Genomic DNA, 64,648 nt, shown 5'->3' with positions numbered 1-64,648 from the left:
TTCTACTGATAACAAGTTCAAACAGGTGCCATTAATACAGGTAACGAGTGGAGGACAGGGGAGCCTCTTAAAGAAGAAGTTACAGGTCTGTGAGAGCCAGAAATCTTGCTTGTTTGTAGGTGACCAAATACTTATTTCCCACCATAATTTGCAAATAAATTCATTAAAAATCCTACAATGTGATTTTCTGGAAACAAATTTCTCAATTTGTCTGTCATAGTTGACGTGTATGATGAAAATTACAGATTTTTTTTTATCCACAGAGGGTTCTCCCCAACAAACTGGCAAAGTACACAGACTTACTAGAGAACCACAGAAAGCGTAAGTCCTCCTCTTCCAGTGATACTCTTGTGAAAAATGCAAAAATCACAGCCTTCGCTGCCCCAGGACGGGTAACACAAGCAACGCTTGACAAGCTGGTGCTAAATTTTGTATGTGAGGCCAACCAACCATTTTCTGTGGTTGAGACGCCATCCTTCAAGACTTTGATAGAAACCTTGCAACCTCAAACAGTAATGACAAGGAAAACGTTATGCACAAGAATACAAGAAGCTGCAAAACACAAGAAGAGCATAATCATCAAAAAGCTGAGTGCTGTGAACTATGTTGCTACCACAACAGACTGCTGGTCTGCCAGACAACGTAGCTACTTAGGTGTCACCTGTCACTGGATAGACAACACCTCACTGGAGAGGCACTCCGCTGCATTGGCTTGTAGACCTGTCAAAGGCTCGCACACGTTTGTTGTCCGTGCTGCTGCATTAGAGGAAATACATTCTGAGTACCACATCAGGGAAAAAGTGACCATGGCGACAACAGACAGTGGCTCAAACTTCCTGAAGGCCTTTCGATTATATGGTGAGGAGAAAAAGGAGGAAGCCATCAATGTACAAGAGGAGAGTGACTCCACCCTTGATGATGCAACAGAAGATCAGAGTGAGTCAGAGGTGGAGTGTCAAGATGTGTCTGCTATTCTGGATGACAACACAGGCCTTGAGTACCAACTTCCAAGGCACCAAAAGTGTGCATGCCATCTCCTCAATCTTATATCCACAGTTGATGCCACTGCTGCAGGAGGAGCTGCAAACGAAACCTACAAGAGGCTGTCTCGGTCTGCTTTTGCAAAGTGTCATGCTCTTTGGAATAAAACCAGCAGGTCAACCATGGCTCATGAAACAGTGGAACGTGAATGCAAGCTGCTGTTTCTCCGACCCAATCAGACACGCTGGAGCTCCCTGTTCCTCGCTGTAGAAAGGATTGTGCGCATTCACCGAGAGCAAGGAGAACAAGCAATTCGCAATGTCTGCACAGCATTAAAGATAAAGATGTAAGTTGACAAAATGTATATTTTGTTTTAAAAGAATAATAAAAATAAATAAGCCTTGCTGATTAATGGGTGATTCCACTTGTCTCAAGTAACTAAGTTTTCTTTGCATGGTGGTGTGACAATTGTGGATGACTTGAATGAAATCATTTAACTAATTTATTTTATTTTTATTTATTTGTGCATTTAACATGTACAATGCATAATAAACACATTGTACCAGAAATAGCTATAAGTAATTTTTTTATCGTTACATCTTTTATAGGTTCAATCCAGCTGAAATTGGGTTTTTGGTTGAGTATGCTGCTGTGATGAAGCCTGTTGCCATGGTCCTTAATATCCTCCAAGGGGAATCATCTGTGCATATGGGCCTCCTGCTGCCAACACCTTACCAGTTGCGGGACAAGCTGAAGAGGTTGAAGTCAACTTGCAAAATGTGTACACCTCTTGTTCACGCCCTGCAGCAAGGGATCCAGAAACGTTTTGGAGACGTCATGAAAGAGCCTGAGCTGATTGCAGCAGCAATACTCCTACCAAGATTCAGAACATCCTGGACCACAGAGGAGAACATCTTAAATGCTGGTAAATATAATTGTTTATCAATTCAAATGTGAACCAGTAGACATTGACCTATATAACTCTGTATAATATTACTGTAATTTAGGATTATAGTGTGTCAGTGACAAACCACAGGGTGGCAATATAGTTAGAAGCTCAGGTAGCTTTTAATGTCAAACATCAGCAGCTTGACAGCCTATACAGTAGAAGGGTAAGAATAATGTGCAGACTTAATTCGTTTGAAAAACGATTTATCTTGCCCTAAAGCCCACAGGCCTTGACTACATCAGAAATCACCTCAACACCGACTTGGATGATGTCACCAGCGCAAACAGCGGCCTCTCTGATGAAGACGACTTCTTTGCATCCATGGAGTTGGGAAAATCACAAGTAGGAGAGCTGGAGAGGTACCTTTCATGTCTGTCCCCTGCAGGTATGGATCTACTCCACACCTTTCCTCGCATCAAGAAGCTGTCACTCAAAGTCAACACAGGTCTTCCTGCATCTGCAGCCCGTGAGAGACTTTTCAGTCATGCAGGACTCCTGTTCACTGCTAAACGATCACAGCTTCACAGCAAGAACCTTGAGAGCCAGCTACTGTTGAAGCTTAATAGTGACATCACTGAGCGATTCTTTGGTGAAATAGTTTGTTTCTGCATGTTTTGACACACACACACAAACTCCCAGTGGGGCCTTCAATATAAAAGGGTTTTCATGTTACTGTGCCAAAGAGTTCCTGGATTGTTGACTGAAGTCAACCAGTCAAAGGGCCAGTGTCAGCCTAAAGGTTACAATATTGCCAAATCTGTTGTCTGTCTGTGGGAGTCTAGATGGGGGAAGCTGCTCCTCTCTCAGCTGCTTTTGAGCAAAGCGTGTAATCCCCTTAACTGTGTAATGGTTGTGCTAGAGAGCACAGAGCTATTAATGTATAACTCCATTGTAAAGACACATCATACATGCTTTATGCTGCTTATCTTGGGGGGTGGGGACAAGTGTGACTTTTTTTTTGCTTACTTTTCTTGTTAGATATTGGAGCTGGAAGTAAACATAATGCCCCATCTACAACTACATCACTCTCCTCTGATGCCTTTTAGAGAACATGCATTCAGCTTAATTTGTGTTCTGGGATACTAGGCCTGCAATATTGTTTTATTTGGCCATCTATCATGGACTGGTGCTTTTTCAGTTGATGTGTATTGCTGCTCTTTTCCTCTGCTCAGTGAGATGTGCAGTGTGGCCTAATCACAGATCAGAGTATTAATTTCTAGGCACACAGAAAAAGGGCTGTTGCTTGCCATGCAATACAAAGGTACTGAGTAGGCCTAATCAACACCTATTGATTATTTTATGTTGACCGCTTCCTTCTGGTGTGCAGTTTTCTGTTCAGCATACCTGGTATGAAATGTTTGTGTTTCCTTCTGTTGTTCTGTCACTGTGGAGACACACACATACACAGTTTATGAGAGTTTATGGGCTGCCTCATTCTAGTTCTGCCTGGTAAAAAAAAGTATAAAGGTTTGGAAATGTGTGTTACTTGTGCTTATTTTTTTATTATTATTATTTTATTTGATAAGTACTTGAATTTACCGGAATTATTTTAATTTAAGCTATTTTGTAATTCATTTTAATTTATTTTATTGTTGGATGAACTATAATTTGCCTAAAGATGATTATTTTGTATTTTTGTCTGTCTGATTGTTGCCTTGTGTTAAAAAATAAACTCAAGTAACTCAACAGTTACTCAGTACTTGAGTAGTTTTTTCACCAAGTACTTTTTTTACTCTTACTCAAGTAATTATTTGGATGACTACTTTTTACTTTTACTTGAGTCATATTTGTTATATCTAGCCTAGCTGTAGAAGAACGGACATCTGCACAGTTTCACATTGTACATCACTCTGTCGTTTAATGACATGTGCCACACATTCTGACAAACCATTCATCCGTAAAGCAGCACACTATCGTAAACCATAACAACGCACAGTACGACGTACAGCACGTCGTACCACACATAACATTTCCCCCCTTTCCAAAACCAGGGACTGGTACCATATATAAAATGTCCATAGGGCAAGAACCTAGAGTGATACCTGTAAGAAATAAACATTAACCCTTAAACGGATGGACTCTCCAAACTAGCCAGTTCAGTCCATTAACCTGGAGGTTGACTAAGACACCTAACGGAGCCTAAGAATGAAAAGAGGTTAAGTAGTCCCCCAGATAAGCAGGGCGAGTTCGTGCCCGCATAGGCCTTTCTTCATCCGCCACCGCTTGTGGATCTGGCCCTTGGGGAGCCCACAGAGGCTGGGGCTCGGGTGGTAGTGGTGGAGGAGGTCCATCCGGTGGCGTCTCTGGCCTGCATGTCTGTTTTGTGTGCCTTCGTGTTCCTCGAGGGGCAGGGACTTTTCTGAGGCGGCTGGCGTGCCAGCGTGATCCATTGCTCATCATGAAATATGGCGGGCCCCAGTTGTCGACTGACCTGCAAGGGGTCCGACCAGAATGAGGGCATTTTGTTGCACTGCTGAGGCCGTCGGGCTCGGACCCAGTCTGACACTTGGATGATCGACAACTTCGAGCTAGTAGCAGGGGCCGAACGACACACTCACTTTCGCAAAGTGATTGTATTTTGAACAGTTCTTGCATATTTTCCCACGGGCTGGGCAGTTTGAAGCCCTTGAATTGTGAGAGCTAGCCCCACAGTTGCCACAGCTACTTCTGTTGGTTTGTCTGTGTGCCTGCTGCACGGGCATGCCGGTGTCTGTGTCCATGCAGCTATCGACGTGGGAGGGCGTGCGCAGCGCGTGATCGTTGTAGTGCGCCTGCTCGGGCTGAAGCTGCTGTGTGAGAATGGCTGGGGGCCGAGTGTATGCTGCAGAGCTGTCTGTTAGCATTGAAGAGCATTCCAACGCCGCTTCAACCTGGAGTGCTATTTTAATAGCTCCATCTAGTTGTAAATTATCCGATTCCAAAAGCAGTTTCTCCCATGTCTTTTCACATAACGTCCCCTCTATCAACTGATCCCTGATGATCTCGTCCTGAAGTGTCCCATAGTTACAAGAGCTAGCCAAATCCCTCAGATTAGCCACGTAGCTTTGAATGGACTCACCCGGCCATTGGTGTCTCTTCCGTAGCCGGTAGCGTCGCTCTTTCCCGGTGAAGTGGTTGGAAATGTAGACGTGCGCGTATATAATAATAATATGCCATTTAGCAGACGCTTTTATCCAAAGCGATTTACAGTCATGTGCGCATACATGTTTACGTATGGGTGGTCCCAGGGATGGAACCCACTACCCTGGCGTTACAAGTGCCATGCTCTACCAATTGAGCTACAGAGGACCACGTATAAATAGATCAATTATGCCTTTTTGATGGAAATATTGAGGTGGGATTTTGGAGATCAGTTCATAATTTACGCGCGCTCTCTGCAAATAAGGCGGGCCAGCTCGATGTCCTAGGGCACGATATGCACCCTCTTTGCGTGGATGGCACACAGTTTGGTGTCCTCAAACAGACCGACCAGGTAAGCCTCGCTGGCCTCCTGCAGGGCCATCACGGCGGAGCTCTGGAAGCGCAGGTCGGTCTTGAAGAACAGGGCGATTTTTCTCCCCAGGCGCTGGAAGGGCACATTGCGGATGAGCAGCTCAGTGGAGCTTTGGTAACGACGGATCTCTCTGAGACACGGTGCCGGGCTTGTAACGGGGAGGCTCTCCTGCGCGCAGCCTTGGCGGCGAGCTGTATCCTGTAGGCTTTGCCACGGGTGGATTTGCGAGCGGTTTGCTTGGTTCTGGCCATGGCGCTAGCTTCCTTCTTAGACAGTCGGAGTATAGCCTCGAAATGCCCATGTGAAATGTATAAAGCCGGCAGTGGCATCTGCTGATTGGACACCATCTCCCCACCACCCCGATTGGCCCGTTACGGAGGCCTCCTCTGTCGGCTATCGGAAGGGATGCTTTGCTTCTCTCTTTTTTTGACCGCGCACCCAAAACAGTACACTGCGCACCCAAAACAATACACTGCGCGCCCATAAAACACACTGTACGCCAAAAAACAATACACTTTGCGTGCGCCCGCAATAATACACTGCGCGCCCAAAACAATAGATCACTGCTGGCCTTTACACGCAATAATAGTCGCCATAGTCAAGAGTGAAATCTTGTGTTATAATTTAATGCTAGCCTGCTATGGCAAACGAGGCCAATAGTAAACTGCGCGGATGCAACTGCACACTGCGCGCAGGCAAAAGCACAATGTGCGCGCAAAAGTACACTGCCGGCCCTTTATGCGCAATAATAGTCGCTGAAGTCAAGAGTGAAATCTTGTGTTATAATTTAATGCTAGCCTGCTATGGCAAACGAGGCCAATAGTCCACTGCGCGCAGGCATTAGGACACTGCCGCGCGATAATATTCGCCAAAGTCAAGAGTAAAATATTTTGTTCTAATCACCACATGTTCAGTAATGGCATTTCCCCCTTTATTCAAATTACAACCTCTCACTTTCAGTTATTTGAAATGAAATAATCTCTCAAATATCACTATATCTAAAACAAGCCATAGAAAGTTGGTTGCAATTTCAATTAAATCATCCAGAAACGACAGAACAAACTCAAATACACTAATAGGAGAAAATATATATTTATTGATATTGTATGTTGTATAGCCTTACTTGTTGGTATCTCAGACGACCAGAACCTTAATAATAATCACCATACTTACTTCACATAGCACGGACATATAGTAGACTACTGACACTCACTCCTATGGAATGGGTATGGGGACTGGACACGCCGGGACCCAGACCCTACTGTTGTCGATCACACATATTAATGTCGTGTTCAGGGTGCTATCAGAGTTATCGGAAATACCTAGTTCCGACTGGGAAGTTTCACTTGAATGACCCTCCAAGTAGAAATTACAAGTGAGAAATAGTGAAAATGTTGTTGCCAATCTTATTGGTTTAAGAATTGTTCCGACTTCAAAACCACTTGAACACAATCATGTGGGAGTTACAACTTCCCATTTTCCACGAGAATGTGAAGTTGGCATAATACAGCATTCAAGTGCTAGTCGGTACTAGGAAACGGACATTTCTGACTTGCTAACTGGTTGAACGCGTTACAATAGCCTAAGTATATAATATGATTGACATAACCACAATAGAAAGGCCTTGGAAGTGCCATAAGTGAAAGCCGACATATTTCATTATTTTTACATTAACCTCTTTAACATGTATTAAATGAATAATGAAGAAAATTGTGTAATTTAGACTCTACGAAATATGAAATGCATTATGAAGAAAATCGTGTACTGTTGCCTACACGGAAAAGGGGCCTTTCTGACCAAAAGTGCACCAGTATCCCAAAGTATTAATCGAAATCAAGCATAGAAAACAGCGTTAACATTAATAAGGGTGGCAGGTAGGTTAGTGGGTTAGAGCGTTGTGCCAGTAACCGAAAGGTCGCTGGTTCTAGTCCCCGGGCCGACTAGGTGAAAAATCTGTCGATGTGCCCTTAAGCAAGGCACTTAACCCTAAATGCTCCTGTAAGTCGCTCTGGATAAGAGCATCTGCTAAATGACTAAAATGTAATAAAACAATTTTTCCCACGTAAATGTGTGTATTTTCTCACAAATTATGTTCAGAAAATCTCAAACAGTACATAGGCATACAACTACAATGTTTGAAACATTATTAAATAAAGACAACATTTCTGTATATTCATAACGTTTAATTAGCCATAATAAAGAAAATAAAGAAACATAGGCTATCCGTTTATGGTAGTTGTGTGTTAAATTGCTGTCTTTTCACACGAATTAAGTAGCACATAAATTCGTGTCTTTTCACACAGAAACGCACGAAATCTGATGAAATTCATTATGCTACCTGTGGTTTTCTCGAGCACGGTTATATGTCAGACATTTAAACGGCGACGGATAGCGGAATGCAAACCCCGTATTGAGTCAATACTGTCATCGATTGGTAAACATAATCCTTAACGTAAATATCCCAGGTTCGTACACAACGATTTTCCTTACATGTTGACTTTGCGCGCAGCCTTGGCGGCGAGCTGCATCCTGTAGGCTTTGCACCGGGTGGATTTGCGAGCGGTTTGCTTGGTTCTGGCCATGGCGCTAGCTTCCTTCTTAGACAGTCGGAGTATAGCCTCGAAATGCCCATGTGAAATGTATAAAGCCGGCAGTGGCATCTGCTGATTGGACACCATCTCCCCACCACCCCGATTGGCCCGTTACGGAGGCCTCCTCTGTCGGCTATCGGAAGGGATGCTTTGCTTCTTTTTTTTGACCGCGCACCCAAAACAGTACACTGCGCACCCAAAACAATACACTGCGCGCCCATAAAACACACTGTACGCCAAAAAACAATACACTTTGCGTGCGCCCGCAATAATACACTGCGCGCCCAAAACAATAGATCACTGCTGGCCTTTACACGCAATAATAGTCGCCATAGTCAAGAGTGAAATCTTGTGTTATAATTTAATGCTAGCCTGCTATGGCAAACGAGGCCAATAGTACACTGCGCGGATGCAACTGCACACTGCGCTCAGGCAAAAGCACAATGTGCGCGCAAAAGTACACTGCCGGCCCTTTATGCGCAATAATAGTTGCTGAAGTCAAGAGTGAAATCTTGTGTTCTAATCTAATGCCAGCCTGCTATGGCGAAACGATGCCAATAGTCCACTGCGCGCAGGCATTAGGACACTGCCGCGCGATAATATTCGCCAAAGTCAAGAGTAAAATATTTTGTTCTAATCACCACATGTTCAGTAATGGCATTTCCCCCCTTTATTCAAATTACAACCTCTCACTTTCAGTTATTTGAAATGAAATAATCTCTCAAATATCACTATATCTAAAACAAGCCATAGAAAGTTGGTTGCAATTTCAATTAAATCATCCAGAAACGACAGAACAAACTCAAATACACTAATAGGAGAAAATATATATTTATTGATATTGTATGTTGTATAGCCTTACTTGTTGGTATCTCAGACGACCAGAACCTTAATAATAATCACCATACTTACTTCACATAGCACGGACATATAGTAGACTACTGACACTCACTCCTATGGAATGGGTATGGGGACTGGACACGCCGGGACCCAGACCCTACTGTTGTCGATCACACATATTAATGTCGTGTTCAGGGTGCTATCAGAGTTATCGGAAATACCTAGTTCCGACTGGGAAGTTTCACTTGAATGACCCTCCAAGTAGAAATTACAAGTGAGAAATAGTGAAAATGTTGTTGCCAATCTTATTGGTTTAAGAATTGTTCCGACTTCAAAACCACTTGAACACAATCATGTGGGAGTTACAACTTCCCATTTTCCACGAGAATGTGAAGTTGGCATAATACAGCATTCAAGTGCTAGTCGGTACTAGGAAACGGACATTTCTGACTTGCTAACTGGTTGAACGCGTTACAATAGCCTAAGTATATAATATGATTGACATAACCACAATAGAAAGGCCTTGGAAGTGCCATAAGTGAAAGCCGACATATTTCATTATTTTTACATTAACCTCTTTAACATGTATTAAATGAATAATGAAGAAAATTGTGTAATTTAGACTCTACGAAATATGAAATGCATTATGAAGAAAATCGTGTACTGTTGCCTACACGGAAAAGGGGGCCTTTCTGACCAAAAGTGCACCAGTATCCCAAAGTATTAATCGAAATCAAGCATAGAAAACAGCGTTAGCATTAATAAAACAATTTTTCCCACGAATTAAGTTGCACGTAAATGTGTGTATTTTCTCACAAATGATGTTCAGAAAATCTCAAACAGTACATAGGCATACAACTACAATGTTTGAAACATTATTAAATAAAGACAACATTTCTGTATATTCATAACGTTTAATTAGCCATAATAAAGAAAATAAAGAAAAATAGGCTATCCGTTTATGGTAGTTGTGTGTTAAATTGCTGTCTTTTCACACGAATTAAGTAGCACATAAATTCGTGTCTTTTCACACAGAAACGCACGAAATCTGATGAAATACATTATGCTACCTGTGGTTTTCTCGAGCACGGTTATATGTCAGACATTTAAACGGCGACGGATAGCGGAATGCAAACCCCGTATTGAGTCAATACTGTCATCGATTGGTAAACATAATCCTTAACGTAAATATCCCAGGTTCGTACACAATGATTTTCCTTACATGTTGACTTTGCGCGCAGCCTTGGCGGCGAGCTGCATCCTGTAGGCTTTGCACCGGGTGGATTTGCGAGCGGTTTGCTTGGTTCTGGCCATGGCGCTAGCTTCCTTCTTAGACAGTCGGAGTATAGCCTCGAAATGCCCATGTGAAATGTATAAAGCCGGCAGTGGCATCTGCTGATTGGACACCATCTCCCCACCACCCCGATTGGCCCGTTACGGAGGCCTCCTCTGTCGGCTATCGGAAGGGATGCTTTGCTTCTCTTTTTTTTGACCGCGCACCCAAAACAGTACACTGCGCACCCAAAACAATACACTGCGCGCCCATAAAACACACTGTACGCCAAAAAACAATACACTTTGCGTGCGCCCGCAATAATACACTGCGCGCCCAAAACAATAGATCACTGCTGGCCTTTACACGCAATAATAGTCGCCATAGTCAAGAGTGAAATCTTGTGTTATAATTTAATGCTAGCCTGCTATGGCAAACGAGGCCGATAGTACACTGCGCGGATGCAACTGCACACTGCGCGCAGGCAAAAGCACAATGTGCGCGCAAAAGTACACTGCCGGCCCTTTATGCGCAATAATAGTCGCTGAAGTCAAGAGTGAAATCTTATGTTCTAATCTAATGCCAGCCTGCTATGGCGAACGATGCCAATAGTCCACTGCGCGCAGGCATTAGGACACTGCCGCGCGATAATATTCGCCAAAGTCAAGAGTAAAATATTTTGTTCTAATCACCACATGTTCAGTAATGGCATTTCCCCCCTTTATTCAAATTACAACCTCTCACTTTCAGTTATTTGAAATGAAATAATCTCTCAAATATCACTATATCTAAAACAAGCCATAGAAAGTTGGTTGCAATTTCAATTAAATCATCCAGAAACGACAGAACAAACTCAAATACACTAATAGGAGAAAATATATATTTATTGATATTGTATGTTGTATAGCCTTACTTGTTGGTATCTCAGACGACCAGAACCTTAATAATAATCACCATACTTACTTCACATAGCACGGACATATAGTAGACTACTGACACTCACTCCTATGGAATGGGTATGGGGACTGGACACGCCGGGACCCAGACCCTACTGTTGTCGATCACACATATTAATGTCGTGTTCAGGGTGCTATCAGAGTTATCGGAAATACCTAGTTCCGACTGGGAAGTTTCACTTGAATGACCCTCCAAGTAGGAATTACAAGTGAGAAATAGTGAAAATGTTGTTGCCAATCTTATTGGTTTAAGAATTGTTCCGACTTCAAAACCACTTGAACACAATCATGTGGGAGTTACAACTTCCCATTTTCCACGAGAATGTGAAGTTGGCATAATACAGCATTCAAGTGCTAGTCGGTACTAGGAAACGGACATTTCTGACTTGCTAACTGGTTGAACGCGTTACAATAGCCTAAGTATATAATATGATTGACATAACCACAATAGAAAGGCCTTGGAAGTGCCATAAGTGAAAGCCGACATATTTCATTATTTTTACATTAACCTCTTTAACATGTATTAAATGAATAATGAAGAAAATTGTGTAATTTAGACTCTACGAAATATGAAATGCATTATGAAGAAAATCGTGTACTGTTGCCTACACGGAAAAGGGGGCTTTCTGACCAAAAGTGCACCAGTATCCCAAAGTATTAATCGAAATCAAGCATAGAAAACAGCGTTAGCATTAATAAAACAATTTTTCCCACGAATTAAGTTGCACGTAAATGTGTGTATTTTCTCACAAATGATGTTCAGAAAATCTCAAACAGTACATAGGCATACAACTACAGATGTTTGAAACATTATTAAATAAAGACAACATTTCTGTATATTCATAACGTTTAATTAGCCATAATAAAGAAAATAAAGAAAAATAGGCTATCCGTTTATGGTAGTTGTGTGTTAAATTGCTGTCTTTTCACACGAATTAAGTAGCACATAAATTCGTGTCTTTTCACACAGAAACGCACGAAATCTGATGAAATACATTATGCTACCTGTGGTTTTCTCGAGCACGGTTATATGTCAGACATTTAAACGGCGACGGATAGCGGAATGCAAACCCCGTATTGAGTCAATACTGTCATCGATTGGTAAACATAATCCTTAACGTAAATATCCCAGGTTCGTACACAATGATTTTCCTTACATGTTGACTTTGCGCGCAGCCTTGGCGGCGAGCTGCATCCTGTAGGCTTTGCACCGGGTGGATTTGCAAGCGGTTTGCTTGGTTCTGGCCATGGCGCTAGCTTCCTTCTTAGACAGTCGGAGTATAGCCTCGAAATGCCCATGTGAAATGTATAAAGCCGGCAGTGGCATCTGCTGATTGGACACCATCTCCCCACCACCCCGATTGGCCCGTTACGGAGGCCTCCTCTGTCGGCAATCGGAAGGGATGCTTTGCTTCTCTTTTTTTTTGACCGCGCACCCAAAACAGTACACTGCGCACCCAAAACAATACACTGCGCGCCCATAAAACACACTGTACGCCAAAAAACAATACACTTTGCGTGCGCCCGCAATAATACACTGCGCGCCCAAAACAATAGATCACTGCTGGCCTTTACACGCAATAATAGTCGCCATAGTCAAGAGTGAAATCTTGTGTTATAATTTAATGCTAGCCTGCTATGGCAAACGAGGCCAATAGTACACTGCGCGGATGCAACTGCACACTGCGCGCAGGCAAAAGCACAATGTGCGCGCAAAAGTACACTGCCGGCCCTTTATGCGCAATAATAGTCGCTGAAGTCAAGAGTGAAATCTTATGTTCTAATCTAATGCCAGCCTGCTATGGCGAACGATGCCAATAGTCCACTGCGCGCAGGCATTAGGACACTGCCGCGCGATAATATTCGCCAAAGTCAAGAGTAAAATCTTTTGTTCTAATCACCACATGTTCAGTAATGGCATTTCCCCCCTTTATTCAAATTACAACCTCTCACTTTCAGTTATTTGAAATGAAATAATCTCTCAAATATCACTATATCTAAAACAAGCCATAGAAAGTTGGTTGCAATTTCAATTAAATCATCCAGAAACGACAGAACAAACTCAAATACACTAATAGGAGAAAATATATATTTATTGATATTGTATGTTGTATAGCCTTACTTGTTGGTATCTCAGACGACCAGAACCTTAATAATAATCACCATACTTACTTCACATAGCACGGACATATAGTAGACTACTGACACTCACTCCTATGGAATGGGTATGGGGACTGGACACGCCGGGACCCAGACCCTACTGTTGTCGATCACACATATTAATGTCGTGTTCAGGGTGCTATCAGAGTTATCGGAAATACCTAGTTCCGACTGGGAAGTTTCACTTGAATGACCCTCCAAGTAGGAATTACAAGTGAGAAATAGTGAAAATGTTGTTGCCAATCTTATTGGTTTAAGAATTGTTCCGACTTCAAAACCACTTGAACACAATCATGTGGGAGTTACAACTTCCCATTTTCCACGAGAATGTGAAGTTGGCATAATACAGCATTCAAGTGCTAGTCGGTACTAGGAAACGGACATTTCTGACTTGCTAACTGGTTGAACGCGTTACAATAGCCTAAGTATATAATATGATTGACATAACCACAATAGAAAGGCCTTGGAAGTGCCATAAGTGAAAGCCGACATATTTCATTATTTTTACATTAACCTCTTTAACATGTATTAAATGAATAATGAAGAAAATTGTGTAATTTAGACTCTACGAAATATGAAATGCATTATGAAGAAAATCGTGTACTGTTGCCTACACGGAAAAGGGGGCTTTCTGACCAAAAGTGCACCAGTATCCCAAAGTATTAATCGAAATCAAGCATAGAAAACAGCGTTAGCATTAATAAAACAATTTTTCCCACGAATTAAGTTGCACGTAAATGTGTGTATTTTCTCACAAATGATGTTCAGAAAATCTCAAACAGTACATAGGCATACAACTACAATGTTTGAAACATTATTAAATAAAGACAACATTTCTGTATATTCATAACGTTTAATTAGCCATAATAAAGAAAATAAAGAAAAATAGGCTATCCGTTTATGGTTGTTGTGTGTTAAATTGCTGTCTTTTCGCACGAATTAAGTAGCACATAAATTCGTGTCTTTTCACACAGAAACGCACGAAATCTGATGAAATACATTATGCTACCTGTGGTTTTGTCGAGCACGGTTATATGTCAGACATTTAAACGGCGACGGATAGCGGAAAGCAAACCCCGTATTGAGTCAATACTGTCATCGATTGGTAAACATAATCCTTAACGTAAATATCCCAGGTTCGTACACAACGATTTTCCTTACATGTTGACTTTGCGCGCAGCCTTGGCGGCGAGCTGCATCCTGTAGGCTTTGCCACGGGTGGATTTGCGAGCGGTTTGCTTGGTTCTGGCCATGGCGCTAGCTTCCTTCTTAGACAGTCGGAGTATAGCCTCGAAATGCCCATGTGAAATGTATAAAGCCGGCAGTGGCATCTGCTGATTGGACACCATCTCCCCACCACCCCGATTGGCCCGTTACGGAGGCCTCCTCTGTCGGCTATCGGAAGGGATGCTTTGCTTCTCTTTTTTTTTGACCGCGCACCCAAAACAGTACACTGCGCACCCAAAACAATACACTGCGCGCCCATAAAACACACTGTACGCCAAAAAACAATACACTTTGCGTGCGCCCGCAATAATACACTGCGCGCCCAAAACAATAGATCACTGCTGGCCTTTACACGCAATAATAGTCGCCATAGTCAAGAGTGAAATCTTGTGTTATAATTTAATGCTAGCCTGCTATGGCAAACGAGGCCAATAGTACACTGCGCGGATGCAACTGCACACTGCGCGCAGGCAAAAGCACAATGTGCGCGCAAAAGTACACTGCCGGCCCTTTATGCGCAATAATAGTCGCTGAAGTCAAGAGTGAAATCTTGTGTTATAATTTAATGCTAGCCTGCTATGGCAAACGAGGCCAATAGTCCACTGCGCGCAGGCATTAGGACACTGCCGCGCGATAATATTCGCCAAAGTCAAGAGTAAAATATTTTGTTCTAATCACCACATGTTCAGTAATGGCATTTCCCCCCTTTATTCAAATTACAACCTCTCACTTTCAGTTATTTGAAATGAAATAATCTCTCAATTATCACTATATCTAAAACAAGCCATAGAAAGTTGGTTGCAATTTCAATTAAATCATCCAGAAACGACAGAACTCAAATACACTAATAGGAGAAAATATATATTTATTGATATTGTATGTTGTATAGCCTTACTTGTTGGTATCTCAGACGACCAGAACCTTAATAATAATCACCATACTTACTTCACATAGCACGGACATATAGTAGACTACTGACACTCACTCCTATGGAATGGGTATGGGGACTGGACACGCCGGGACCCAGACCCTACTGTTGTCGATCACACATATTAATGTCGTGTTCAGGGTGCTATCAGAGTTATCGGAAATACCTAGTTCCGACTGGGAAGTTTCACTTGAATGACCCTCCAAGTAGAAATTACAAGTGAGAAATAGTGAAAATGTTGTTGCCAATCTTATTGGTTTAAGAATTGTTCCGACTTCAAAACCACTTGAACACAATCATGTGGGAGTTACAACTTCCCATTTTCCACGAGAATGTGAAGTTGGCATAATACAGCATTCAAGTGCTAGTCGGTACTAGGAAACGGACATTTCTGACTTGCTAACTGGTTGAACGCGTTACAATAGCCTAAGTATATAATATGATTGACATAACCACAATAGAAAGGCCTTGGAAGTGCCATAAGTGAAAGCCGACATATTTCATTATTTTTACATTAACCTCTTTAACATGTATTAAATGAATAATGAAGAAAATGGTGTAATTTAGACTCTACGAAATATGAAATGCATTATGAAGAAAATCGTGTACTGTTGCCTACACGGAAAAGGGGCCTTTCTGACCAAAAGTGCACCAGTATCCCAAAGTATTAATCGAAATCAAGCATAGAAAACAGCGTTAACATTAATAAGGGTGGCAGGTAGGTTAGTGGGTTAGAGCGTTGTGCCAGTAACCGAAAGGTCGCTGGTTCTAGTCCCCGGGCCGACTAGGTGAAAAATCTGTCGATGTGACCTTAAGCAAGGCACTTAACCCTAAATGCTCCTGTAAGTCGCTCTGGATAAGAGCATCTGCTAAATGACTAAAATGTAATAAAACAATTTTTCCCACGTAAAGTGTGTATTTTCTCACAAATTATGTTCAGAAAATCTCAAACAGTACATAGGCATACAACTACAATGTTTGAAACATTATTAAATAAAGACAACATTTCTGTATAATAAAGAAAAATAGGCTATCCGTTTATGGTTGTTGTGTGTAGCCTACTGGATAAATTGGTGTCTTTTCGCACGAATTAAGTAGCACATAAATTCGTGTCTTTTCACACAGAAACGCACAAAATCTGCTGAAATACATTACGCTACCTGTGGCTTTCTCGAGCACAGTTATATGTCAGACATTTGAGCGGCTAGGGATAACGGAAAGCAAACCCCGTATTGAGTCAAAACTATCATCTATTGGTAAACATAATCCTTAACGTAAATATCCCAGGTTAGTACACAACGATTTTCCTTGCATGTTTTGCTAGGTCCTGCAGGACATCACCCCCTTCATCTTCCTGGAATAAAAAATCACACACAAACACAGACATTCTTTCAATGTTGGGAACACATTTTACATGAACATTTAAATCAAGATGGATTACGAGATGCCCAGGCTGATGCGCAAAGGCAACTATTGCTTATATATTTGGAGTTCATGTTAAATGTAATTTTAAATTATAATTCAATTACATTTACTGATTAAGCCAACTCAAACATTTTCAGTTTATGCTACTCAGAATATTTATTCATCTTTCTCATTGCAATATCTCAAGAGAACTTAATAATTTCAAGCATGAAAATGAAACATAAATATCCTGAGTTAACTTAACATTTATTCGTTTTTTCAATCTATCTTCTGATTACCCATAACTCAAAAACATAGACTTGTTACAACTCAAAATCATTTACCACCAAACTTAAAATATTTGTGGCAACTGATTGCCTTAAAAATAATAAGTACTCTTGACTTAAAGGTCAAACAAAAAAACATAATCTATTCAGATGTTTAGTAGAAACTTTTCTTGCCCAGTCTTTTAGCAAAAAAATATGAAATAAAAAAACATAAATAAAAAAATAACAATTAACAAGTCTACTTCTGGGCATTTTGTTTATACTTTAAGATGAACTATGTAATAGTAGAACATATTCAAACTCAGAAAAGCTAAAATTACATTAAGAAAATAACAGTTTATAAGCTATTTGTGATATAATGATAATACAACATTACCAGGAGGGCATCAGCAAGTCTTGGGTGGTGACCAAACATTTGTTTAGAAAGATTATTTGCCCACACCTGTGCCTTTTAGCACAAAATGAAACGATCTATTTAATAATAATAGTAATATAACAATAATAGTAATACAAATCATTAAGAATTAAAAAGAGAATTAAATAAACAATTACAAAGGCACACTTTTGGCCATCTGGTTGTAAACTTGCAGTGCAGCAATGTATAAACAAATTGCTTGTAAATTCTTCACAACTAAAACTGCTAAAATTTCAAAAACGGTACATTAACATGTACAAAGGCAGTGTTTAGCCTTCCTTTGGCTATCTGGTTCAAATCTAGCAACTTCAGGGTGCACTGTATAGTTTTAGAAAATTAATTCAAACTCGAAAAGCAAAATTAACAATATTAATAAGACAATAAAAATGATTTAACCATTTCCATAACTGAATAAACATCCCATCCTCAGAAGAAAATAAAGTCCCTATAACACTGTTTCCAACTAGAAAGGTTACTAAAGTAAAGTAGCCTGAAACTTTGAGGACAGTTTATTTATTTATGAAAATGTATCAATGAAGAGCTTTCCTTTCTGATAAAAATGTACTTCCCAAAGCTATATAGTACACCTTTTAAAAACAAAATGACATAGTGTATAAATATGGAGGATATATTTATTCATAATTCAAATTGAAAGTCCAAAGAGAAAACAAAGCAAGATCAAATTAATAGTATTATTTTACTACGCTACTAGGAAAAATCATGCCATAATTAAATGTATGATGTAAAAGCTTAAAATGGAAATACTTCAATTAAAATCTAAAATATAATTGTTTTATTTTAGCCTTTCCCCTTTATAATTTTCAATTTGACATTTTATCTTTTGAATTTTACGTTTTACATTTGACATTGACATTTTCAGATTCACCTTTTACATTTTGATTTAAGCTTTTCATTTAGAAGTGACAGGTGTCAATTTAAATGAGGAGGCATGGCCCAACGGCTGGTGGGAGGGTCTGAAACGACTTCCAGCTGACAGTTGAAGCTTTGCATTTTAAATTTGACTTTTTAAATTTAATTATGGCATGATTTTTCCTAGTAGTGTAGTAAAATAATAATATTTTTAATTTGATCTCGCTTCGTTTTCCCTTTGGCCTTTCAATTTGAATTATGAATAAAAATATCCTCCATATATAAACACTTAATTCAACCCTGAATTTCAGTTTTAACAACAATAAAATGTACATTAAAACGTACAAAGACAGTGTGTACTTTGTGCCATTTGGCTGAAAACCAGTTGAGTAGAGCAGCAACTTTAACATAAACAGTTGAACAGTATTCAACATGGACCTGACATGACATATTCTCATTATGGATTATGCTCTAACAGAGTGAGCCATCAGAATCCACCACTCCTTTTTGGATCTTCAGTTACACATACAACATCAGCTCATTTTTAAGAGTCTGTAGCTTGGGTGACAGTTTAGAGTCATCAAGACCAAGCAAGATTTTCTGTGTGAACTCAAAAGTGTTTGTCAGTCCCTTGGGATAGCTGAGATGTAGTGCATAAATCAGGCCGAACATTACCAGGAAGGCATCAGCAAGCCTGGGGAGATTGACAACCACATCACCCTCTAGGACGACAGAGACTCTCACTGGGTGGTAGTGAACTGGGCTTGTGGCATCATCACTGACTGTTGTAAGGAGGACCACTGATGCATCCCACAGGTCTGGCTCATCCATATCATCCTTTAAAAAATGAAAAGGGAGAACATATACTAATCACATTTACTGAAACTATGGCTGTGGCAATTTTGATTACAGTTGGATGTAGGGGTGGAACGGTACATATATTTGTATTGAACCGAAATGGTACGGGCGTCTCGGTACGGTACATGCATTTACACGGAGAATACACAGTATAAAAATAAATAAAACTTGAGTGCAAATTAATGAATGTAATGCGGAACTACTGTTAGACAAGCGGTTCTTTAGGGACACCTAATCTGTAGCCCTGCCCTTAGCTCTGAAGCTCCCGAGCCCCGCCTACATGTCGAGTCAGTCAGTCCAGTCCAAATGAAGAGTCCACATGAAACAAACTAGTCCCTTCCAAATACAACCAAACATGGACGTAGCTGTATCCCTTCTCGCCTCGACCACAAATGGCCTCCAGGCCCGTTTGATTCGCTGTTTGCTCCGCCGTTAGCTGTTAGCTCCGCCGTTAGCTGTTAGCTTCGCCGTTAGCTGTTAGCTTCGCCGTTAGCGTGTGAAGCTAACACCAAAACTCGTCAACTGCTCTGTGTAACCGAAGCTGCTCTTTTAACATCCCTGCTCTGTGCATTCACATATGAGAGCAGCGCTTGTCTCCCATAGCACACTACTAGCTGATTGTCTTATTTTGTTTACAAGTTACAGATGGAGTCTGGAGATGATGCAGGGTACTTCTTGTTTACTGTTTACATCTTACTTTATACACTTCAAGCTGTTACAGCTAGCTCAGTGGACAGCCTGAGACATGCACAATAAAAAAATGTGCCTTCTGCATTTTTGTTTTGCTTTCCCCTCCATTGTACCAAACCGAACCGTAATGTCTGAACCGAGGTATGAACCGAACCGTGACTTCTGTGTACTGTTCCACCCCTAGTTGGATGTCATTTAAATAACAATAAATACACAAGTCTGAAAGACTCCTGTTCATTCTGCTGCGTTGTGCTCTCGTTGCTGAGAAAGTGAGATTACTTTTATGTGTTCCACTGTGAGGCTAATGACGGCTACTTGATTTTCTTTGCAGTTGATTTTTTTGATGCTGTAATGGGCTCAAAATGACACTTCACACTTATAAACATCTTGCCAGAGGTTTGTAGTTGAAACACTGGTACATATACAGAAATTCTAGTGTGTTGGAAATGAAATGAAGATATTAATTTGTTAATTTACAGTACAATAGGCCTGATATCTCTTTACTGGGACTTACCACACATGTTCTGAAAAATACAGAGACTTCCTCTAGTAGATAATCAGGAAGGGCATGGAGAACAGTGGTACGCCTTTGTGTGGACATCATGTAATTCCTAAGAAGATTAAAACAGTGTTGTGACAAGTTTACTTATCAAACCCAATGACAAACAGTCCCAACTAATAATTAATTAATTAATTAATTAATTAATTGCCAATATCTGCACATAAATCCACTAATAACCTGCTGACTGGTGCAATTGTGGAATTCAAAAGCTTATTTGAAGCATTAAACTCCCAACATTACACTAAGACTACCTGTGAAATGTATAATCACCTGTGTATCATGGACTTTGAAAATGTTTGCCAACGCATCTGCAGTCTTTTCAGTTTTGGAAGCTTTCTGTCTAAATAAGGCCATCAAACGAGGAGTGTGGCGATCAAGCTCGGCATAGAAAGTGTTAGGTAGGTTCTGGTTAGTTATCCGTTGGAACTCTACATATACCTCCATTGAGGAAAGGACAGTAACAGCAATTATTTATTTTAGGATGAATGAAATTAGGCAACATTACACACAATGTGACATACAGTAGCAAAGATAAAAACAGAAAAAATAACCTACAAAATGAATTTATTTATTAAATTGATGATGATTTTACCTCAGACTGCATATGAAGAGCAGGCCAGAGGTCCATTAGCTCTTTCACCGGTGGGCAGGACATTACAATAATCTGTCGTCGCAAGGCAAACGTGTTCTGCATCATCTTACTAATAAGGGATAGGTTTCTCTCAGTCTTCTTTACTTCCTCGACAATAGCCTGCCTCAAAAGGTCAAGGCTTGAGGGATCCTCTCCTTGAGGAAAGTTAGGCAGAAAGTTGACCTCTGCACACTTAGGCCTTTTGATGTTGGAGTGTGAAGGTTCATTCTCAGGGTTTTTTCGGCTTCTTTTCCCAGCATTTACAGCGACCTCCTGACATCCAGCCCTTCTCATCTTGGTCCTGTAATTGCCCATTTTAAACTTGATGCTGTTTTTCCAGCCATCCCATCCATTGTCAGATCCTGCTTCTATTAAACAGGGGTGTTTCCTCACAAGAGCTTCAGCCACCATTGCTATCTCTTTATCACTGGGGTAAGCCTTAAAACCATATATGGTAGATGCCAGTTTGTCTAAAATATTGTGCTTTTGGTCCCTTGACAACTGAAGAGGTCTCTCATTCTTTTCAAATTCAGCATTCCCATCTCTAAGTGTCAGCTCAACGTCAAATGCAAATGTGGGAATTTGTAAAGGACCTGGAGGCCATCTGCTCAGATGTTCTGGGGATGACACATCTGAAAGGGTATCAGTTGATGCAAGAGAACTGGAATCCTGTCTAACTGAAATATGAACACAGGCTTTTTGTGGTAACTCCTCGATGTCAACAAGGCAAGTGAGTTTTCCATCAAAGTCTGGATCTTTGTATTGCAAACTGAAGTCACAGTCCAATTCCAGTTGTTCTTTTAAAATCTCAATCACTGCATCAACAGAGGCTGGACGGGAGCTGAGTTTTAATTTTCTAACACGGTCTGCCTCGATGACACGAAAGATCATGTTTTGTGGGGCTTCAGCTGCCATCACTTTAATAAAAGAAGAGATTTGGAGGTTAACAACACATCAGCACACAGACATTATAGTGCATTTATAAGGCTTTCTAAATGTTTATAATCATTAATGACAACCTCCAACGGGGGGGGGTGAGGAGGCCGTGGCGGACATAATGAATGTATGGCAAAACAAACACTTCTTATGTTCTTGAGCATGATATCTTGACAGATGAGTACTCAGGGCATTAAGTGTCTGAAATGTGGACATGCAATCATCATGGAGGCATGAGAGCGGGCTCATTTTTGAAAAGTGGCTGTGCTGCAGTCTGCAGTGTTTAAATAAATATTTTCTAGTGGTAAAAGAAGCTGAACACAACTTACAGTGCCAAGTCATATTTGTTGCAGCAACCTGAAAACACACAAAAAAATATTATTTTACAGGACACCTGTCATGAAGTTTAAACCTCCATCAGAACTATCAAAAACTGCAGTCATATTCCTCATACTAAAAGTGTACAACAATATAGCTACACCAACATTGATTAAAACAAAGTAGATGTGTAAAATGCCTGTTAGACTATTCAAAACATGTTATTACACAAATAAGTCAAAGTTAGGTAACGTTGGGCTGGTAGCATCCATAAATGCTTATCGTAGCAATAACAAAAATATGAATACAAAAAAAGTAACCAGCTAATTCAACTTGCAGAGAATAGCTTTCAGTTAGCCTAAGTCACAACACGTGGAGTTAGCTTCTGCTTTCATTCACAACACTGACACAGCTCCAGCACAGATTTCAAGTTTTTATTGAGCAGTACATGATACCTTACTATCCACCGCTGCACGTTGGGCTCAACCAGTTTTTACAACTACATTAGCCTAGCCATGTAGCCTATACAGCTAGCTAACTGGCGGAATGACTTTGCATGTTAGCTTGCTAACCTAACAGATAACCGTTTTACATTGCTAACGTGACTCACTTTGTCCGTCTTAAAAACACGTTGAACCTCCAGAAACAAACATACAAACATTCAAGCAAGTTTTATGTTGACTACTTACATTCACAACTCATTTGTGCAGAGCTGAGTGTTACCCTCCGGTCTCCTGCCCTTCTCCTCGGCTCCGGTCTGCTGCCTGAAGAGGAAGTGCACGCAAATACTACAAAATAAAATATGTGAGCGCATATATGTAATTTATTAACTAGCCAACCTTGTAACAAGCAAACTATTAACAATTAATTATTTATAAACGTATATACACGTGTGTGTGTGTGTGTGTGTGATATTTTATATACAAATCTATCTGATGCAATTGATTTATTCTCAATTCGTTCTTGATTTGATTCATTTGTTCTTTCAAAATAAGACATAAATTCATGTTTAATCCATATAGTTTTAAGTTAAAAAAAATATGTTAAGTAGCAGTTACATAAAAATGAAAAATGTTCATATTATTATTATAAGTTCAATAAACTCAAAAAGAAGAAAATTGCTACTGGCACTCAACATTTTTAAGTAAGTACAACTTTTAAGAACATTTTAAGTTTACACTACGTATTACAATTAATTATTTTGAACATTCGGGTTTACAGTGTAGTAGACTACTGACACTCACTCGTATGGAATGGGTATGGGGACTACATTATGCTACCTGTGGCTTTCTCATGCACGGTTATACGTCAGACATTTAAACGGCTAGGGATAGCGGAAAGTAAACCCCGTATTGAGTCAATACTGACATCTATTGGTAAACATAATCCTTAACATAAATATCCCAGGTTAGTACACAACGACTTTCCTTACATGTTGTGCTAGGTCCTGCAGGACATCACCCCCTTCATCTTCCTGTAAAAAAAAAACACAAACACAAACAATCTTTCAATGTTGGGAACAAATGTTACATGAACATTTAAATCAAGCTGGATTACAAGATGCCCTTATTTTTTAAAATCAGAATGTAGTGAACAGGCTGATGCGCAAAGGCAACTACGCTGAGCGTGTGGGCGCTGTCGCACCAGTCTACCTGGCCGCCGTGCTTGAATACCTGACTGCTGAGACCCTGGAGTTGGCCGGAGACACTGCCTGTGCAAACAAGAAGACTCACATCATCCCCTGTCACCTGCAGCTGGCCTTCCGTAACGACCCAACATCTGGGCGGTGCTACTCCCCAAGAAGACAGAGAATGCCGTCAAAGCCAAGTAAATTCGCTACTGCGGCATCAACTTGACTACTCAACCCCCAAAGGCTATTTTAAGTGCCAACTAATTGAGTGGGTGTATACACAAAGAACCAGACACCTGGATAGTTCCCGTTGAGGTTCCCCCCGGAAGAGAAATGGTTTCTGACTGCAACAGTGAGTCCTACAACATCTTAATTATATCAACCCCCTCTCCACTAAGCACCCCAGTTATTTTAGGGACACATATCACTTCTTAGAATATATCAAACACATAGCTGTTCCCTCCCAAACATATACACATATATACAGTATCTCACAAAAGTGAGTACACCCCTCACATTTTTGTAAATATTTGAGTATATCTTTTCATGTGACAACACTGAAGAAATGACACTTTGCTACATTGTAGAGTAGTGAATGTACAGCTTGTATAACAGTGTATATTTGCTGTCCCCTCAAAATAACTCAATACACAGCCATTAATGTCTAAACCGCTGGCAACAAAAGTGTGTACACCCCTAAGTGAAAATGTTCACTCGTTAGTGTTACAAGGTCTCAGTTGTGAATGGGGAGCAGGTGTGTTAAAATTTGGTGTCATCGCTCTCACACTCCCTCATACTGGTCACTGGAAGTTCAACATGGCACCTCATGGCTAAAAAATCTGAGGATCTGAAAAAAGAATTGTTGCTCTACATAAAGATGGCCTGGGCTATAAGAAGATTGCCAAGACCCTGAATCACATTGTAGGGTTTTTAATGAATTGATTTTCAAATTATGGTGGAAAAAAAGTATTTGGTCAATAACAAAAGTTACTCAATACTTTGTTATATACCCTTTGTTGGCAATGACACAGGTCAAACGTTTTCTGTAAGTCTTCACAAGGTTTTCATACACTGTTGCTGGTATTTTGGCCCATTCCTCCATGCAGATCTCCTCTAGAGCAGTGATGTTTTGGGGCTGTCGCTGGGCAACACAGACTTTCAACTCCCTCCAAAGATTTTCTATGGGGTTGAGATCTGGAGACTGGCTAGACCACTCCAGGACCTTGAAATGCTTCTTACGAAGCCACTCCTTTGTTGCCCGGGCGGTGTGTTTGGGATCATTGTCATGCTGAAAGACCCAGCCACGTTTCATCTTCAATGCCCTTGCTGATGGAAGGAGGTTTTCACTCAAAATCTCACGATACATGGCCCCATTCATTCTTTCCTTTACACGGATCAGTCGTCCTGGTCCCTTTGCAGAAAAACAGCCCCAAAGCATGATGTTTCCACCCCCATGCTTCACAGTAGGTATGGTGTTCTTTGGATGCAACTCAGCATTCTTTGTCCTCCAAACACGACAAGTTGAGTTTTTACCAAAAAGTTATATTTTGGTTTCATCTGACCATATGACATTCTCCCAATCCTCTTCTGGATCATCCAAATGCACTCTAGCAAACTTCAGACGGGCCTGGACATGTACTGGCTTAAGCAGGGGGACACGTCTGGCACTGCAGGATTTGAGTCCCCGGCGGCGTAGTGTGTTACTGATGGTAGGCTTTGTTACTTTGGTCCTAGCTCTCTGCAGGTCATTCACTAGGTCCCCCCGTGTGGTTCTGGGATTTTTGCTCACCGTTCTTGTGATCAGTTTGACCCCACGGGGTGAGATCTTGCGTGGAGCCCCAGATCGAGGGAGATTATCAGTGGTCTTGTATGTCTTCCATTTCATAATAATTGCTCCCACAGTTGATTTCTTCAAACCAAGCTGCTTACCTATTGCAGATTCAGTCTTCCCAGCCTGGTGCAGGTCTACAATTTTGTTTCTGGTTCCTTTGACAGCTCTTTGGTCTTGGCCATAGTGGAGTTTGGAGTGTGACTGTTTGAGGTTGTGGACAGGTGTCTTTTCTACTGATAACAAGTTCAAACAGGTGCCATTAATACAGGTAACGAGTGGAGGACAGGGGAGCCTCTTAAAGAAGAAGTTACAGGTCTGTGAGAGCCAGAAATCTTGCTTGTTTGTAGGTGACCAAATACTTATTTCCCACCATAATTTGCAAATAAATTCATTAAAAATCCTACAATGTGATTTTCTGGAAACAAATTTCTCAATTTGTCTGTCATAGTTGACGTGTATGATGAAAATTACAGATTTTTTTTTATCCACAGAGGGTTCTCCCCAACAAACTGGCAAAGTACACAGACTTACTAGAGAACCACAGAAAGCGTAAGTCCTCCTCTTCCAGTGATACTCTTGTGAAAAATGCAAAAATCACAGCCTTCGCTGCCCCAGGACGGGTAACACAAGCAACGCTTGACAAGCTGGTGCTAAATTTTGTATGTGAGGCCAACCAACCATTTTCTGTGGTTGAGACGCCATCCTTCAAGACTTTGATAGAAACCTTGCAACCTCAAACAGTAATGACAAGGAAAACGTTATGCACAAGAATACAAGAAGCTGCAAAACACAAGAAGAGCATAATCATCAAAAAGCTGAGTGCTGTGAACTATGTTGCTACCACAACAGACTGCTGGTCTGCCAGACAACGTAGCTACTTAGGTGTCACCTGTCACTGGATAGACAACACCTCACTGGAGAGGCACTCCGCTGCATTGGCTTGTAGACCTGTCAAAGGCTCGCACACGTTTGTTGTCCGTGCTGCTGCATTAGAGGAAATACATTCTGAGTACCACATCAGGGAAAAAGTGACCATGGCGACAACAGACAGTGGCTCAAACTTCCTGAAGGCCTTTCGATTATATGGTGAGGAGAAAAAGGAGGAAGCCATCAATGTACAAGAGGAGAGTGTAACGATCCCGGCAGTCTGAGTCGGGTCCTGTCTGGTGACTAGTGTTTCTGTTCGTGATCTCCAGTTTCCCGAGGGTTCGGGAACGCTCCGGGGAGCGCTCTTGATTTCCGCACCTGCATCCCATCAGCAATCTGCACACCTGGTCCTGATCATCACCCTTCTTAGGCTCTGGCCTAACATCCAGTTCCTGCCGGATCGTTAGCCATGAACAGTATGTTTGTCAGCGTATCAGCCTCTAAGCTACTAGTGTTAGTTTTGTTGTTTTGCACCTTGTTGGCTTGCCGTGTACTTACCTCCGTTTGTTTCTATCTGCAGTCTCTCACCCGGAACCTTCTCCCCACCTCTGCCTGATGGTCGGCGGCTGCCGAGCCATTACCGGACCAACCACTGCACCCTCAACAACCCATCCACGCCACCCGCTCTGTTCCCTGGATTATTCAGCCTCACTCGGGAATCTGTTAAATAAACACTCACCTTTGTCTCAACGTACCTTGTCCTGGTCTGCTTCTGGGTTCTGGCTTAGTAAACCGTGACAGAACGATCCGGCCAGTAATGAACCCAGCGGACCTGGACTCTGTTCGCCATGCCATTACCCAGCAGGAGAAGATGTTGGGCCATCATAGCACGGTACTACAGGAGATCGCGTTGTCAGTTCGGAACCTTTCTACCGGTCTGACGGAGGTCCAGAACCAACGCAAGTGTCCGGTGGAGGATCCACTACCGGTTTCACCCATCTCGCCTGCCGCCGAAGTTGTGTCCCTCCGTGAGCCCAAGGTTCCGACGCCGGATAAATATGAGGGGGAGCTGGGAAGATGCCGTTCCTTCCTTATGCAGTGTGGATTAGTGTTCGATCTACAGCCCTACTCTTATGCCACAGACAAGGCTAGGATAGCCTTTGTGATTGAGTTGCTGCGTGGTCGAGCGCTGGAGTGGGCTTCAGCCGTTTGGGAACGACAGGATCCCTGCATGGCTTCATACCAGGGGTTCACGGCCGAGATGAGGAAGCTCTTCGACCATTCCGTCCGAGGGAGGGACGCAGCTAGGCGCCTGTTTTCACTTCACCAAGGAATTCGCAGCGTGGCCGACTTCGTGATCGAGTTCAAGACGTTGGCTGTGGAGAGTGGGTGGAACGAGGAGTCTCTGCAAGCGGCCCTTTACCAGGGTCTGTCGGAGCAGCTCAAGGATGAGTTGATCTCCTATCCGGAGCCTAGTGACCTGGACAGCTTGGTAGCCTTGTCTATTCGGGTGGATAATCGAGTCCGAGAGCGAAGGAGGGAGAAGCAATGGGGTCCGTCCAATCGATCAGCTTCTCAGTTCCCAGTCGGGTCGGGTGGTGGACCAGAACACGTCGATCATTCGCCACCACAAGGGATTAGTGGAGAGGACCTCTCTCCCGATTCTGAACCCATGCAAGTGGGGCGGCACGGGTTAACCAAGGAGGAGCGTCAACATAGACGTAAGACCAACTGCTGCCTCTACTGTGGTCGCTCGGGACATTACATCTCCACTTGTTCCCGGCGGTCGTCAAACTGCCCGGCTCGCTAAAGTTGGGAGGACTTTTAGCGAGCCAGTTTCAACCTCTCAGTACCTCTGTCAGACCCCGTTTCCCGCTACCCTTGTGAACAGGAATCAAAGCTTAGCGATTAACGCTTCTATCGATTCAGGTGCCGATGGAAGCTTTCTTGATGCCGAAGTTGGTGGAACAGCTGGGGCTTTCCAAGGAGCAATTGCCGGAAGCCATTGAAGCGACCACTCTGAACGGCAGTAGTCTGGCACGTATCACGATGAGGACTGAACCGGTTAAGATGCGGTTGTCGGGGAATCATTCTGAGATGATTTCATTCTTCATTCTGCCGTCTTCCCATGTTCCTCTGGTCCTTGGATACCCCTGGCTGAAGGAACACAATCCCACGTTCGATTGGGTGACGGGCAAGGTAACGAGTTGGAGCCTTGATTGTCATGCTAACTGTCTCAAGACTGCCTGCCCCCATTCGGTTCCCAGTCAGGTGATTGAGGCTAAACCCCCAGATTTGTCCCTGGTTCCCGAGACATATCACGATTTGGGGGAGGTTTTCAGTAAGCAGAAGGCTCTGTCACTCCCTCCCCACCGACCATATGATTGTGCCATCAACCTGTGCCCGGGAGCTGTCTACCCCAAGGGAAGGTTATACAGTATCTCCCGACCTGAACGTGAGGCGTTGGAGACCTACATCAAGGAGTCCCTAGCGGCTGGTCTCGTTCGTCCCTCGTCATCACCCCTGGGGGCAGGATTCTTCTTTGTGGGTAAGAAGGATGGCTCTCTTCGACCATGTATTGATTATCGGGGGTTGAATGACATCACGGTCAAGAACAAGTATCCCCTGCCATTGATGAGTTCTGCCTTCGACTCCTTACAGGGTGCTACGGTATTCACCAAGCTAGACCCTACGCAATGCGTATCACATGGTCCGGATCAGAGAGGGGGACGAGTGGTTGACGGGTTTCAATACACCGATGGGTCACTTCGAGTATCAGGTGATGCCGTTTGGACTGACCAATGCTCCAGCGGTATTCCAGAGTATGGTGAACGACGTCCTGAGAGATATGATCGGTCTCTTTGTGTTTGTTTACCTGGATGACATTCTGATCTTCTCGAAGGAACCTTCCGACCACGTCCAGCATGTCCGGCAGGTTCTGCAGCGATTGTTGGAGAATCGCCTGTTCGTGAAGGCCGAGAAGTGCGAGTTTCACGCCCACACGACATCCTTTCTCGGGTACATCATCTCCAGGGGAGAGATTAGGATGGACCAGGAGAAGGTTAGAGCGGTTCTGGAATGGGCCCAGCCCGACGAGATTGCAGCTCCAGAGATTTTGGGGTTTGCGAATTTCTACCGCAGATTCATCCGGGATTACAGCCGTGTGGCCGCTCCGTTAACTGCCTTGACTTCCAGTATCAGGACCTTCAAGTGGAATCCGGAGGCGGATCGAGCGTTTCTGGATTTGAAGAGGCGATTCACCAACGCACCGATTCTCTCTCAACCGGACACGGCCCGTCAGTTCGTCGTTGAAGTGGACGCGTCTGATGTGGGAGTTGGCGCCATCCTGTCGCAGCGATGCTCCACGGACAGTAAACTCCATCCCTGCGCTTACTACTCGCCGCCGCCTGCGGAGAGGAATTACGATGTGGGTAACCGGGAGCTTCTCGCGGTGAAACTTGCCTTGGAGGAGGTGGCGCCACTGGTTGAGGGGGGCGGAGCAACCGTTTACTGTCTGGACTGACCACAAGAATCTTGCTTACGTGCAATCGGCTAAACGTCTCAACTCCCGTCCAGGCCAGGTGGGCGTTGTTTTTCGGACGATTCAAGTTTTCCCTGACGTTCCGACCTGGATCTAAGAACGGCAAGGCGGACGCCTTGTCCCGGATGTTCTCCAAGACGGAGGAGAGTGGGTCCAAGACCGAGACAATTCTCCCCGGAACTGCGTCGTGGGAGCAGTTATGTGGAAGATTGAGGAGGAGGTGCTGGCGGCCCTTCGGACTCAGCCCGGTCCCGGTAACGGTCCACCCGGGTCGGTTGTTTGTGCCTGAGTCGGTTCGTCCTGCTGTCCTCAAATGGTCCCACGCCAGCAAGATGGCTTGTCACCCTGGCGTGGCTCGGACAATGGCGTTTCTTCGCAGACGCTTTTTGGTGGCCTGCCATGGCCGAGGATACTCGGGGTTTTGTTGCTGCCTGTCCAGTGTGTGCGCAGAATAAGAGTACCAATCGGCCCAGCTCTGGACTACTTCACCCCCTTCCTATTCCCGGCGACCATGGTCGCATCTGGCCCTGACTTCGTCACTGGGTTGCCCGCTTCTGAGGGGAACACGGTCGCTCTGACTATCGTGGACAGATTCAGCAAGTTCGCCCACTTTGTGCCAATTGCCAAGCTTCCCTCTGCCTCGGAGACGTCCCGAGATCCTGGTTAGGAGGTTTTCAGGGTCCACGGTTGCCCAGTGATATCGTTTCCGACCGTGGCCCTCAGTTTACCTCTGCTGTCTGGAGGTCCTTCTGTTTGGCCATTGGAGCTACAGTCAGTCTCACATCTGGTTTTCACCCCCAATCCAATGGTCAGGCGGAGAGAGCCAACCAGAAGATGGAATCCACGCTACGCTGTCTGGTCTCTTCCAACCCCACCTCCTGGGTCTCTCAGTTGCCTTGGGTTGAGTATGCCCACAATACTCTCCCTACATCTGCCACTGGGATGTCTCCCTTCCAGTGCCTGTATGGCTACCAACCTCCCCTGTTCCCTTCTCAGGAGAAGGAGCTCTCAGTGCCTTCTGTTCAGGCCCATATTCGTCGTTGCCACCGGACCTGGCATCGGGCCAGAAAGGCACTCCTTAGAGTTTCGGACCGGTATCAGCTCCAGGCGAATCGTCGCCGGATCCCCGCTCCCACCTATACCATCGGAGATAGGGTTTATTGGCCACACGGGATCTTCCGTTACGGACTGAGTCTAGGAAGTTGTTACCGAAGTTCATTGGTCCGTTTGTGGTGGAGAAGGTGATCAATCCAGTGGCAGTTCGACTCAAACTACCGAGGACGCTCAGAGTCCATCCCACCTTTCATGTCTCCTGCCTCAAGCCTGTCTTCCTCAGTCCTCTGTTGCCTCCTCCGCCTCCTCCTCCTCCTCCTCGGATGATCGGAGGTGGTCCTGCCTACACGGTGCGTCGCATCATGGATTCCAGACGGCGGGGCCGGGGTTTCAGTATCTCGTGGACTGGGAGGTATGGCCCTGAAGAGAGGAGTTGGATTCCGCGGCGACAGGTCCTAGATGCTGACCTCATCAGTGACTTCTACCGCTCCATCCTGGCGCTCCGGGAGTCCCGCCCGGTGGCGTTTGGTCGGAGGGGGGTACTGTAACGATCCCGGCAGTCTGAGTCGGGTCCTGTCTGGTGACTAGTGTTTCTGTTCGTGATCTCCAGTTTCCCGAGGGTTCCATGATAACAGTATGTTGTCGCGTCAGCCTTTGGAAGTTCTAGCGTTAGTTTTGTTGTTTCTGCCTTGTTGATTTTGTGTACCTCACCTCCGTTTTGTTCTGTCTGCAGTCTCTCACCCGATCCTTCACCCAACCTCTGCCTGATGGTCGGCGGCTGTCGAGCCATTTTGGACCTACCACTGCACCCTCAACAACCCATCCCCACGCCACCCGCTCTGTTCCCTGGATTATTCAGCCTCCTTTCGGGAATCAATTAAATAAACACTCGCCTTTGTCTCAAAGTACCTTGTCCTGGTCTGCTTCTGGTTCTGGCTTAGTAAACTGTGACATTTATATTGACAAATTACGGGCGCCAAGGACAACATACACTTGCTAGTTGAAGGTCCGAGCAAAGAGAACAATAAAAGGGTACTATAAATACAGATAACCCGAAGGATTGGACCAAAAACCAAAATATACATAACTTTTACAATTAGGTGTATTCAATACATAGATACATAAAAATGTTTGTATACCAAAAATAACATTACTTGCTGGCTGTAATTAAATAAAGAAACCACATTGAATTATTATTATTATTAACTTATTAACATCCCCTCTTGACCTGGCCTACTTGAACTGTCCTTGTGTGCACATTTGGTGCATAATTCTAGGCCCTAGGGGAACAACAACTACTACACTATAATTCAAGTCATACCTTTATTGTCATTCATGCTCTTATTTTTCCTATTATTTTGCAAAAGTGTAACTGCGTCAATTCTAGGAAATATTGGAATAACGTGCTTAAGAGGAGCCCATTACACGCACAACGGGATAACTACAACTACCACGTACTAATTGACAACCCCAATGATTTGGAAATGGGATGTGGTCAATAGATTTGTATAGGCATATATACTAATTTAATTTAACTTGTAAGCTTGCGGTTGGATTAGTAGGTCTATGCAACATGCACCTGGATAACTTGCGTACATGAATCGGAACGGGCTCCAACGTCCTCATGCTATACACATTATGACAAAATAAAGATCTTCATATTTCACGAAATAAAGACATAGAAAACAGGTTCAGAAACAATTTCTCCATGGCAATGAGAATGTAAACAACAAATTGCTGCCAAACATATCCCAAATATCAGCCTACAACTAAATTCTCAGCGCAGCATATTGGACGAAACTCCCACAGGCACATTGATCATCTTTAAGACTTTAAGTGTTTCCTGTTATCTCTAGAGCATCCCCGTATATTTATAGCGCTGCATTTCGTCCCCCTCTGACCATGGATAGGGTTGGGAGCATTCCTGAGTTCACTGCATGGTCCCACTACCACAGGTAATCTTAGGAGATCTTCCTTTTGGCATACTGTAAACCTGCCTGTGCATAATTACCTAATAGCATAATTATTTTAATTATCTTCAAAGGAATTCTGTAGAAGCAACTTTATTTTGTCCAGACTCTGCAGGCCTGCTGGAGGAAGCATATTACAATAAACAGGGTGATTCATCCCACCAAAACAGTAACCACAGAAAAAGAGATAGATTTAATCCCAAAACAAGAGTTTTATTTCAAGACAGTTTAGAGAAGATGGTCACTTAGAGTTTTTAATATCACTTGCAAATTGTGAGACATGAGCAGTTGTGAATATTTGCGAGAAGCCCTTCTTAAAAGCACATTATATGGTCTTTAGTGGCACGGTCTCACACCACCTCATCTTTTGGATAGCTCATGGTTTCCACTATCTGCTGCTCCAGAGTCGAGAGCCAGGTCCCGCCCCCATGTCACCATGGAGCAAGCATGAGCGACGGCTGGTGTCTCAGGGCAAATCCCTTTAGGGAGAGGGTGAGTACACCCACGTCCAGCTCTCACCTTCCTGCCATTCTCTCTCCCATGGCAGCACTCAGGAGGTGTGTAAAATAAACAACATAAGATAAATAGGAAGCCAGGAAAGTTGGAATGCTTTGTGTTTTATTTGGGTTGTGTGAAGGAAACCTTGGAGGAGGGGAACGAACTCGCTCGGCTGGTAAGAGAATGAAAGAGTTAGAGACTTAGACTATCAAACAGTAAGCTCCTTTCTACCTTTCCAACAACTAGTCAGTACAGCCAGAATATATCTGTTGTGAAATTACACTAATGGGACTTCCTGTTTCACCACGGCAGACCTGGGAAGTAAACACCTGCCAAAAAAATGATTGACATGGAGCACAAAGGCTGTCTGCAAGCTCCTACTCGCCTCCCAGCTCAGCTGACATGTGTAGTTCCACTTGCTGCCACGCGATACAGCTACATACTCCAATTCATCTACACATCTTGGAGCTATGCAGAAAATAACTAGGGCAGTGTTCTCTGTGTGAACATTGCACATCGTTTTAGCTTTCTCTGCTGCTAGTTTTTGTTGATTTCAGCGACTCCCAAGGTCCATCATCGTGGAGAGAGCTGTGAGGAGCATTCTGGACAAGCTATCCACTATCAAGCCCTGTAGCAACCTGCTCGCCCATCCCAGGTGGTGGTGGAGCTGGTGCCCAGGATCCCTCCTGGCCCTGGCTTCCAGCCAGAGGAAGGCCATTCAGATCACCCCATCCTCCACAAAGCGGGATGGCTGTGAGTATGGTGGTGGGCCGTAGGGGAGAAGCTCAACACGTTTGAAGGCCTCTTCTCCTCACACCCCTTTCTCCCGAGCTCCACTGCTTTTGACTCTGTGGGAGGTCGATCCTCGGGAGAATCAGGCAGTCACCTTCTCCCTGGATGACCTCACAACCCCTTTTTTTATGAGCTCTGTCTGTGCCTTTGTGGTGGATTCCAGGTGAAAAGCTATCCAGCCTAAGACACCCTGCCAGTCCCCCTGTCCTAGTGGTGGCCGTCTCCGCCACACTACCACTGACATCCAAGCAGGTGAGTAGCACTCATAGAGAGCACTCAGCCCAGATGCCTTTTGTCATGACATCCTCAGAGTGCCTTGTAGTAGTAATCAGGATTTTTAATTGTCACCCCAAACACGATGCAGACCTGGCTTCTTCGCACCTGGAGGTTGTGACATCACCCCTAACAAAGAGGCTCACCTGGCTTCTTCCCACCTGGGAGCTTGTGGACATCACCCCTAACACAGAGTTAGACCCAGGCCTTCCTATCAGAAGGTTGTGGAAATCCACCCCTACTACAGAGGCAGACCGGGCTTCTCTTCCTAACCTGGAGGTTGTGGACATCCCCTAACACAGAGGCAGACCCGGCTTCTTCCCACCTGGAGCTTATGGACATCCCCCCTAACACAGCTGTGCAGACCGGGCTTCTTCTCACCTGGGAGGTTGTGGACACTCACCCCTAACACAGAGGCAAGACCCTTCTATCCACCTAGAGGTTGCGGACATCACCCCTAACACAGAGGCAGACCTGGCTTCTTTCCCACCTGAGGTTGTTTACAAAACCCGTAGCACAGAGGCAGACCCGGTATCTTACCACCTGGAGGTTGAGGACATCACTCCTAACACAGAGAGGCTCAGACCTGGCTTCTTTCCACCTGGAGGTTGCAGGATATCACCCCTAACACAGAGGCAGACCTTGGCTTCTTCCCACCTGGAGGTTGTTTACAAAACCCGTAGCACAGAGGCAGACCCGGTATCTTACCACCTGGAGGTTGAGGACATCACTCTAACACAGAAGGCAGACCTGGCTTCTTTCCACCTAGTTGTTGTAGACATCACTTTTGACACAGGAGGCAGACCCAGCCCATTCCCAGCTGGGAGGTTGTGGAAGTCACCCCTAATATAGAGGTAACCTGTCTCTTCCCACTTGGAAGTTCTTAGACATCACCCTTACACAGAGGCAGACCCGGCTTCTACCCACCTGGAAGGTTGTGGACATCACCCCTAACACAGAGGCAGACCCGGCTTGTTCTCAGCTGGAGGTTTTGGACCTCTCCCCTAACATAAATGCATACCCGGCTTCTTCACTCTTGGAGGTTGTGGACGTCACACTTGAAGAAAAGCCCTCTCGTGGCCGTCTCCGCCACTCTGCGCATCTCAAGCCATCCAAGCAGGTGAGTAAGACTTATAGAAAGCACTCTGACAGGTGCCATTTGTCATGATAACATTAAAGTGTTGGTCCCATGTTTCATGAGCTGAAATAAAAGATCCCATTCAACTGTTAGTGTTTAGAACCTACGGTTTGTTTATTTACGTTCTGTCCCGCTTTTTGTCCTTTTCAGAGGATGTTGCTGTGGTCACCGGACGTCACCCCCGTCACCAAGGACGGCCTGGATGTTGCATGAGGGCGAGGGAAAGGCAGTCCAAACGTTTTTTTTTGCAGGCTTTGGAGGGCAGTGCGCAACCTGCGCACACACGAAGAGGAGGAACAATATTAACTATTCATTAGACCAGAAACAGGATCGACCACATAGACCATTAAATTCTTTTGCATTATAGTTGCCTTCAATTCTGATTTTCTTCGTTAACAATTCTTAATTAATTTCTGAACATTTCTCTAAACTTTGTGGAGTAGGTTAGCATAAATAAGTGGGAAACATCCCAATCCCCAATTTTAATGCTTTTAATAATTTACCAGAAACTTTTTTTGATGTATTATTTGATGAGTGCTGGAGGGCGCTCAACCAACGTTGAGTAGGAACAACCAAAAACCTTAATCATAATCTAAAAGGAAAAAGCGCAACTCTTTCTCACTATTAAAATGCATTGTTTTATTCAAGCAAGGTTAAAAGATTATGGTTCAGGGCTAGTCTATGATGATATGCGGTTGTGTTTGCCCAGTTAAAGGGGGACCCAGACTCCTCCCTGAAGTTCTTGAGGGTTGCGACACTGACAAGGCTATCATTTGAAATAAATGGCACTTACTTTCAAGTCTTGACTAAATATCTTTAATGAATATGAATTAAACATTTATTTTCTTTTTATTTAACCTTTATTTAACCAGGTAGGCCAGGTTTAGAACAAGTTTCACCATTTACAACTTTGACCTGGCTTAAGTAAAGCAAAGTACTAAAAACAACAACACTTTAGAGTTGCTACAGAGATAAAAACAAAACATACAGTCAATAACTACACAGAAAATCTATATACAGTGTTTGCAAATGTAATAAGTTATGTAGGTAAGGCAATAAATAGGCCATAGTGCAAATAATTACAATTTAGTATTAACACTGGAGTGATAGATGTGCAGAAGATGATGTACAAATAGAGATACTGTGCAAATGAGCAGAAATAACAATATGGGGATGAGGTAGTTGGGTAGACTACAGATGGGCTGTACAGGTGCAGTGGAGGTAAGCTGCTCTGACAACTGATGCTTAAAGTTAGTGAGGGAGATAAGAGTCTCCAGCTTCCAGAGATTTTTGCAGTTCTTTCCAGTCATTAGCAGCAGAGAACTGGAAGGAATGGTGGTCAAAGGAGGGGTGATATACCTGCTGGAGCGCATCTCACGGGTGGGTGTTGCTATGGTGACCAATGACTTCCAGATAAGGCTGGGATTGATGACCTGGAGCCAGTGGGATTGGCTCACGAATATGTAGTGAGGGCCAACCAGCGTACAGGTCACAAATGGTGGGTAGTATATGGGGCTTTGGTGACAAACGGATGGCACTGTGATAGACTACATTCAATTTGCTGAGTAGAGTGTTAGAGGCTATTTTGTAAAGCAAAGCAATTTGAAGTCAAGGATCGTAGGATAGTCAGTTTTACGAAGGCATGTTTGGCAGCATGAGTGAAGGAGGCTTTGTTGTGAAATAAGAAGTCGATTCTAGATTTAACATTGGATTGGAGATGCTTAATGTGAGTCTGGAAGGAGAATTTCACGGTCTAGACACACTTTCGTATTTGTAGTTGTCCACATATTCCTAAGTCAGACCCGCGTAGAGTAGTGATTCTCAGTTGGGCGGGCTGGTCATCAGCGTTCGTATTGAAGAGCATGCATTTCTGTTTTAATAGCGTTTAAGAGCAGTTCTGGGAGGCTCACGGAAGGAGTTTGTGTGGCGAAAAATAGAAGCTCGTTTTGGAGGTTTGTTAACACAGTGTCCAATGAATGGGCCAGATGTATAGCAAAATGGTGTCGTCTGCGTAGAGTGGATCCGAGAGTCACCAGCAGCAAGAGCGACATCTGGCTGATAAACCTAGAGGACAGGTGAGAATTGAACCTGTGGCACCCCCATAGAGCCTTGAGAGGTCCAGGACAACAGGCCCCTCCGAATTGACTCATGAACTCTATCTGAGAAGTAGTTGTTTGAGAAACCAAGGCTATTTAGTCTGCCAACCAAGAATGCGGTGATTGACAGAGTCGAAAGCCTTAGCCAGGTCGATAAAAGACAGTACTGTCTTTTATCGATCGCTTATAACTATCGTTTAGGACATTGAGCGTGGCTGAGGTGCACCTATGACCAGCCGGAAACCAGATTGCATGAAGCGGAGAAGGTACGGTACGATTCGAAATGGTTGGTGATCTGTTTGTTAACTTGGCTTTCAAATACTTTCGAAAGACAGGCAGGATGGATATAGGTCTGTAACAGTTTGGATCTAGTGTGTCACCCCTTTGAAGAGGGGGGATGACTGCGGCAGCTTTCCAATCTCTGGGGATCTCAGATGATACGAAAGAGAGGTTGAACAGGCTAGTAACAGGGGTTGCTACAATTTCGGCGGCTAATTTTAGAAAGAAAGGGTCCAGATTGTCTAGCCCAGCTGATTTGTAGGGGTCCATATTTTGGGTGGGGTTCATGAGCAAGTTGCAGAGCTGGTGGCCGGGGTTGGGATAGCCAGGTGGACAGCATGGCCGGCCGTAGCAAAATTCTTATTGAATTTCTCCGAATTACTCGTAGATTTATCGGTAGTGACAGTGTTCCTAGCCTCAGTGCAGTGGGTAGCTGGGAGGAGGTGCTCTTATTCTCCATGGACTTTACAGTGTCCCAATTTTTTTTGGAGTTAGTGCTACAGGATGCTAATTTCTGTTTGGAAAAGCTAGCCTTTGCTTTCCTAACTGATTGTGTATATTTGTTCCTGACTTCCTGAAAAGTTGCATATCGCGGGTGCTGTAAGATGCTAATGCAGTACGCCACAGGATGTTTTTTGTGCCTGTCAAGGGCAGTCAAGTCTGGGATGAACCAGGGGCTATATCTGTTCTTAGTTCAGAATTGTTTGAATGGGGGGTTGCCCATCCCCTGATATAGATGCTCTGTTTGCACACATCGGGAAGGGATGTGGTGACAGTGGAGACAAGGGAACACACATAAACAGCTTTGTCCTTTTAGAAGGTCGTCATAATCCTTACATAAATATGATGTGTATGCAAGAAATGCAGAGCCACTTCCAAAAACATATTGACAGAGTCTAGTATCTAGTAATCTAATCAATTAGTTTTCAACCCTTTGTTATGGCAAGCCTAAATAATCTCAGAGTAAAAATGTGCCAACAAGTCACATAATCAGTTAGATGGACTCACCTATGTGTGCACATAATAGTGATTTTCAAACGACTACATAATCCTCTGTACCCCACACATACAATTATCTATAAGGTCCCTCAGTCCAGCAGTGAATTTGAAACATAGATTCAACCACAAAGACCAGGGAGGTTTTCCAATGCTCTCGTAAAGTAGGGCACCTTTTGGTAGATGGGTACAATTAAAGCAGACATTGAATATTCCTTTGAGCATGGTGAAGGTATTAATTACGCTTTGGATGGTGTATTAATACACTCCAGTCACTACAAAATACAGGCATCCTTCCTAACTCAGCTGCCGGAGAGGAAGTAAAACTATCAGGGATTTCACCATGAGGCCAATGGTGGCTTTAAAACAGTTAGAAAGTTTAATGGCTTTGATAGGAGAAAACTGAGGATGAATCAACAACATTGTAGTTACTCCACAATACTAACCTAATTGACAGAGTATGCACTCACTAACTGTAAGTCGCTCTGGATAAGAGCGTCTGCTAAATGACTAAAATGTAAATGTAAAGAAGGAAACCTGTACATGCATTGTGTTTGCAATAAGGCACTAAAGTAAAACTGCAAATAATGTGGCAAAGAAATTAACTTTATATCCTGAATACAAAGTGTAATGTTTGGGGCAAAATTTCCAACACAACACATCACTGAGTACCACTCTTCATATTTCCAAGCATGGTGGTGGCTGCATCATGTTATGGGTATGCATGTCATTGGCAAGGACTAGAGACTTTTTTAGGATAAAAAGAAACGGAACAGAGCTAAGTACAGTCAGAATCCTAGAGGAAAACCACTGGTTTAGTCTGCTTTCCAACAGACACTGGGAGACAAATTCCCTCTTCAGCAGGACAATAACCTAAAACACAAGGCCAAATATTCACTGGAGTTGCTTACCAAGATGACATTGAATGTTCCTGAGTGGCTTAGTTACAGTTTTGACTTAATTCGGCTTGAAAACTTATGGCAAAAAAAAAAAAGACTGTCTATATAATGTATATTGCATATATTTTACAATCCAGTTGTGCAAAGCTCTTGGAGACTTACCCAGAAAGACACAGCTTTAATCGACTCAGGGTGGAATACTTATGTAAATGAGATATTTCTGTATTTCATTTCCAATACATTTGCAAAAATTTCAAAACGTGTTTTCCTTTGTCATTATGGGGTATTGTATGTAGCTGCGTGAGAGAAAATATTATAATTGAATCCATTTTGAATTCAGGCTGTAAGAAAACAACATGTGGAATAAGTTAAGGGGTATGAATATTTCTGAATGCACTGTATATCTGCAAGAAAATGATAAATATGTGAATGTTTGAAAGGGGGTAATATAAACATTGCCTTATTTATATTTTGTGACGTCACGAGAGGCTACACGCTTTCAGCGGGATTGCTCAAGTAGTGCAAGGAGACAAGGTTCAAACAAAACAAGGATTTTATTATAGGTCTTGGGAAATTAACGAAAAATATAACAAAAATTCTGTTCTCTTGTGGCTCTTTAAGGGTTAACAGTTCAGGGATGTCTCTTCCACATCCAAAATCATAATTCTCACTCGCTCAGATAACTTTTCCCCAGCCTTACTGTAGTCCACGTTGCAGCTAGTGGCCAACCGCAAAAAGTCCTTCCAAATGTCTCTCACGTATTTCCACAGGTGCATATATCCAAAGGTGAGTATTTCCCAAAGGTAAGTATCTCCAAATCCTTATATTCCTCATGGAAGTGGACGTGCAGCACTCTTGTCCTCCAGAGAGCCCAGGTTGGAGACTGTGTCTCTCTTCCCTTCCCAAACCTTCAGCTCATCAGCTCCTCATTTGTTTCAGCTGCGTGGGAAGATTGGCCATAGAGGGGTGGGAGTTCCCGACCATACCAGCAGATGGAGCCATAGCTGTCTGGGTTTGCAGCCATCTCAGGGGGATGTAACGTCCTCCAGGACACACAGCCTCTCGTGACATCACATATCCCCCTCCTCGGGACCGACGTCCTCGTCGGGTAAAGGCAGCCGAAGAAGGCATCACGCCGGGAGAGGGCGTCCGCATTGCCGTGGTGCTTGCCAGCCTGCTCTCTCTTCAACTCCTCCACCTCTAGGACCAGGGACTCAGCCTCCCCTTTTGTCTCTCCTTGAGTTTCTTACTGAACGCATCAGCCTTGGTTTTAGCAGAGTTTAGCTTCTGTTGAGCAGCTTTCAGTTCCTTCTCTCTCTCTGCCTCCGCATTCTTCATCTTGTTCTCCAACACCTTGTACTTCTCCTCTGCCTTCTTCGGGACCTCCTTACTACTGCAGGGTCTCCCTCGCACTCTCGATGGTCCTGCGCAGCCTCTCCAGCTCCTCCTGTTGCTTATGGGAAGGAGCTCTGTTGGAGGATTTAGCCTGAGGATATCTAACTCTTCTGTCTTCATGTCTAACTGTTGCTTTAACAAACGATACCTCTCAGCGGTCCCCTTCAGACCAGACAGTTCTTTGTCCAGATTCTGTAGCTCCCGTCTCTGTTCGGTCTGGGCACCTGCCATCCCCATATCAGAGCCCGGGCGGGAGTGAGTAACTCGGAGGATTGCACCGGAGCCTTCCCAGGATGAGTCTTGCCTCTCCGTTTCCGAGGTACTGGGTTATCCTCTCCTCGAGACTCTCTCCAGAGTGGGTAAAAGGCTGGGCAGTCTCGGTCCAATTAGGACAGGGACGGGAAGGGAATCAACCACCCCCGCCGTCGTGTGTATGGTTCCCGTGTGCTGGTCATTGTAAGTTCAGTAATGGAGTATTCTCTGGTGTCCCCATGGACACAGGAAACTGGGGAGGACTTTCCCCGGGGTCAGCCGTTGGGGCCCACCAAATCCTTACGCACCAGGGTGGCCCGGCTACCAGAATCCAGTAAGGCCTCCCACATCATGGTGATTCACAGTTACCGGGCAGGTGGGGGGGTCGATCTGGGCCGCCATCTACGACTCCCAAGAGCGCGAGGCAAAACGGTGTGTGGGTGCTGAGCTGGAGGACTCCGTAGTGGGCATAGGTTCATCGGCTGGTTTCCCTACACTGCCAGGAGATATGTCCCATCTCCCCACACCGGTAACACTGTCGAGTTTCCCCCTCCTGGTGTACTCTTCTTGGACCCGCCCCTGGTTTCTGGCTCCCCTGAGCCGGGATAAGTCCTGACGTGGCTGGGTTCGAGACCTTGGGGGTCCTTTGGACGGGTTCTTCCCATTTGTGGTGGGGGCCGCACTCCTGGGGTCTTTTTCGGGAAGCATTCAGCATCTCCGCTGTGGCCTGGTACTTTTCCCACAGCTTCCACGGTCAGATCAGCCGTGGTCAAGGCCTGTTGACTGATGAACCGTTTTGCCTCATAAGGCAGGGCGCGTAGGTAACGATCCACCACAACGGCCTCCACCACCGCCGCTGCTGTATTCCTCTGCGGGATCCAGCCATTTCCTTCGCGATTCGGACAAGTTCATGCATCTGCGCCCGAGAGAGGTTGGTCTGGTTGGAAGGTCCAGCTGTGAAAGCGCTTGGGCCATACCAAACTTTGTGAGTCCATATCTGCCGAGGATCTCAGACTTCAGGGCATCATAGTCAGTAACCTGGTCAGGGCCCAGGTCCCGGACAGCATTCAGCGATTCCCCGGTTAGAAAGGGGGCTAACAGACCAACCCACTGTTGCTTGGGCCAGGCTTCCTAGTGGCCGTGGCCTCAAATGCATGCAGGTATGCCTCAATGTCATCGGTAGCTCCCATCTTAGATATAAAGTCACTTGCCTTTATTGGGCGGGTATTTTGGACCACCCTCTGTCTCTGCAACTGCAATTCCTCTGCCTTCAGAAGGTTGGCTTTCTTTTGCTCCTCCAAGAGAGCCACGTTTGCTTGCATCTGGGCTTGCTGGCCAGCAACAAGGGCTTTCAACATGTCCTCCATTTCAGTCGGGCGGGAGCCTACGGCCAACTTGGAAAACTGGGTGATCAAACCTTCGGTATCCTCCTCTGACATGCACTATTAACGCTTGAGCGTGCCTGTATTCTCCACCATCTGTGACGTCCACGAGAGGCTACACAGCTTTCAGCGGGATTGCTCAAGTAGTGCAAGGAGACAAGGTTCAAACAAAACAAGGATTTTATTATAGGTCTTGGGAAATTAACGAAAATATAACAAAATTCTGTTCTCTTGTGGCTCTTTAAGGGTTAACAGTTCAGGGATGTCTCTTCCACATCCAAAATCATAATTCTCACTTTCGCTCAGATAACTTTTCCCCAGCCTTACTGTAGTCCACGTGGCAGCTAGTGGCCAACCCAGCAAAAAGTCCTTCCAAATGTCTCTCACGTATTTCCACAGGTGCATATATCCAAAGGTGAGTATTTCCCAAAGGTAAGTATCTCCAAATCCTTATATTCCTCATGGAAGTGGACGTGCAGCACTCTTGTCCTCCAGAGAGCCCAGGTTGGAGACTGTGTCTCTTCCCTTCCCAAACCTTCAGCTCATCAGCTCCTCATTTGTTTCAGCTGCGTGGGAAGATTGGCCATAGAGGGGTGGAGTTCCCGACCATACCAGCAGATGGAGCCATAGCTGTCTGGGTTTGCAGCCATCTCAGGGGATGTAACGTCCCTCCAGGACACAGCCTCTCCGTGACATCACAATTTTTACAGACAATATTAAGTGAATTCTGTCTGAAATAGTCATGCTATAATGGGCATAGTTTCTCAGACCAAATTTCCATTCTGGCTGAAACAAAGCAATCTGATCATGCTCCAGTCAAATACAGCTATAGGGAATGCCTATACATTGTCCAATCTCCTTCCACACATTGATTTCATTCTTCGCATCTTTATTCAGAAACAAACAAACTTGAAATTAAGTGCTGTTTCAGTGTCTTGTTGCAGGTTGTGCAATGTTCAAAAGTGTGTGTGATATTAGCATTAACTTGTGTGTGTGGTGTCAAGTGTGGATGGTCCTATGTATGCAAATAGCCGAGATTGGATATTTCAGCACCATGGACAGCAGCGACATTGGGATAGCGAGATCTGTAATTCAGCAACACATGACACTGGATAGTGGCTGTCTCAGGTGAACTTGGCATTGGGAAAATCCCATCTAATAGGAAACGAGGCATAGGAGGCAAAAAGACTGAAGGAGAAGACTCCCACAGGAACTCTATGCTTAACTGTTCTGCCACATTTATTTCAAATGTTACATTTTTTGATTTGTAAATAAAAGGGAACACATCTGCAAATAATGTAAATTGACTTTTCTAACTACACTGTACAGCTTTAGTGTGTCTGTGCGTCATAGGTACAACTGCAAGCAATTCGCTTCTCAAATCCTTCTCAAATGTCTGTTTAATGTGAGAAACTAAATTAAAAACAACCGTTAGACTAATACAATGCGTACTGTCACAAATCATTACTATTCCCAACAAGACAACGAAGTGATGGTCTTTACCCACCATGGAGACTTATAAAGGCTACTTCCCCCCCACCAAAAGTTCCCACGCAGAGCGATGTTGTTTACTACATCATTATGCATATGTAGCGTGGTTCGTTCTGCGTTGTGTACTTTTAATTAGGACACTGCCACAACTGGAATTCTGATGGTTGGATAATTTTTATTCGACCTAAACACGAAGAGACAAAAAAAGATGTTAGCCCTTGGTGCAGCCACAGCTCTCGGGCACCTTGCTAGTTGAAGGTCAGGCAAAGAGAACAGGTGCTGCATGCACACATTCAGTGCCTAACAACACACTATACAATACAAGTAAAATGATATACAACATAATTCTGACAAAATAAAAGACATACCTGTACACGAAGAGACAACACACAATAGGTTAGCCCTTGGTGCAGCCACAGCTCTCGGGCACCTGCGTGAGCACATAGAAACTCACTCAAACACTGACCCAAATACTCCCGAGTTACAATAGGTACCCAAATTAGCGAGCTTGGTGAAAGTTGTTAACATAAATCTTTATATTGTCCACATTGTAACAAAACCTATAGTTGCGTAACAGCACTTTGTGTAACTTTCCCACAGTTTTATATTGACAAATTACGGCGCCAAGGACAACATTCCTTGCTAGTTGAAGGTCAGGCAAAAGAGAACAATAAGAGGGTACATAAATACAGATAACCCGCGATGGACCAAACCAAAATATACAAAACTTTTACAATTAGGTATATTTACAATATAGATATATAAAAATGTTTGTACACCAAAAAATAACATTAGCTATGCAGCTGTAATTAAATAAAAACCACATTGAATTATTATTATTATTATTAACTTATTAACATCCCCTCTTGACCTGGCCTACTTGAACTGTCCTTGTGTGCAACTTGGTGCATAATCTAGGGGAACAACATCACACTACTACATTCACCCCTACTGTTTTACACTAGATTATAAACACAAAACAAAACACATTACCTCGAAGGTAACAAAGCAAAGAAAGAAAAAAACATTTCACACCCACAGGGCGACAGAGTAACCCAGTGTAGTCCCTTAATTCTAGACCCACAAATGGTCGATCAGCTGGAAAGCTATCCCGTGAAGGATTAGGAAAAATAAGAGGTAGCTAATCCCTTATTCAACCCAATTCAAAAATGCCAAATACATTTTATGCTGATGAACTACACACAAAGTTACATGAATTGTTAAAAATATTAGACAAACCCACAAATCACTCTAAGACCCACTTAGATTACCACATACACACAACAAAGAAAAGGTAGGCAATATCCTACCGTCACTGAGAAACCAAGAATTGTTTCATTTCCTGTGTAGACATAGTTTGGATTAGCCTATTCACTGGCTTAATAAATCTACCTAGTCTAGTCCGAACAACCTCACCCAAAAACCTAGCAGGAATGTCACGGACAGCACCAACCGTGCTCAAAGGTCTAACCTCAGGTTGGGGAGTACTACAGATCGGCATATCCGGAGCCAGCACACTTTCAATTTCTGACTCAACACTAGTAGTGTCAGACGACTGATCAGAATCCTGGTAGATTGTCACAGACCAGACTGACAAAGCCTCTTCAACCAAGTTAACAACATCAGGCACAGCACCATCCCAGCTGAGTGGAGTTTCACTATCAGAATTCTTGTAGGCTTTGGGGATCTCAGCCCCGAAACCTGAAGGATCTGGAGAAGGTCTGTATGGAGGAGCGGGCCAAAATCCCTGCTGCAGTGTGTGCAAACCTGGTCAAGACCTACAGGAAACGTATGATCTCTGTAATTGCAAACAAAGGTTTCTGTACCAAATAATAAGTTCTGCTTTTCTGATGTATCAAATACTTATGTCATGCAATAAAATGCAAATTAATTACTTAAAAATCATACAATGTGATTTTCTGGATTTTTGTCTTACATTCCGTCTCTCACAGTTGAAGTGTACGTATGATAAAAATTACAGACCTCTACATGCTTTGTAAGTAGGAAAACCTGCAAAATCGGCAGTGTATCAAATACTTGTTCTCCCCACTGTATGTACTGGATATCATTTTTAGTCATTTAGCAGACGCTCTTATCCAGAGCGACTTACAGTTAGTGAGTGCATACATCATTTGTATTTTTCATACTGGCCCCCCGTGGGAATCGAACCCACAACCCTGGCGTTGCAAACGCCATGCTCTACCAACTGAGCAACATCCCTGCCGGCCATTCCCTCCCCTACCCTACCCTGGACAACGCTGGGCCAATTGTGCGGCGCCCCATGGGTCTCCCGGTCGCGGCCGGCTACGACAGAGCCTGGATTCAAACCAGAATCTCTAGTGGCACAGCTAGCACTGCGATGCAGTGCCTTAGACCACTGCGCCACTCAAAGGGTGCCAGCTTTGCAACCCATCTCTGCTCGCATGCATCGTCTCGGCTTTGTAAGAATATATTTGAGTGGATTGTTGTCGGTCCACACAGTAAACTTATGCCCTCGCAGCCAATGGCTGAATTTATCATGAATGGCCCATTTCATGGCTAGAAATTCCAGCCGGTGAGCAGGATACTTGGATTGTGCATGATTAAGAGATTTACTAGCAAAAGCTATCGGCCTGGCTATGTCCTTCCCATCTTGCACTTGTGATAGTACAGCTCCCAAACCACTAGTAGATGCATCCACGGAAAGTAGAAATGGCTGAGAAAAATCTGGATGAACCAGCAGTGCCTGGTCAACTAGTGCTGATTTCAAAGCTTCAAAAGCGAGTCGACGTTACTTAATATTAGTTTATATGCGGAGCATCTATAGACGACGAGTTAGTTCAAGCTTTATGTCTAGACACCCTAACGTTTGTGTGTTAGCCAAGGAGTGCTTCGTTTGGGGAAGTCACTCAGTAAAGGGACGGGAGGGGGGTTGGGGTCTGTGTTTTATGTTCACGTTTATTAGTACAGGTGGCATGACAAGCTCCCGCACGGCGGGACGTTTTTCTTCTGGGTTTTGTATGACAGCAGCAATTTGCTTTAAAATAAGAAATGCCACATAGTGACCGAGCACAGAGTAGACCAGGTGGAATAAAGATAGTCAGCTGGAACTGTAATGGATTAGGGCATGTCGTGAAACGAGCTAAGGTTTTTTCTCATCTTAAATCACTGGGTGCTGACATAGTGCTCCTTCAAGAAACTCATATTAAACGCCCCGCGCAGGCCAAGCTACGAGTCGGCTGGATCGGTCAGATATACCAGTCTAACTTTGATGCAAAAGCGAGAGGGGTAGCAATCCTGATAAGGAAAAACATTCCTTTTGTTTACTCAACCTCGATTTCAGATCCTAATGGTCGGTATATTATTGTGGCTGGTACACTGAATTCAAAACCAATAACCTTGGTCAATTTATATGGACCCAACTTCGATGATCCATTATTTTTTTCAAAGGGTATTTAAGGCCATACCAAATATCTCGGATACAAGTGTTATTGTTGGAGGTGACTTTAACTGCACGTTAGACCCTCTTTTAGATAAACAGCTATCAAGGTCACTTCAACAATCAAATGCCAGTGTCTGTCTAAATACATTGATGACAAACCTTAACATTGTCGATATTTGGAGACTGACGCACCCAACAGACAGGGATTATTCTTTCTTCTCATCAGTTCATAAATCATATTCCAGAATTGACTATTTTTTGTTGGACTCCAAACTAATCTCAGCAGCTGAGTCGGTTACCTATCACCCCATTCTAATTACGGACCACTCTCCTCTGTCCATGGTGCTGAAACTCGACAATATGTCGACAGGTCGGGCGACCGTGGCGCTTAGACGCATACCTGTTGAAAGATGAGGCTTTTTGTCAGTATTTGGAGGAGCAGATTGCCTTTTTCCTCAGTACTAACGACACGGGGGATGTTGACGACTCCACCCTTTGGGAATCTCTAAAGGCTGTGATTAGAGGTTACATTATTTCTTATACATCAGAGAGGAAGAAACGTGCCAATACTAGGCTGAGAGAAATTGAAAGAGAGTTAGGGGAACAGGAGAACGTTTTTAGGACAAATTCCTCGTATACAGTCCTTGAGAAGATCACAAAGTTAAAGTATGAATACAATACCATCCTTTCGAAACGGGTGGGCTCTTTACTTGCTAGAACGCAACAAAGTTATTTTGAACTGGGGGACAAACCACATAAATTATTAGCAAGACAGCTAAGGCATGTACAAGCATCTAGAGCTATTCACAAAATAAAAGACAAGAAGGGTAAAATAGTAACAGATCCGCAGGACATTAATAAATGCTTTGCACAGTTTTACTCAGAGCTATACCAATCAAAATGCGATGCTACTGATCCACAAACTATGGAACGCTTTCTCGCTGATTGTGAACTTCCTAAACTAGACAGGGGGCAGCTGCCGCACTCGATGCAGGGATAACCTTAGATGAAATTAACACAGCGATAGCACAATTTCCAAACAGCAAGGCCCCTGGGCCCGATGGATATGTAATAGAATTCTATAAGAAGTACTGCGCTAGTCTATCTCCACTTATGCTGCGAATGTTTCAACAATCCAAAGAAAATACCAAACTCCCGCAAACACTGTATGAGGCTACAATAGCCCTGATCTTGAAAAAAGATAGAGATTCCATGGAGATGTCGTCGTATCGCCCCGTGTCGTTACTCCCCCATAGAAAACAAGGTGTTGACAAAGATATTGGCAAACCGATTGAAAAAATATATTTCCGACATCATACACCCTGACCAGACAGGTTTTATCCCGGGCCGACATATATACTACAATTTGAGACGCCTTTTCAACGTAATGTATCATGATCATAAAGTTGAGGCAGTGGTAATAGCTCTTGATGCAGAGAAGGCGTTTGATCAGATTGAGTGGAAGTATATGTTGTCGGTTCTGGAGCATTTCGGATTTGGAAAGGAATTTATTAATTGGATAAGAATTATTTATGCACACCCAATGGCGTCCGTGGTGACCAATCAGGAAATGTCGCAGTCATTCCGCCTGTTCAAGGGGTGCCGACAGGGGTGCCCTATTTCGCCTGCTCTCTTCGCTATAGCCATGGAACCCCTTGCTACGCGCATTCGGGCATGTGCCGATATAGCTTCTGTTAAAATAAAAGACACACAGCACAAAATTTCCCTATATGCAGACGATGTTCTTTTGTTTTTGTCCAAGCCTAAAACGTCTATTCCACCATTACTTAACTTGATAAACACATTCGGCTCCTTCTCTGGCTACAAGATAAACTGGCAAAAAAGTGAGATGATGCCAATATCACGGCCTGTGGATATGCAATTTCTGCAATCTACCCCGCTTAGAACAGTGAGGGACAAGTTCACAAGCCTTGGCATTGTAGTGACAAGAGACCTTGACCAGCTATTGAAAGTGAATTGGGACATGAAAATATATCAGCTTAAACAAAATATAGATTTCTGGAAAACTCTGCCTATTTCCTTGGTTGGTCGTATAAACGCTATTAAAATGGTTGTCCTACCCAGGTTTCTTTACCTCTTCCAATGTCTACCCAATTTCATACCACAAAGCTATTTTAAGAAACTGGATTCAATAGTAACTCCATTTTTATGGGATAACAAGGCAGCCAGAATTGCAAAGAAGCATTTATGCAAGTACAAGATAGAGGGGGCTTTGGCCTTCCTCACTTCAAACTGTATTATTGGGCTGCTAATCTGAACATTGTGTCTTTCTGGAGGGAAAGTTTACCTGAGATGAGACGGAAGGATATGCCTTCATGGCTTTTGATTGAGCAGGCCTCCTGTCAACGTTCCTCACTCCCTGCACTTGTTAATAGCCCATCATATGTGAAAAAAGCCACTTATGACTCCAATCCAGTCATTTGTCATACTCTTAGGATCTGGAAACAGATTAGGGGATTTTCTTAACATACCCACTGTGTACATAGACAGCCCGATTAGCCGGAATCATGCTTTCCACCCTGCAATGGATGATGTGGTGTTTTCACAGTGGAGGGAGAAGGGGCTCACAACAATTGGTAATCTATACATAGATGGTCAGTTAGCTTCATTTCAACAACTACAGGCAAAGTTCAACATGCCAACAACACATTCTTTCAGATACCTCCAAATCAGGAATTTCTTAAGGACACACATCCCACAGTATGGCATGAAGCCAAATAGTCCTACATTAGATAGCTTGATCCTTGTCAAACCCCATTCAAAAGGGTCGGTCTCCAGACTGTATGATGTGCTACAGGCCCACATAGAGGTATCCACAGACACCATTAAAAGGGCTTGGGAACAAGAACTTGGTTCAGAAATCTCAAATGAGGACTGGATAGAAGCTCTCAGGAATATAAACCACAGTTCAGTGAATGCCAGACACAACCTTGTACAGTTTAAGGTGATACACAGGTTACACTACTCAAAAGTAAAACTGCATAAAATATTCCCGGACACCTCACCACTGTGTGAGAGGTGCAAGCAGGAGGAGGGGACGTTGTCCCACTTATTCTGGACATGCCCTAAATTACAGGCTTACTGGGCTCTCATTTTTGATTACTTATCTAAGGCCTTTGATAGAGTTCTAGCCCCAGACCCATTGATCGCTCTGTTTGGTACAGTTGATGGGAATAACCAGGAGGGGAAAGCTGTCTCTCTTTGTACTCTATTAGCCAAAAGGCTCATATTGCAATTTTGGAAATTGGAGACTGTACCTACCTTTGAAATGTGGTTACGGGATTTAGGGAATGTAATCCATATGGAAAAGATTCGATACAACACCTCCAATAGAAGTCCATTGTTTTACAAAATATGGCAGCCGATACTGGATAAATGGTCTAGTCCCGCTTCATAACTGGGCTGACGATCTGCTGCTACTCTGTGCTGTACTCCACTCAATATTTATTTTTGGCTGAACTACACTGCTTGTAATGACTATATGCTGTCTTCTTATACACGTACCACATAATAGGATTTTGTTTTATTTTGTGTATGTGTGAGTTAACTTTTGTTTTGTCCTCTAAACTGGCCATCCCATCCAACAGTACAATGAATGTCATTGTTTGTATTGCTGTCTCTTTTACTTTATTTTTATTGGAAAATAATAAACATATTATAAATTTTTTTTAAAAAAGCGAGTCGACATTCGGCAGTCCAGTCTGCAGCAGTGAGCCTGCGAGGGGGACCAGGCCTCTTCCTACCCTTGCCTCTCCTAGGCTTCTTCTGACCTGTAGTTAGCTGAAACAATGGCCTAGCAACCATGGAACAATTCTCAATGTAGTGCTGATAGTATACTACCATACCAAGGAAATAACCTATTTTGATAGGAGACGGTGGACACCATCAGCTTCCATTATCTCACTCTCAGTCACATTCAAAATGGTTTGAACTTTAGCAGGGTCAGTGGCTACACCCTCCTGAGAAATGATGTGGCCCAAAACTTTACAGACCTCCTCAGAAACTTGCACTTAGACGGAGACAGTTTAAGGTTGTGCTCCTGCAACCGCTGAAAAACCATCTCAAGTCTCTGCAGACTCTCTTCCTCCGTCTTAGCAAAAACCATCAGATCATTCAAGTAACAAAGGAGACTTAGAACGTTTTGGTCACCAAAGATGGTCAGCATCATTCTCATAAAAGTAGCCGGCCTGTTGCAGAGGCCCTGAGGTAACCGATTGTACTCGTGCAGACCTAAAGGGGAGGAAAAGGCAGTGTATTTCTTGTCCTCTTCATGCAGTGGCACGTTGTAATACCCTGACGTCAAATCCATTGTGCTGAAGAAGGCATTACCTCCCAGCGCGGCCAGTACATCAGCCTGATGAGGCAGGGGATGAGCATCCTTTATTGTGCGGGCATTTAACCACCTGAAGTCAGTACATAGGCGCAAGTCCCCATTCTTTTTCCATACCAGCACCAATGGTGAGGCATACTTGCTGCTGGATTTTCTGACGATTTCCTTTTCCTCCATATCATCCAGTGTTTCCCTGAGTTTTTGGTAATGAGCTGGAGACAGCCTACGATAAGGTCATCGAAATGGGCGGTCATCAGTCAGCCGTATGCGAAGGCAGAACTCCTTTGCCTCGCCACAATCTAGGCTATGTCTAGAGAACACTGTGTCATACTTCCCAATTAAGTTGACAAGTTTATCTTTCCAGAACTGTGAAACTGGACACTCCTCAACAGACAGGCCTTGAAGTCCAAGATTCCTCAGTGTACTGTTGCCATTGTCTACACTGCCACCAACTGAACTCTTAGCTGTCAGACTGCCATGTGATCTGTCACATTGAGCCTTTGCCACATTCTGATGAGCTGCTTGCTGCTTGACATCATTAAAATACTCCAATGCAATGCAAGGGTACACATCCGCCACTTTAGCATTTCGTCTCAGGGTAACTGGCGATGTTGTTGGATTCACAATCTTCACAGGGAGCCATCCATCCCCCCACAGAGGCGTAACTACTCTCCCCACTAGTATGTGTCGATTCACACAACGAGATGTGCTGGGCTCGACAACAACAGTACTGCCCACAGAGAGTTTTGTCTTTGGGGGTAGGCGGCCCCACACCAGATGCTCACTCATGGGTTGGAGCGTTACTGCTCTCTTCAACTTAATGGTGCCCACTTTATCTGGGATGGAGTCTCCTCTCCATCTCTCCAGATTTTACATCACACTGGCTAGAGGAACCTGGTGTACCCGCCACCCGCCAGTAGCTGTCATTTGATTTGAACTGTCTAATCAGAGACTTCAACACATTAGTGCCCACAATGAGTTCATCAACCTGCCCATCAACAATAAGCACTGGGACTACATAACAGAAGCCATAAAGTTGAATTTTTAAGTCACACATGCCCACTGGGCTAGTTTGTTCCCACCACAACCCACCAGGATGATGTCTGAAGGAGCTAGAAAGTTCCCCTCTACCACTCCTGCCTCCCTCAACCGAGGTACAATATATGCGCGCAGAGTAGTAGCCATGGACCCACTATCTAACATCCCCTTCAGCTCAACTTTATCCTGTACTAGCACAGTGGTGTAAAACAAACTGTCATTCTGAGTAATTCTCATTGTGTTCTGAAAAATGACTGTGTTGTTCTTGGGTACTGACTCACAAAAGTAAGAATAAACAGATTGGATATCATCATCAGTGGAGGAAAAATAAGAATGCCCCTCATTGCCCTCCTCAGAACGGAGGCTTTCTAGTTTTCCTGAGACCTGCCAGTCTGTCCACATCCAGGGTTCTGTCGCTGCCCAGCCTCACTACAGTCAAAGCTCATGTGGCCCGGAGAAAAGCACTTGACGCACAGCTGGTGCATCTGACAGTGAGCTTTGGTCCAGTGATTAGTGCTTCCACAGACAGCACACTCATGCTGACGTTTGTGGAACTGTTTACGGGGCCCTCTACATTTAACATGTTTAAGTCATTTAGCAGACGCTCTTATCCAGAGCGACTTACAGTTAGTGCATACATTACTTATTTTTTTCATACCCCCGTGGGAATCGAACCCACAACCCTGGCGTTGCAAACACCATGCTCTACGAACTGAGCCGGCCATTCTCTCCACTACCCTAGGCGACGCTGGTCCAATTGTGCGCCGCCCAATGGGTCTCCCGGTCGCGGCCGGCTACGACAGAGCCTGGATTTGAACCAGGATCTCTAGTGGCACAGCTAGCACTGCGATGTAGTGCCTTAGACCACTGCGCCACTCACAGACTGAGTATCGCTGACCAGAGCCTTCTCTAACAAAGTCAAAACTTTCTTTAATGTCCCACCCTCAGATACAGATGGTGCCTGGTCTGGTTCACAGCCACATTGAGAAAAAGATGACACATTAGGTCTTTTCACAGGACCCACTCCCTCCTGAGGGCAGTCAAAAACAGCAGCAACCTGCTGTGAAAGTTGTGTTCTACATGCTTTACGTTCCCTTAACAGTTCATCCAACCGATCCTGTACCTCACTGGCTGTCCAGTCACGAATGGGTTTGCTCTTGAACACTTGGGCCAACTCTTTATCAGGACAGTTGCGTACAAACATGACTGCCAACTCTGAGCACTGATTGGGTAAGGTCCTGCCCTCACTCACAAGGTACAGTTCGGCTGCCTCTGCAGCTTTGTTAAGCCTAATCCAGAAATCTATTGGACCCTCATTAGCATATGGTTTGATTGAATAGAAATCAGCTAATGGCATACCTGAGCAGACAGTATCCCCAAAGTGTAGCTTGAAAACACTGAACACCGCCTTAACATCTGTGACAACAAGGTTGTTACGCTTCCAGACTTTGGTCACATCCCGTGCCCTCCCCATGAGCCTAGACATCACCTCCCCAACATTCCCAGACCCAGTGTAACCCCTCTTCTCTAGGTAGACTTCCATTAACTCCTCCCACTCCAGGACAGAGTACTTATCTGAGCCATCACCCCTAAAAAGAGGTGGAGCACTAACACCTGACTTCACAACCAGATTCAGCTTGGACGCATCAATAAAGGTTGACCCACACTGCTCAGGCAGGGGAAACTGCTGGGGTTGGTGAGGGGGACGGGCAGGAGAAAGACTTGAAACCCCAGGCTGCAGTAAACTCGCTCTGATAGATTCTCCTATCTCTGAACCAATCTGCTTAATAAGGTCACTAAGCTGACTCGGAGGCGTCCCATTATCACCGAGTACTGTGGATGATGGTACATCAAAAGACAGAGGTGGGATACCCTGGTCAGGTGGAACAAACAGCCTACCCCTCCCAGTGCTTGCAAACTCAGGACTAGCAAACGCTCTACTCCCAGGAGCTGACTGTACAATTGGTGTAAATGGAAGGACACCCCTCCCTCTACCCACACTAAAATCCCCAGCATAACACGTCTTATGGATTTGAGAATCTTCCATGGCTCAACAGAGCACTAAAATACAATGTAATTTAGTGCATTCAAATACCAACAAAAAAAAATGCAATAAACAAATTCATCCAAAACATACAAATAAGCACGAATACCTGTATCTAATGAATATGCTACATTCACTTTCACTGTTTACAGTATATATTCACTTACAGTAAACCATCAACAAATTCACATGCGCAGGTCGTGCACCTCATCCACATGCACAGCTCCGGCGGTCGGCTTGAGCTGACCAGTCGGCAGGTCACGTAATTAGGACACGGCCACAACTGGAATTCTGATGGTTGGATAATTTTTATTCGACCTGCACACGAAGAGACAACACACAATATGTTAGCTCTTGGTGCAGCCACAGCTCTCGGGCACCTTGCTAGTTGAAGGTCAGGCAAAAGAGAACAGGTGCTGCATGCACACATTCAGTGCCTAACAACACACTATACAATACAAGTAAAATGATATACAACATAATTCTGACAAAATAAATGACATACCTGTACACGAAGAGACAACACACAATAGCTTAGCCCTTGGTGCAGCCACAGCTCTCGGGCACCTGCGTGAGCACATAGAAACTCACTGTCTAATCAGAGACTTCAACACATTAGTTCCCACAATGAGTTCATCAACCTGCCCATCAACAATAAGCACTGGGACTACATAACAGAAGCCATAAAGTTGAATTTTTAAGTCACACATGCCCACTGGGCTAGTTTGTTCCCACCACAACCCACCAGGATGATGTCTGAAGGAGCTAGAAAGTTCCCCTCTACCACTCCTGCCTCCCTCAACCGAGGTACAATATCTGCGCGCAGAGTAGTAGCCATGGACCCACTATCTAACATCCCCTTCAGCTCAACTTTATCCTGTACTAGCACAGTGGTGTAAAACAAACTGTCATTCTGAGTAATTCTCATTGTGTTCTGAAAAATGACTGTGTTGTTCTTGGGTACTGACTCACAAAAGTAAGAATAATCAGATTGGATATCATCATCAGTGGAGGAAAAATAAGAATGCCCCACATTGCCCTCCTCAGAACGGAGGCTTTCTAGTTTTCCTGAGACCTGCCAGTCTGTCCACATCCAGGGTTCTGTCGCTGCCCAGCCTCACTACAGTCAAAGCTCATGTGGCCCAGAGAAAAGCACTTGACGCACAGCTGGTGCATCTGACAGTGAGCTTTGGTCCAGTGATTAGTGCTTCCACAGTCAGCGCACTCATGCTGACGTTTGTGGAACTGTTTACGGGGCCCTCTACATTTAACATGTTTAAGTCATTTAGCAGACGCTCTTATCCAGAGCGACTTACAGTTAGTGCATACGTTACTTTTTTTTTTTCATACCCCCAGTGGGAATCGAACCCACAACCCTGGCGTTGCAAACACCATGCTCTACTAACTGAGCCGGCCATTCCCTCCACTACCCTAGGCGACACTGGTCCAATTGTGCGCCACCCCATGGGTCTCCCGGTCGCGGCCGGCTACGACAGAGCCTGGATTCAAACCAGGATCTCTAGTGGCACAGCTAGCGCTGCGATGCAGTGCCTTAGACCACTGCGCCACTCACAGACTGAGTATTGCTGAGTATTGCTGACCAGAGCCTTCTCTAACAAAGTCAAAACTTTCTTTAATGTCCCACCCTCAGATACAGATGGTGCCTGGTCTGGTTCACGGCCACATTGAGAAAAAGATGACACATTAGGTCTTTTCACAGGACCCAATCCCTCCTGAGGGCAGTCAAAAACAGCAGCAACCTGCTGTGAAAGTTGTGTTCTACATGCTTTACGTTCCCTTAACAGTTCATCCAACCGATCCTGTACCTCACTGGCTGTCCAGTCACGAATGGGTTTGCTCTTGAACACTTGGGCCAACTCTTTATCAGGACAGTTGCGTACAAACATGACTGCCAACTCTGAGCACTGATTGGGTAAGGTCCTGCCCTCACTCACAAGGTACTGTTCGGCTGCCTCTGCAGCTTTGTTAAGCCTAATCCAGAAATCTATTGGACCATCATTAGCATATGGTTTGATTGAATAGAAATCAGCTAATGGCATACCTGAGCAGACAGTATCCCCAAAGTGTTGCTTGAAAACACTGAACACCGCCTTAACATCTGTGACAACAAGGTTGTTACGCTTCCAGACTTTGGTCACATCCCGTGCCCTCCCCATGAGCCTAGACATCACCTCCCCAACATTCCCAGACCCAGTGTAACCCCTCTTCTCTAGGTAGACTTCCATTAACTCCTCCCACTCCAGGACAGAGTACTTATCTGAGCCATCACCCCTAAAAAGAGGTGGAGCACTAACATCTGACTTCACAACCAGATTCAGCTTGGACGCATCAATAAAGGTTGACCCACACTGCTCAGGCAGGGGAAACTGCTGGGGTTGGTGAGGGGGACGGGCAGGAGAAAGACTTGAAACCCCAGGCTGCAGTAAACTCGCTCTGATAGATTCTCCTATCTCTGAACCAATCTGCTTAATAAGGTCACTAAGCTCACTCGGAGGCGTCCCATTATCACCGAGTACTGTGGATGATGGTACATCAAAAGACAGAGGTGGGATACCCTGGTCAGGTGGAACAAACAGCCTACCCCTCCCAGTGCTTGCAAACTCAGGACTAGCAAACGCTCTACTCCGAGGAGCTGACTGTACAATTGGTGTAAATGGAAGGACACCCCTCCCTCTACCCACACTAAAATCCCCAGCATAACACGTCTTATGGATTTGAGAATCTTCCATGGCTCAACAGAGCACTAAAATACAATGTAATTTAGTGCATTCAAACACCCCAAAAAAATAATTGCAATAAACAAATTCATCCAAAACATACAAATAAGCACGAATACCTGTATCTAATGAATATGCTACATTCACTTTCACCGTTTACAGTATATATTCACTTACAGTAAAACCATCAACAAATTCACATGCGCTGGTCGTGCACCTCATCCACATGCACAGCTCCGGCGGTCGGCTTGAGCTGACCAGTCGGCAGGTCACGTAATTAGGACACTGCCACAACTGGAATTCTGATGGTTGGATAATTTTTATTCGACCTGCACACGAAGAGACAACACACAATATGTTAGCTCTTGGTGCAGCCACAGCTCTCGGGCACCTTGCTAGTTGAAGGTCAGGCAAAGAGAACAGGTGCTGCATGCACACATTCAGTGCCTAACAACACACTATACAATACAAGTAAAATGATATACAACATAATTCTGACAAAATAAAAGACATACCTGCACACCACGAGACAACACACAATAGGTTAGCCCTTGGTGCAGCCACAGCTCTCGGGCACCTGCGTGAGCACATAGAAACTCACTCAAACACTGCCCCAAATACTCCCGAGTTACAATAGTTACCCTAATTAGCGAGCTCGGTGAAAGTTGTTAACATACATCTTTATATTGTCCACATTGTAACAAAACCTGTAGTTGCGTAACAGCACTTTGTGTAACTTTACCACAGTTTTATATTGACAAATTACGGCGCCAAGGACAACATACCTTGCTAGTTGAAGGTCAGGCAAAAGAGAACAATAAAAGCGTACATAAATACAGATAACCCGCGATGGACCAAACCAAAATATACATAACTTTTACAATTAGGTGTATTTGCAATATAGATACATAAAAATGTTTGTATACCAAAAATAACATTAGCTATGCAGCTGTAATTAAATAAAGAAACCACATTGAATTATTATTATTATTAACTTATTAACATCCCCTCTTGACCTGGCCTACTTGAACTGTCCTTGTGTGCAATTTGGTGCATAATCTAGGGAACAACATCACACTACTACACATATAATTCAAGTCATACCTTTATTGTCATTCATGCTCTTATTTTTAACCTAGTAGTTTTGCAAAAGTGTAACCTGCGTCAATTCTAGGAAATATTGGAATAACGTGCTTAAGAGGAGCCCTGACACGCACAACAGGATAACACAACTACCACATTTTCAATTGACAATCATTGATTTAAATGGATGTGGTCAATAGATTTGTATAGGCATATATACTAATTTAATTTAACTTGTAAGCCAAGGTTGGATTAGTAGGTCTATGCAACATGCACCTGGATAACCGCGTCATGAATCGGAACGGGCTCCAACGTCCTCATATACACATTATGACAAAATAAAGATCTTAATATTTCACGAAATAAAGACATAGAAGAAAACAGGTTCTAGAAACTCAATTTCTCCATGGCAATAGAATGTAAACATGTAAATAGCGCCAAACATATCCAAATATCGCCTACAACTCAATTCTCAGCGCAGCATATTGGACGACTCCACAGGCATTGATCATTCGCGACTTTAAGTCATTCCTGTTATCTCTAGAGCATCCCGTATATTTATAGCGCTGCATTTCGTCCCCCTCTGACCATGGATAGGGTTGGGAGCATTCCTGAGTTCACTTATGGTCCCACTAAGGTAATCTTAGGAGATATTCCTTTTGGCATACTGTAAATGCCTGTGCATAATGTACCTAATAAAGCATAATTATTTTAATTATCTTCAAAGGAATTCTGTAGAAGCAGCCTTTATTTTCAGACTCTGCAGGCCTGCTGGGAGGAAGCATATTACAATAAACAGGTAAGATTCATCCCACAAAAACAGTAACCACAGAAAAAAAGAGATAGATTTAATCCCAAAACAAGAGTTTTATTTCAAGACAGTTTAGAGAAGATGGTCATAAGAGTTTTTAATATCACTTGCAAATTGTGAGACATGAGCAGTTGTGAAATGTTGCGAGAAGCCCTTCTGAAAGCACATTATATGGTCTTTAGTGGCACGGTCTCACACCTTACCTCATCTTGCAGAAGAAGCTCATGGTCCACTATCTGCTGCTCCAGAGTCGAGGCCAGGTCTCGCCCCATGTCACCATGGAGCACTGAACGACTGGCTGGTGTCTCAGGGCAAAAATCCCTTAGGGAGAGGTGAGTACCACGTCAGCTCTCACCTTCACTGCCATTCTCTGTCACCAGCAGCACTCCAGGAGGTGTGGGTAAAATAAACAACAGATAAATAGGAAGCCAGGAAAGTTGAAATGCTTTGTGTTTTATTTGAAGGGTGTGGAAGGAAACCCTGGAGGAGGGGAACGAACTCGCTCGGCTGGTAAGAGAATGAGAGTTAGAGACTTAGACTATCAGTCAGTGAGCTCCTTTCTAGCCTTTCAACAACTAGTCAGTACAGCAGAATATATCTGTTGTGAAATTACACTAATGGGACTTCCTGTTTCCTACGGCAGACCTGGGAAGTAAACACCTGCCTAAAAATGATTGACATGGAGCACAAGGCTGTCTGCAAGCTCCGCCGCTCTATGCACACCACCTCTCCAGCTGGCGCTGACATGTGAGTTCCATGTACTGCCCTGCATACAGCTTGCTCCATTCATCTACACATCTGGAGCTATGCAGAAAATAACTAGGGCAGTGTTCTCTGTGTGAACATTGCACATCGTTTAGCTTTCTCTGCTGCTTTTTGTTGATTTCAGCGACCCCAAGGTCCACATCATCGTGGAGAGAGCTGTGAGGAGCATTCTGGACAAGCTGTCCAATAAGCCCTGTAGCAACCTGCTCAGTCCATCCCAGGTGGTGGTGGAGCTGGTGCCCAGGATCCTCCTGGCCCTGTGGCTTCAGCCAGAGGAAGGCCATTCAGATCACCCCCATCCTCCTAAGCGGGATGGCTGTGAGTATGGTGGTGGCCGTAGGGAGAAGCTCTCCAACACGTTGAAGGCCTCTTCTCCTCACACCCCTTTCTCCCGTGCTGCTGCTTTTGACTCTGTGAGGTCGATCCTCGGGAGAATCAGGCAGTCCTTCTCCCTGGATGACCTCACAACCCCCTTTTTTATGAGCTCTGTCTGTGCCTTTGTGGCGGACGAGGTGAAAAGCTACTTCCAGCCTACTGCAGACACCCTGCCAGTCCCCCTGTCCTAGTGGTGGCCGTCTCCGCCACACTACCAGCTGACATCCAAGCAGGTGAGTAGCACTCATAGAGAGCACTCTGACAGATGCCTTTTGTCATGACATCCTGGTGCCTTGTAGTAGTAAAGCCAATCAGGATTTTAATTGTCACCCCAAACACAGATGCAGACCTGGCTTCTTCGCACCTGGAGGTTGTGGACATCACCCCTAACAAAGAGGCTCACCTGGCTTCTTCCCACCTGGAGCTTGTGGACATCACCCCTAACACAGAGTTAGACCCGGCTTCTTCCTATCAGAAGGTTGTGGAAACCACCCCTAACACAGAGGCAGACCGGGCTTCTTCCCACCTGGAGGTTGTGGACATCCCCCCTAACACAGAGGCAGACCCGGCTTCTTCCCACCTGGAGCTTATGGACATCCCCCCTAACACAGCGGCATTCCCGGCTTCTTCCCACCTGGAGCTTATGGACATCCCCCCTAACACAGCGGCAGACCGGGCTTCTTCTCACCTGGAGGTTGTGGACATCACCCCTAACACAGAGGCAGACCCGGCTTCTATCCACCTAGAGGTTGCGGACATCACCCCTAACACAGAGGCAGACCTGGCTTCTTCCCACCTGGAGGTTGTTTACAAAACCCGTAGCACAGAGGCAGACCCGGTATCTTACCACCTGGAGGTTGAGGACATCACTCCTAACACAGAGGCAGACCTGGCTTCTTTCCACCTGGAGGTTGCGGATATCACCCCTAACACAGAGGCAGACCTGGCTTCTTCCCACCTGGAGGTTGTTTACAAAACCCGTAGCACAGAGGCAGACCCGGTATCTTACCACCTGGAGGTTGAGGACATCACTCCTAACACAGAGGCAGACCTGGCTTCTTTCCACCTAGTTGTTGTGGACATCACTTTTGACACAGAGGCAGACCTGGCTTATTCCCAGCTGGAGGTTGTGGAAGTCACCCCTAATATAGAGGTAGAACCTGTCTCTTCCCACTTGGAAGTTGTGGACATCACACCTTACACAGAGGCAGACCCGGCTTCTACCCACCTGAAGGTTGTGGACATCACCCCTAACACAGAGGCAGACCCGAGCTTGTTCTCAGCTGGAGGTTTTGGACCTCTCCCCTAACACAAATGCATACCCGGCTTCTTCACTCTTGGAGGTTGTGGACGTCACACTTGAAGAAAAGCCTCTCATGGTGGCCGTCTCCGCCACTCTGCCATCTGCCATCCAAGCAGGTGAGTAAGACTTATAGAAAGCACTCTGACAGGTGCCATTTGTCATGATAACATGTAAAGTGTTGGTCCCATGTTTCATGAGCTGAAATAAAAGATCCCATTCAACTGGCCAGTGTTTAGAACCTACGGTTTGCATTTATTTACGTTCTGTCCCGCTTTTGTCCTTTTCCAGAGGATGTTGCTGTGGTCACCCTGGACGTCACCCCACACGTCACCAAGGACGTGACCCTGGATGTTCCATGCAGGGCGAGGAAAGGGGCAGTCCGAGCGTTTTTTGCAGGCTTTGGAGGGCAGTGTGCTGCTGCGCTTGCCACAAGGAAGAGGGAGGAACAATATTAACTATTCATTAGACCAGAAACAGGATTGAACCATAGACCATTAAATTCTTTGCATTATAGTTGCCTTCAATTCTGATTTTCTTCTGTTTAATTCTTAATTAATTTCAGAACATTTCTCTAAACTTTGTGGAGTAGGTTGTATAAATAAGTGGGAAACATCCCAATCCCAATTTTAATGCTTTTAATAATTAACTTATTACATTTTTTTAGATGTATTATTTGACAAAAAAGTGGAGTGCGCGACAAAAAAAACTTTAATCATCATAGAAAACTCTTGCTCACTATTAAAAATGCATTGTTTTATTTAAGCAAGGTTAAAAGATTAACGTTTCGGCCTAGTCTATGACGATATGCAAGTTGTGATTGCCCAGTTAAAGGGGGGACCCAGACTCACCCTGGTTCTTGAGGGTTGCAGACACTGAATAATTATCATTTGAAATAAATGGCACTTTTCAAGTCTTGACTAAAAATCTTTAATGAATATGAATTTAAATACAATTGACTTGAGGATCAGAGCAGGCAGGCTGACTGGCTTGCCCTGAAGGCCCTCTGCCTCTTCCTCTGTGTGGTTAATCTCAGCCAAGAGGTTGTATGGGTTGTCTGTCTCTTTCTGGGTGTGAATCACTATCACTATGACCTCTCGCTCCGCCTGCCCGTTGGCCTGATTAGAAGGCTTCCACTCTCATTCCTTGTTCACAGGAGCAGGGGTGATGGCATCCGGGGTAACCTCCTCCTCTCCTGTATCTAACCCATCTTTCTGGCTGTGAGTTCGACTGAGGTCACTCGTTCTCTCTCCCAGGGTGTTGGATAGTTTCTCCTCCTCTGTGTCTTGTGTATTTTCTACATTGTAGAATAATAGTGAAGACATCAAAACTATTAAATAACACATATGGCATCATGTAGTAACCAAAAACGTGTTACACATATCAAAATATATTTCAGATTTGAGATTCTTCAAAGTAGCCACCCTTTGCCTTGATCACAGCTTTGTACATACAGAATAATACGAAATGTTCTGAGACCAGGTTGCGCTTTCACCTCCCCCGGTAAGAGGGGAATAAGGCAACCTCAGAGTTACATTCAAGGATACTTTATTGACACACACGGATTAAATGGACATGGAAAAGTAGTGGAATGATAGTGGTCCTGTAATGGACAGATAACAGGGGTAATGAATATGCACAATAACTGATAGCACAAGTAGAGCAACAACGCTATTAACAAAGGAAGGGCTGTATTAATGGCATAATGCTACCTGCGGAGTATTACACAACACAGTAAAACACAGAGAGGCAATGGTAGTAGGCAATGGTAGTAAATATAAAGAACAACAAGTAAGAATGATATACATGTTACAAACTCACTTTGTGCACGTACACCTATCCCACGGTATCTCTGTGCATTCAAATTGCATCGATAAAATGCAATTGGGTTCATTGTCCGTAGCTTATGCCTGCCCATACCATAACCCCACTGCCACCATGGAGCATTCACAACGTTGACATCAGCCAAC

At 44.1% G+C, this 64,648-nt stretch overlaps 1 protein-coding gene across 2 annotated transcripts; it reads right to left on the bottom strand.

The window, feature by feature from the left end:
- Positions 1 to 16,645: 16,645 nt before the first annotated feature.
- Positions 16,646 to 23,125, bottom strand: LOC121563436. Of its 2 annotated transcripts, XR_006660458.1 has the most exons (6): positions 23,059 to 23,125; positions 22,381 to 22,408; positions 21,077 to 22,032; positions 20,437 to 20,533; positions 19,050 to 19,211; positions 16,646 to 16,752 (listed from the first exon to the last, which is right to left on the bottom strand). XR_006660458.1 is itself a non-coding variant. In XM_045219828.1 (5 exons), exons 2-4 carry the CDS (start codon positions 22,391 to 22,393, stop codon positions 20,480 to 20,482), a joined length of 1,023 nt encoding a protein of 340 aa, XP_045075763.1. In that variant the 5' UTR covers positions 22,394 to 22,408; positions 23,059 to 23,125; the 3' UTR covers positions 18,191 to 19,211; positions 20,437 to 20,479. The 2 variants fall into 2 exon arrangements, 1 of the variants encoding a protein (XP_045075763.1); XM_045219828.1 differs by lacking the exon at positions 16,646 to 16,752 and having other exon boundaries at positions 18,191 to 19,211.
- Between the last annotated feature and the right edge of the window lie 41,523 nt (positions 23,126 to 64,648).

Source organism: Coregonus clupeaformis, unplaced genomic scaffold (genome assembly GCF_020615455.1).
Source record: "Coregonus clupeaformis isolate EN_2021a unplaced genomic scaffold, ASM2061545v1 scaf2792, whole genome shotgun sequence".
In the NCBI taxonomy this organism is placed as follows: Eukaryota; Metazoa; Chordata; class Actinopteri; order Salmoniformes; family Salmonidae; genus Coregonus; species Coregonus clupeaformis.
Note: the sequence above shows the minus strand (reverse complement) of the source record. Positions and strands in the feature narration are given on the sequence as shown.

What these genes read in the sequence shown, in the direction of transcription:
- LOC121563436 (XM_045219828.1), bottom strand. An exon ending in CTCTTCATATGCAGTCTGAG is followed by an intron (nt 20,534 to 21,076) that starts GTAAAATCATCA and finishes TAATCTTCTTAG; the next exon opens with GAATTACATGATGTCCACAC.